The 72,089-nt window shown below is 36.9% G+C and overlaps 2 protein-coding genes and 5 long non-coding RNA genes across 15 annotated transcripts; 4 read left to right on the top strand and 3 right to left on the bottom strand.

The window, feature by feature from the left end:
* Positions 1–31,567: 31,567 nt before the first annotated feature.
* LOC110894868 lies at positions 31,568–35,136 on the bottom strand. Of its 5 annotated transcripts, none has more exons than XR_002566783.2 (8): positions 34,754–35,136; positions 34,396–34,452; positions 33,419–34,298; positions 33,292–33,344; positions 32,792–32,939; positions 32,236–32,304; positions 31,854–31,994; positions 31,568–31,764 (listed from the first exon to the last, which is right to left on the bottom strand). It is a non-coding gene; the product is annotated as an uncharacterized LOC110894868 (long non-coding RNA). The 5 variants fall into 5 exon arrangements; XR_002566782.2 differs by having other exon boundaries at positions 33,292–33,761; positions 33,936–34,298; positions 34,754–35,134; XR_004880744.1 differs by having other exon boundaries at positions 33,292–33,761; positions 34,192–34,298; positions 34,754–35,131.
* Positions 35,137–39,016: 3,880 nt separating this feature from the next.
* On the bottom strand, positions 39,017–41,673 carry LOC110894867 (spliceosome-associated protein 49). Of its 3 annotated transcripts, XM_022142096.2 has the most exons (5): positions 41,575–41,673; positions 39,979–40,190; positions 39,781–39,892; positions 39,550–39,649; positions 39,017–39,285 (listed from the first exon to the last, which is right to left on the bottom strand). In XM_022142096.2, the coding sequence occupies exons 1-5, from the start codon at positions 41,606–41,608 to the stop codon at positions 39,264–39,266; spliced, it is 480 nt and encodes a 159-aa protein (XP_021997788.1). In that variant the 5' UTR covers positions 41,609–41,673; the 3' UTR covers positions 39,017–39,263. The 3 variants fall into 3 exon arrangements, with proteins under 3 accessions (XP_021997788.1, XP_021997789.1, XP_021997790.1); XM_022142097.2 differs by lacking the exon at positions 39,550–39,649; XM_022142098.2 differs by lacking the exon at positions 39,550–39,649 and having other exon boundaries at positions 39,792–39,892.
* Positions 41,674–43,802: 2,129 nt separating this feature from the next.
* LOC110894866 (eukaryotic translation initiation factor 2D) lies at positions 43,803–51,594 on the bottom strand. The gene is made up of 8 exons (XM_022142094.2): positions 51,349–51,594; positions 50,071–50,182; positions 49,207–49,397; positions 49,019–49,113; positions 47,933–48,331; positions 46,819–46,927; positions 45,402–46,044; positions 43,803–44,154 (listed from the first exon to the last, which is right to left on the bottom strand). Exons 1-8 carry the CDS (start codon positions 51,481–51,483, stop codon positions 44,030–44,032), a joined length of 1,809 nt encoding a protein of 602 aa, XP_021997786.2. The 5' UTR covers positions 51,484–51,594; the 3' UTR covers positions 43,803–44,029.
* A 5,186-nt stretch (positions 51,595–56,780) lies between these two features.
* On the top strand, positions 56,781–58,350 carry LOC118487195. Its single transcript, XR_004880715.1, has 5 exons — positions 56,781–56,997; positions 57,366–57,525; positions 57,738–57,766; positions 58,061–58,111; positions 58,341–58,350. It is a non-coding gene; the product is annotated as an uncharacterized LOC118487195 (long non-coding RNA).
* Positions 58,351–58,388: 38 nt separating this feature from the next.
* Positions 58,389–60,582, top strand: LOC118487194. Of its 2 annotated transcripts, XR_004880714.1 has the most exons (4): positions 58,389–58,446; positions 58,677–58,801; positions 58,914–58,974; positions 60,517–60,582. It is a non-coding gene; the product is annotated as an uncharacterized LOC118487194 (long non-coding RNA). The 2 variants fall into 2 exon arrangements; XR_004880712.1 differs by lacking the exon at positions 58,389–58,446 and having other exon boundaries at positions 58,492–58,801.
* Positions 60,583–61,631: 1,049 nt separating this feature from the next.
* LOC118487193 lies at positions 61,632–63,343 on the top strand. 2 transcript variants are annotated; one of them, XR_004880711.1, is made up of 5 exons: positions 61,632–61,812; positions 62,341–62,396; positions 62,530–62,589; positions 62,670–62,987; positions 63,081–63,343. It is a non-coding gene; the product is annotated as an uncharacterized LOC118487193 (long non-coding RNA). The 2 variants fall into 2 exon arrangements; XR_004880710.1 differs by having other exon boundaries at positions 62,305–62,396.
* Positions 63,344–64,136: 793 nt separating this feature from the next.
* On the top strand, positions 64,137–66,109 carry LOC110894865. Its single transcript, XR_002566779.2, has 2 exons — positions 64,137–64,398; positions 65,292–66,109. It is a non-coding gene; the product is annotated as an uncharacterized LOC110894865 (long non-coding RNA).
* The last annotated feature ends 5,980 nt before the right edge of the window (positions 66,110–72,089 follow it).

Raw genomic sequence — 72,089 nt, 5'->3', positions numbered from 1 at the left:
GAAAAGGATTACTGTTTAAAAGAAATAACTCTTTTGAATTAACTACATATGTAGATTCTGATTGGGCTAAGTGTATAGGTTCTAGGAAGTTAGTCACTGACTTTTGTGTCTTCTTGAGTGATTGTTTAGTTTCGTGGAAAAGTAAAAAACAAACGACCGTGTCACGTCCTCAACTGAAGCTGAATATAGGGCTATGTGTGTTGCTGCATGCGAAGTCGTTTGGCTTAAAAATTTAGTTAAGTGAGTTACTAGTCTTTATTACACTTCCTGTTAAACTGTTTTGTGATAATAATGTTGCAGTGTCTATTGCAGCGAATCCAGTTTTCCATGACCGAACCAAGCATTTTGACCTTGATTTATATTTTTTAAGAGATTACATTTCTAAAGGCGTTATAAAATGTGTGCCCGAGCGTTAAATCTGACAAACAACTAGCTGATTTGTTTACAAAAGGAGTGTTGGTTAAAACACATCATGTGTTATGTAAAGAGTTAATGTTGTTTGATCTGTTTTGCTAAAGGAGTTGTGAGGCGGTGTTAAAATAGTACAACAGTGGATATATTCTCAATTCCTTAAGTTTAAAAGTCAGTTCTAACTTATTGTGTCTGTTTTTGTTTCTTTGCATGTGTATTATCTGGGCTTGAAGAATTGGATGTCTAAATGGGCTAGATATACAAGACTTATGCATTGGGCTTGAAGACAGAAGACATTGTCTGTGTGGGCTTATCAAGATAACAAGTGGTGTTAGTTGCAACAAGTCTAACAAATCCGGGTTATCCGGATTTGGTTATAAAGGTTCATATCCGGGTGAATATATAAGAGTTTGTACCCGCATTTCAGTTCAACAGAGATATTTTTTCTTCTCTCTTTTGTTCTCACAGTTAGGCGACTTAGGGTTTCATTCAGTATTTTTCTTCAAGATTACTGTAAAGTCTTTGATTCTCGTGCTCGTTTCGTGTTGATAATCATCTGAGAGTTCGAGAGTGTGTATCTCAGTTCAGTTTATATAGTGTATCTCTGAATATTCAGTTCTAGGGTTTTATAAAATTCTTGGTTGGGTATCTTAGTGTTCGTGCAGTGATACCATTATTTTGACAAATGTTTGCAACGAAACTTAGCATTAGCAAAGATATATTTATCTTGTGCTCAAAGACCGCACAATATTGACGTAAATTATTATTAGATTTGTGGACTTCTTATCAAAACAAAAACAAAAACCAGAAGCTAAAAAATCGAACTTGACATCAGAGATCAATTATGTAAAGTAAAAATCAGCTCAACGTGTTACGTTCTAGAATCCATATCATTTATCAACATGGAATGTCATTTTTCCAAAAAAAAAAAGTAATAAGAATTCTATGCGCTCTTCATTTTTTTCCCATCATTTAACTCAATGATCCCTAAAACTTTCTAATCGATTATGAACACATCATCGATTTCGTATTTACAAAAGTTTACAAAGCTAAACCCAGAAACCAACCAAAATTCGAAGAAATTGATTTTTACAAAATTGCAAGCTATGAAATCGATTTGTGCAGACTTCAAAGAAATTAGTTGGAGCAAACTTGGAATTAGTCGATTCGAGCAAACTTTGGAAAAAAAATCGACCCATAAATCTAACAAAAAAGAAATTGATGATTAAGAAACAATGATGAAATGAGTGATTAAATTCAAAATCAGTTGGATTTTTTTGTGATGTAATCATTTAGATAGTTTTTTTATCAAGTAAATTTAATCTCAAAGCAAATCGTATATTAGGATGGGTTCTTGAGAAACTATTTACATAACCTAGAAACTAAAAAGGAATGTATACATGTTGGTGAAAATGGAATGAGATTTTTAAGGGCAGTTTTGGTATTTAAGATTTCATACACTTCAATTACTTAATCAAGATTTTCAATCAAACACCTTACATGATGTCAACAATCTCTAGCTCAGCTGGTGGGTTGGCTGGTTGTCTCCATTGGAGGCACCGGTTCGATCCCTGGCTGCTGCAGGGTGAGAAATTCGGGTGAAGGCTCGGCTCGGGATTCATCCCGGGTTCGAGTCCAACGAGGGGCGAGGGTTTACCCATTCCACGGGTTCCAGCGCATCAGGGGTGTGCTATGCTTTCTTGCGGTGGTCGAGTAGTCGGCCTTTGGACATAGTTCCGAAAGGGTGGGTTTACACGTGGAAAGCAGTTAGCCGTTAAAAGAACACCTTACATGATCACATTGGAATTAATTCCAAATCCTTCACATTCCAGTTCCGTCAAAACTTTCCAATTCCTTCGTAAATATTCATTGAACCAAACTTTGTTTATGTTTAGTGAAGTGTAATAAAGTCATTCTACAAAGGTTATGGTGACCACACTTTGTTTATGTTTAGCTGAGGTTAGTTAATCATCTGTTAATATAGGGGTTAGCTAATAACAATGTTAGGTAATCGTTTTCATGAGTAAGAAGAGGGCATAGGTCCCGAAATCAGATCTCGAACAAGGTGATTTCTTGTTTTGGATGGCGTAACGAGTGCAGAATCCAAGTTACACCACAACCAAGCGAGAGAACGTAGTCAATAACCAAGATATAACAATTAATGGGTTCGTGTATTGATTTCGACAGAGTTTCCGTACAAGTTATACACATATAAAGCTCTTTGATACTCTCTCTTTACACACACTCTCTCTCTCTCTAGCTCATTCAAGCTCTCTTTACAAATGATAGGGAAACAACTATTTATACTATCAACTCACATAGCCTATCGACAGTGGACATGTCAAAACGACATTAACACTGTCGTTGGCTTGTAGTAATTGACAGTGACTTCAGAAGATCATATATAGTCGACAATGACTTCATAATATCTTATATAATCAACAGTCACTTCACAGGATCCAAACCATGTCATGGCCCAAATCCTTTTAGGCCTTTAGTTGGACTTTTATTTTGAGCTTTGTTTGCATCTTATGAAGGGTTCAATGGTTGTGTATGTCTAAGTTATGGTTGGGTATGTCTAAGTTGTTGACGGTCAAAAAGTAAATCCGGATTTGTTATGGCACAAGAGGTTAGGGCATATTAGTGGTCAAGGGTTGGTAGAGGTGAATAAGCATCATGTTTCGAAGGACTAAAGAATTATGAAAAAAAGAATTGTGAACACGGGATAATGAGGAAGTCACATAGAGTGAAGTTTAGCAATAGAGTTGATAAAAAAGAGCTTATTCTTGACTATGTTCATGCAGATTAATGGGACTTGAATATTATGGGTAACGATAAAAGACAAAATGTCAGGAATTAATTGTAATGATCATGGAGTATAAATAGAATTGGAGTTAGATAATAAAGAAACTACTAATATGAATGAAAGTTCATATCATTTATAGCTGCAGAGCATGAAGATATCTTTGAACCATTAACATTAGAGAAGTAGTAAATTAGAGCAATAAAGAATTGTAGATTAAAGTTATGGATTCTCTTCAAAAGAATGGGACTTGAGTGTTGGTTAATAAGCATGAACCTCAAAAGCTAATAGTTTTCAAATCGATTTATAAGCTAAAGGAGAGGATTCAAGAAGTAGAAGCACCAAGGTTTAAAGCAAGATTGGTGTTAGGACCTTAAGGTTTATGCTATATTAGTGGGCTTAATTGTGTAAGATTATAGATCTCGAGATCATTATTACGAGATCTCGAGATGGACTATGAGGTTTTCGGTTATACTTGGGCTTAGGATATTGATATACGGGTTAGCCTTGTAACGCCCAGCGTTTCGATACTTCTATTATCTTGGCAAGTCTCGTTGTACTTCCTATTATGTTGTGCTTTTACACCCGAATCGATCGATCATAATGAGAAATGATACTATTGGAATCTTAAATTTTGTTAAACTATGAAACTTTTACTCTATGTGATGCTTTTGTGATATTTTATATGAACAATATGAATCTTGATTCTTGTGATGCTTTATATATGAACGATGTGAATCTTGATTCTTGTGATTCTATGAATCTTGACTCTTGTGATGCTAGAAACTTGACACTTGTTATGTGTTATACTTACTGAGCAAGAAACTAGCTGAAAATGCTACCTTGAAACACAGAAGCTTCCTGAGACACTTATGATAATACTACATACAACGATAATACGCAACGCAACATATAACCTAGCTCGCAAAACGAACCAAAGTCGGAAAACTAGCAAACAAGAATCGGCTGCTCGAATGGACATCCGATCGGATGACCATCCGACCGGATGGCCATTCGATCGGAAGGCCATCCGACCGCCTGCACACTTGCACCGACTTAACCCCATTCGATTAGAGCTGTCACTGTCACCTATAAATAGGACACTTGGCCCTTCATTCTCACCTTTCACTCTCCCATCCGACCACCTGCACTCAAGTCACTCCCAGACACTTTAATCGCGATTCAAGGCCTTTTCGTAAGTATTTATCCTTAATTCTTGTACAACTTTCATCTTTTATCACTTCTACGCCATATTCCTCATCAAAATCACAAGAACACTTCAATTTTTCCTCGAAAACCAACTGAATTGGACCTCTTGAAGGTGGTTTCCACTCGGTTGCTTATGCAAACCGTTGTGGAGCACCATTTATCCAAGATTGGTTCCAGATCTAGCGGATTTTCACAACTTTTATACAAATCTAAAGGAATCTCACACTTTTACACCAGATCTGACGGAATTTAACATGTTTCCGGCTTAGATCAGATAAAATTCACGTTTTACAACTGTTTTCCGAACTTTTCTTCAATTTATATACAAACATTGGTGAAATCAGACTCAAACAGACTCTCGACTCGTTCCTTAGCCGAAGGTTGGCTTGAAAACCGAATTTCACCAGAAAACGGGCCGATTAACGGGTCCAAACATGAAATTCCATTAGAAACAGCTCATCGGTTCGAAAGGTGGTGATACCCATCCGATCAAACAAGCTGGGTTTGGTATGTTTCCGTTGTTTGACACGTCGCTCACACTGTCTCAGTTAACTCGAAACTTAGAAAATTTCACGAAACTTCACTCACTAACCATCTGTTCGAATGGCCATCCGATCGGATGACCATCCGCCCAGATGATCCGATTATGATAACACTTGTTGTTTGTTTTACAGGACACTATGTGTCACGTCCCCTGACCCGGTTTTACCCGTTTCAGGAGCCTCGGGACAGAAACCCGTGGTATTTGTTTATTTTAGCAGCGGAAATTTTAACATGATCTTTTTAAAACTTGAAATGTCTGATTATTGTATTTCACAATTCGGGATAAACCCCGTAATTTACAATAGTGGAACTTCACGAGTGAATTCCCTGTTTTACAAAACATGTTTATTTATGTAACTGAGCCACCACTTCAAGCTTTATTAGTGCTTCGTAGCACTTTTCCTTAATTCACAGTAAGTCACCTGAAACATGTTTTAAAAATGTTTTATCAGCGGGGAAATACTGGCGAGTCATTCAAGTTCTACAAAATGACACATTGTTATAATATACAGTATTAAGGGTGATTACAATGTTTCTATCAACCAATTACCCCAAATCGGTATTTGTCACTCGGCCGTGTCTGTGACTATGGTCAGATCACCCATTTGCTAACTCGTTGTCCAATGGTGACGGGTATCAAGTAATGTATACAAAACCCCACATACCGGCAGTAATTGAAGATTACAAAGACTTAATCCCTGTAATTATAACTTTGAAACAAGTAGGGTTTTGGGAAACCTATTTGATAAAAAGAGAATGACTCACATTGCGGATTTAAACGGACAGAGTTTAGCCTACTGATTTTAGCCTAGTTAACCTAATTCAAATCACAATGCACACGAAAACTAGGTCAGTAACTTAATACAACTTTTATGACAACTCACGAGATTCAAAACCTTCACGACGAATGACAAAGTATAGCCCAAATACGGGCAGCACTTAAACATCCATCGGATTGGTTTTTATCGATCGGACATTAAATCGTAGCACTGATCGAGTTATTACCCTGTTATCGAGACAGAATTTTGTGCTATGTGTGTGTTTTGAAGTAAACAGACGATATCTCAGTGTAGGAAACGAGTTTTTACGTCGAACCAACGCCAAAATTCAAGTGCCAAACTCCACTATTTATACTGGAAAAACGACTCCCTCGCTTGACGCGAGGGCCTGTTGCGTGGCGTTAGGGCACCCCCTCTAGCATAGGGTTGCCTCGTGTCTAACTAGCTTGGGTGAGTCGACGGTTTGATTAATTTCGAATTTTACAGCAAACTGTGTAGATAATACCAATTAGGAATTAGGGTTTACCCCCCCCCCCCAGTTTTAGGGGCCCTGATCCTAGTTTCGAATGTTCTGAAAATTTTAGGGGTCATGCAATACTACTTGGGGTTCTCAATTAGGGTTTCCTAATGGACATTAATAAAATAGGATATAATAATTTTGGCGAGAGTTGTTACATCCTCCCCACCTTATTAAAATCTCGTCCTCGAGATTTATTGGAACAAGTAGGGATATTTTCGCTTCATCTCTGATTCCAGCTCCCAAGTGTACTTCGGTCCTCTCTTCGAATCCCACTTGACTTGAACCAGTACGAGTCTTTTGTGTTTGAGAAACTTGACCTTTCTATCTTCTATCTGCAGTGGCTTCTCCACAAATTTTAACTTTTCATTTACCTCTACATCTTGAAGAGGTACTACTAGGGATTCGTCAGATAGACATTTCTTGAGGTTGGATACATGAAACACATCATGTACTCCAGCTAGCTCTTCTGGTAGTTGTAGGTGATAGGCGACTGGTCCTATTTGCTGGATTATTGGGAATGGTCCTACGTACCTTGGACTTAGTTTCCCTTTCTTACCAAATCGAACTACTCCTTTCTAAGGATAAACGTTTAAGAGTACCTTGTCACCAACTTGGAATTCTAGTGGCTTACGTCGATTGTCTACATAACTTTTCTGGCGATCTCGAGTCGTCTTTAGTCTTTCCTTGATTTGAGTGATCTTGTCGGTGGTTTCTTGTACTATTTGAGGACCTGATAACTGACTTTCTCCTATTTCTGCCCAACAAACTGGAGTTCTACACTTTCGTCCATACAATGCTTTGAACGGGGCAGCTTCGATACTTGCATGATAACTATTGTTATAGGAGAATTCAATTAAGGGTAGGTGGTCGTCCCAATTTCCACCAAAATCTATTACACATGCCAGGAGCATGTCTTCCAGGGTTTGGATCGTCCTTTCACTTTGTCCGTCTGTTTGGGGATGGTAAGTTGTACTTAAATTTAATCGCGTCCCCATGGCTTCCTGGAAGCTTGTCCAGAAATGTGAAGTGAAACGACTGTCTCTATCCGATAAAATAGAGAGTGAAACTCCATGTAAGGATACTACTTCATCTACGTATAATTTGGCTAATCTTTCCATGCTGAAAGTTTCCTTCATGGGTAGAAAATGAGCTGATTTGGTTAACCGATCCACAATTACCCAAATCGCATCGTTACTGTCACACCCCGATTTCCACGTATCTCACCGGTGGGCCTGGTGGGGGATTATCGCGACGTAGTTTGCAACAATATAGTCAAACCACACAATATATGAATGCACAGCGGAAGCATAAAGATAATTATATTCAACCATTGTTTGTAATATCAAATGTATTACGAATAGTCGAAAAGTATCCACAAGGGATCAAATAAAAACATAAGTTTTGTTCAACAGACGAAGGCATCTTAAGCTTGCGAGACTCTTTATGATGCTAAGGAGAATATCCAGCCAATTACGCATAGTACCTGCATTTAGTCTTTTTGGGAAAATACGTCAGTTTACACTGGTAAATACATTCAACCGACACTTTTGAAAAATGTTTATTAAAAATTGATTTGAATGCACAAGGCACAAACTCTTTTATAACTTGGGAGAATTATTTAAATATATAATCTTGTGAACGAATTACATGTTCCTTATGCGTTCAGTAGCCCGGATCAAGTCCGGGTTAAAGATCAATAGACACACTACAGCGAACTATTTATGCACTGACGAGTGTACGCCTACACTCCGCGCTTAGGTCGTGGCCATTTCGTAAAATGATGCCAGGGATATCCGGGACATGGTCATTAATCCCCCAAAGGCTTTTAAGTAACAAGACTGTTTAAACGAGCCGATCAAATTTATTCAAATACCCACTCAATGGTGGAGAATTTGATGCCCGATCAAGCGGTATGCTATATACCGTAACCCAAGCCCGTATAACGGAAAATAAGTTAAAAGTATTTACCTTTGCAAGTATAAATCCTTAATCGAAATAAATTGCAGATAGCTTTTACTGGTCTCCTATTCTGGAACGGAGGTTTAAAAATAACCTATTAGAATCCTAACGGGTCTTTAAATTAGCCGTAGCTTAGACCGGTCAGTTTCAACGGATAGTTACGGTTTAATCGCGTGAAAGGCGAAAACCATGAATGGAATGTGATTTGGACCCAACAAGTTTGGAGACTTGTTTTATATGGGTATAACAACCACACTCTGGATTTTGGGGTCAAAACAATATGGTTTGACCCGTTTCAGCTAGTTTATGTAAACTAGTTACATAAGCCGGACCGTGCGCGCAAATGGCGTAACGGGTAACCGTAAGAGTCCTACACTGGTTTCCTAAGTCAATATACTTTAAAGAGGTTGTGGTATCAGTAGGATACCTTCCATAATGCCCGTAACGAGTTTAAATCCATTTTATGCCCCGAAGGGGTATTTCGGTCTTTTTAAAGATTATAAAAGAGGTTTCTGAGTTCTACAGGAAATCTGAGTTTCCCGAATAGTTTATAAAGTCTAAAATACTTTATTTATTATTTAAAATCAGTAGCAACTGGAATCGGGTCAAAAGACCTTGTAGAACTCAAGTTATGGCCGAAAAGGGTATATTCGGTATTTACCGAACCGTTGCCATAACCGTGGGTTATGAGCAGGTTAAAAATAATTAAAAATCTTTAAAAATCCCAAAATATTATTTTACATCAGTGTGTAAAAGTTTTGATGTCGAAATCTGGGTTTAGATAGGCGTTATGCTAATTGCGTTATTTAATTACTAAAGTTTCCGTAATTTGCGCTATTTAGCATAACTCCTATTCTGGACCTCGGATTGACGTGAAATTTTAGGGACATTCTTAGAAATCAGTAACTAAGGTCATGGTTCTTTCACATGTCCGAAATTCCCGTTTTAATTTAAAAAGGGCGTTACGGTCAACTTTTAAGCATTTAACGAAATTGTGTAAAAGACTCGGACAAACAACGAACCGGTCACAGAGGGTTATACCATCATGTAACCTGGTCCTAAGAGAGTCCTAAGGCATATCTAAATCATACTTTAACGGGTCAGAACTGAAGTCAATGCAAAAGTCAAAGTTTTGCGACTTTCGGCTCCGAACCGGGTCAAAACAGTAAATGGTCGGATCAAACAAGCTTAGGCTAGTTAATATACTTATTATCATGTTTTATGAGTGTTTAAACAGGTTACACGTCATCTACATTATTGATTATGCATTAAATCGCAAAATAGCATTTCTGTTGACTTTTTCTAAGCACGTTTGACTCGACATTCGGACTAGTTAGAGTGGGAATCAGAGGGTGCCCTTTTAGGGGTTTAAAGCCCACATGATTACCATCATATAACTATCTTTGATTCGACAAACCACTGGACCATTTGTGATTTATCGCAAAGTCAATCGTTAATTACGACGGATTGACTTTTAAGCTAAACTAAGCAAAAACTAAGCCACAAAAGGGTTGGCATACTTACAGAAGCTTGGTGCACGACTAGGGATGTTAGAAGAATGCTTGAGAGCTCCAGAGATGAACAAGAGAGCAGGTTTGAGGTGTGATTCAATTGTGTGCAATGTAGTGCCTTTTATAGTGAATTCTCATGCACAAGATCATTACAACTCACTCTACAATGGCTCATGGATGATCAGCAGGTGGCCCTGGGTGCTAGGGGGCATGTAGAGGGCGCCCATGCTTCAATTAATGCCTAAATGATCGTTCACAAGCTCAAACATTGAATCTGTCCAAGTTTACTGCATCTGGGGTCCTTACGCGACCCGCTTTAGAGATTATGCAACATGGACGCGGGCCGCATGAATCTTCATGTCAGTAAACGAATCAACATAAGGCGCGCGGCCCACATTAGCTCATCCATTTCCTTAACGTGGCCCGCCTGAGGGTTGATTTCAAAGATTTTCAAATCTTTTGTAATGATTAACCTGACCTTTCGGTTTTGAAGGGGTAACTTTGCGATTTGGCCCTCGATTATTTACAATTAAGGGCCTCGTGACTTTTATCCGCATTGTTAAGTCCCCGGTTAGTTTAATTACTATCCGAAAAGCCTTAACTTTTATTGTTGACGCTTTTAACCCCTCGCATACGAATTTGATCATAATTTTCTCGTTTTAAAACGGAACTTCGCGAAATTTATATAGTATATTCTAGTGAGCGTATTTTACTGTTACAAAGCCTCGGGTTTGTCAAAGGGTCACTCAGAGGTATAAATTAAACATGTTGACACGATTAACCCCTGTAGTTTGTAATCTCTCACTTTCTTCCGCGTTTCGCTCCGTACGATCCATGATTTATTCGTTTGAAGGTACGAGCATCATTCAGGGTTACTATACAGTATATTTACCCTTCGTTGACATTTATAACCCTCGAATTTACATACTTTCAAGGTTTGTCAACTTTAGTCCTTTATTTAGTATTTAATACCACGTGTAAACTCATGACACGCGTCAACACATTATTGGACACAAAATTTCGAGGTGTTACGTCCTCACCCCCTTAAAATAAATCTCGACCCGAGATTTACTGAAATAAATAAGGGTATTTTTCTTTCATCGTGGCTTCAACCTCCCACGTGAATTCCATTGAGCTCCTCCGGTAAGTTTAACTTATAGGCCACCGACCCGACACGTTCGATAACCTTGAAAGGTCCTATGTATCTCGGGCTTAGTTTGCCTTTCTTACCGAAACGCATCACCCCTTTCCAGGGTGATACTTTATGTAACACTTTTTCACCTACTTCGAAGTGAAAATCTTTACGCTTTGGATCTGCGTAACTCTTCTGCCTATCTCGGGCAGCTTTGAGACGGTCTCGAATCTGGACACTCTTGTCCGTCGTTTCGAAGACTATCTCTGGTCCTGATAATTGGACGTCTCCAACTTCCGCCCAACAAACAGGTGAACTACACTTTCTACCGTATAATGCCTCAAAGGGCGCAACCTTAATGCTGGTATGGTAGCTATTGTTGTAGGAGAATTCGATTAATGGTAGGTTCTTATCCCAACTACCACCCAAATCGATAGCACATGCACGTAGCATGTCTTCCAACGTTTGAATAGTACGCTCACTCTGACCGTCTGTCTGAGGATGGTAAGCCGTACTAAAATTCAAACGTGTGCCCAAAGATTGCTGGAAGCTTTTCCAGAAATGAGACGTGTATCTAGTATCTCGGTCAGGGATAATAGACACAGGTATGCCATGTAAGGCTACAATCTTATCAACGTATAACTGGGCTAACATGTCGGAGCTATAAGTCTCCTTGATGGGTAAGAAATGTGCTGACTTAGTCAGCCGATCAACTATAACCCATATTGTATCATTTCCTTTCCTCGTCTTGGGTAACTTGGTAATAAAATCCATAGTTACACATTCCCACTTCCATTCGGGAAGTTCAGGCTTTTGTAGCAAGCCTGACGGCTTTTGATGCTCAGCTTTGACTTGCGCACAAGTCAAGCATTTGGCTACATAAGCGGCTACAGACTTTTTCAAGCCTATCCACCAATAATTTGCCTTTAGATCCTGATACATCTTATCAGCTCCCGGGTGAACAGAATATTTGGAACTATGAGCTTCCTGGAGGATAACATCTCGTAGTCCTCCATAAATCGGAACCCATATTCGTCCATTTAATCGTAAAATTCCGTCCTTGCTAAGAGTTAACTGCTCCTCAGTTACTCCTAACTTTTCTTTAGGATAGTTAGCTTCCAACACAGCTTCTCTCTGTGCAGCTAACAACCTTTCAATCAAATTATTCTTCACTTCAATGCTCTTGGCATTGATTCGAATGGGTTTGACCCTTTCCTTTCGACTTAAGGCATCAGCGACTACATTCGCCTTGCCAGGATGATATCTTATTTCACAATCATAATCATTTAAAGTCTCCATCCAACGGCGTTGCCTCATGTTTAGCTCCTTCTGATTAAACAGATGTTGAAGGCTCTTATGATCGGAATAGATCACAAACTTGATACCATACAGATAATGCCTCCACAGTTTTAGTGCGAACACAACGGCACCCAGCTCCAAGTCATGGGTGGTGTAATTCTTTTCATGCACCTTTAACTGTCTCGAAGCATAGGCAATAACCTTACCTTTCTGCATGAGCACACATCCCATGCCAGTGTGTGATGCGTCGCAGTAAACTACGAACTCTTCGGTACCTTCAGGTAATGTCAGCACAGGAGTGTTGCTCAACTTTTGCTTCAGAATATCAAAGGACTCTTGCTGCTTAGGGCCCCAAACAAACTTTACCTTTTTCTTGGTCAGGGAAGTTAAAGGCGCAGCAATCCTTGAAAAATTTTCAATGAATCGCCTGTAGTATCCTGCTAACCCCAGGAAACTACGAATCTCTGTAGGCGTCTTTGGTTCTTGCCAATTCATGACAGCTTCTACTTTAGCGGGATCCACTTGGATACCATGCTCGCTGACAACATGTCCAAGAAATTGGACTTCTCGAAGCCAGAATTCGCACTTCGAGAATTTGGCATAGAGTTTCTTATGATGCAGGAGTTTGAGAATACAACGAAGGTGTTTCTCATGGTCAGCTCGGTTCTTCGAGTAGATAAGAATATCGTCGATGAAAACGATGACGAATTTGTCTAAGTACGGCTTGCAAACGCGATTCATGAGATCCATGAACGCAGCCGGTGCATTAGTGAGCCCAAAAGGCATCACTAGGAACTCATAGTGACCGTAACGAGTCCTAAATGCGGTTTTATGTACGTCTTCATCTCTGACTTTCAGTTGATGGTAGCCTGACCTCAAGTCAATCTTCGAGAAATAACTTGCCCCTTGTAACTGATCGAACAAATCGTCGATCCTGGCAAAGGATACCTATTCTTTATCGTGACTTTGTTAAGTTCGCGATAATCGATGCACAGACGCATCGACCCGTCCTTCTTCTTGACAAACAGGACTGGTGCTCCCCAGGGAGACGTGTCACACCCCCAAAATACCACCCATGGGAAACCCTATTATGCGTGTGACAAACCAATAACGAGCCACTAATCATATTGAACCAATAACAAGTTGTTAAATAAAATCATCAATTATTACTGAAAAGTACCGTCAATAAGTTTGAATGAAAACCAACATGTTCAGCGGAAGCAAATAAAAGAAACCATAGTTTAACTGTTTCAAATCAAATGTATGTATAAACCCATCATTCATATCCAATCAGCGCGAACCATGACCACTCCAGCTACTTCAGACAGCAAGTTCCAAATCCAAGTAATCTAACGGCCTGCGAGCATGCAACAAGTGTATCAGACAACGCTGGTGAGTTCATAGTTTTACGAAAACGTTGGTTACCGAGTGTTTAGTTAATCCATTGAATTTAATTCCAAAAGTAATGTTGATAATAACCCGAATACGGCTTCTGATTATTTTGCCCTTTCTCCAATGCTCCTATCAAAGCATTGGTCATGACTATGTCATTAGTTCAACACCCGTCCTCCCAGGTACGGGGTGAGGTTGCCAAACCTAAGTAGCGCTACTAACTAATACCATGTTACCTCCCAGGTAACCAAACAACACGGAGGGACTTTAAAGGTGATAGGAAGAGTATATTATCCAACATTCCCGTTTTTACCCAAAAGACTTATCCCTCCCGGGATACCCACTGACTGTCCCAACCACCGGGACACATGCTCAAGAGAGATGAACTCACCTTCGGTTTGCTTGGTATGTTACGTTACACTACTTGTTCCAAATCAATCAACCGAATCCTAGTGTGGTTACCAATAACAGTCAGTTCCATGTATTCATTATTCATGTATTCCTCGCATGCATTACTCAAGTAATAAACAACCAAGTACATATCATCACATAAATCATAGCAAGCATCCGGTTCATAGTTATGACACAAGTTCACGGTACACCAAAGCGCACGTCAAATGGTTCGGTTCACATTCAAGTGATCAAGTTAATTATAACTAGAAATCACGCAATATAATAAGCCGATTGTCATTGTGTAATCGTCTAACAGGCACACGAGTTCATATTACAGTTTCATGCCCCAAATAGACACTTAAAGATCTAGTACGTTACTCCCGTAGGTGTGCGGCCTGTATGGTTCAGGCCCACTCAGCATTAAGCCCAAAACAGTCAATATGCAACTCAAGTGTTAGCCATTTATACTACCCGGCCCCAAAATATATGCGATCCATTATTCAACATGTATCCTAAATTGTATATATTCTACCTATGATCATAACTGATAGACATCGATAACATGTATAGGTTGGAATACACAAAGTTTCATTTACATCAGTCTAGCACATATCAAATATTAACCAACCATATATGATTCTAATTAGATAACCCTATAGACTTCTTCAAACTATCTATCTATTTGTTAAATAATACTTATCTATCAAGATGAATCCCAAGTAATAATGTAGCCATGTGCTAATGTCTGACAACTTAGATTGGGTTTAGTATCATATCATCATCATCACGTGAAGCTCAAAAAAAATAGCAAAACATATAAAGTTCTTTGAGGATCTCTATTGGGCCGACATACATATAATGGGCGGCAACTTAGGAGAATAATTAATTCATCATCACAAAACTTCACATGATCTAAAGACATTTACGTGGAACTTGGGCAACAACTATATGCATTCTAACTTCTTATTGGACCTCACAAAGTAGTGGGATGACAACTTATTCTTATTGGACCTTACAAAGTAGTGGGATGACAACTTGATCAAATCACATGCAATCAAAGCACTGAAACATTTAATTTAAATCACCAACACATGTAAATCCTACCCAACCTAATATGTGTTCAGTTTCTTAATAGAATAATATAACTATATCAGACAATTTTATATCCCCTCCCATCATCAACAGATCGTGTATGAATACATAATGTCAAGCCACACATCTTGCCTAATAACATAACAAGATATACACACATTCAGGTCTTATAAAATTCGCATATAGTTCCTAGGATCATGCTCCAATCTAACACATCAATACATGTTCACATATAATTAAAATAATCAACAAGTTAGACAACCAAGAGAGAATGCTAACCGGTGATGGTGATCTCGACTGGGGGGGGGTTGCTACTACCGTACGTGGAAGGTGAAGTAAAGTAGGGTTTGCTTGTTGTGATACGGAACTTACAAGGTATTTACGTTCATAAGTTTATAAGGGTAACAACTAATCAAAGTGGGCTAGCAACTAACCAAAGTGGGCCAATTACAAGCTTACTTGGGCTACTCTCTATGGGCCAAGTTTAATTAAAACACACACAAAGAACATTCAAGGCACATTAAGGACTAGTTGGGCTCAAGAGTTCTATTTGGGTTAATATTGTCAGGTATAGCTATGAAGCCCAACATATACGCGACCCGACAAATGCCAATAAGTTATTTAATCAGGTTATCAAACGTTTAAGTTTAATGGAGTTAAGATCATAAAATTACACGTCACAAACCTTAAAGGTTCGGGTTTTCACATCATCCCCAACTTGAAAGAAATTTCGTCCTGAAATTTGACAAGTAAGCACAGAAAAGTGAAGTGAGGAATCAAGGTTGTTGCGGATTCTGCTCAGGTGCCACAGGGAGACGAACTAGGTTTGATGAAACCTTTAGCTAGCAGTTCATCCAATTGGGTCCTTAACTCCTTCATTTCGGTTGGTGCTAACCTGTAAGGTGCTCTAGCAATAGGTGCTGCTCCAGGGATGATATCGATCCTGAATTCCACTTGCCTATCTGGTGGCAAACCAGGTAGATCTTCAGGGAAAACTTCTGGATATTCCAAAATGACGGGAATGTCTTCTATCTTCGGTTTAGGCTCATCAAAAATCACCTGTGCCATGTAGATGACACAACCCTTCTTTAGACATTTTGAAGCCTTGAGCATAGTCACTTGCTCAGGCAATCCGTACTGGGTATCTCCTCGAATGGTAAGCAATTCACCAGACGGAGTCTTTATCACCACTTGCTTTCTGTTGCAGACGATTTGGGCCTGGTTGTGAGATAACCAGTCCATACCCAGAACTATGTCAAAACCAGCCAATTTAAAGGGAAGTAGAGATAGAGGAAAAGAGTGGTTCTTAATGGATATCACACATCCATCTAACACAGTGGAGACGGTTTCTATGGTGCCATCTGCTAGCTCTACCTCATAATTCACATTTAAGGTTTTGACAGGCATATTCAGCAATTTGCAAAATTTATGATCTACGAAAGACTTATCAGCGCCCGAATCAAAAAGTACTCTTGCAAAGATATCATTTACGAGGAAAGTACCTGTGATCACGTTATCGTCTAGCACTGCTTCTTTCGCATCCATTCTGAAGACTCTCGTATTGGTCTTCTTGGCCTCTTCAGGCTTCTTGGCATTTTTAGGGCAGTTGGTCTTAATGTGCCCCTTCTCGTTGCAACTGTAGCAAGTTGCATCCTTTATCTTCTTGCAATCCACGGTCTTGTGGTCCTTGGACTTGCATAACCCGCAAGCAAATGACTTTGACTGAGTCTGTGAGTTTGATTCGAGTCTGCACTTTCCATAGTGGTGTCTCTTGCAATTCTTGCACTTGGGCTTCTCACCAGCTTGTTGCCCATCCTTCCTTGACTCAGACCCTCTCTTGTTCTCACTGTTTCCACGGTGCTTCTTGCCCGACCTTCGTGAAGTATCATATTCACGCTTTCTCTTCTCAGCCTCTTTGTTCCTCAGCGATCTTTGTCGGACCGCATCCAGAGTGAGGGACAAAGAAATGTCAGCTACAGATCTAAAGGTCGCTGTCCGAGAGGCCTTTACACTTGCCTTTATTTCGGGGGCTAAACCACCGATAAAACGAGCTATTCTCTTTGGCTCTGGGGTTACCAGATACGGAACCAACCGGGACATCGTGTTAAAGCTCGTGAGGTAAGCTTGACAGTCAAGGTTTGTCATAACCAACGATAGGAAGTCGGACTCGATCTTTTCAACCTCATGCTGAGGGTAGAAATTTTCCTTGATGAGAGAAATGAATTCCTCCCACGTCATGCCGTATAAAACAGCCTTCCCCGAGGCCTGAACCAGAGACCTCCACCAAGCCAAGGCCTCGCCCTTGAATGATTGTGAAACAAACTTTACCACATCTTTCTCTGCGCAGCCACTGATGTCCACCACGGTGTCCATCTCGTCTAGCCACGTCATGCAATCTACCGCGCCTTTCTCCCCAGTGAAGTCTCGGGGTTTACAAGATACAAAATACTTGTAGGTGCAGCCCCTGGCGCGGGATGCATCAGTATACACTTTTTCTGGACGGACACTGTTTTCATTGGACGAGTGTTTATCATCGTCCTTTTTAGGCTTAGACGGTGGGTTGTTGTGAGATTTTGAGTGGGTTTTCGGCTTTGAGTGTGGTTTGGATATGGTTCTGCTCCGGGACTCAGTGTACTCTTCGTACTGTCGATCCCAGGCTGCCTTAACAGCACCGTCGACAAGAGCTTTCAATTCCGCGCCCGTGATATGAATCTGGGCGTTGTCATTTTTATCTTCTTTGGAGTGACTATTCAGTTCATTGGAATCAGCCATCGTAACTTGAATCTGCTACAGAAGATAACGAAAAAGTTTTATTTAGGAGTTTATTATGGAATTGTCTTTTATGGCAATTCATTAACCATGGTAAACAGAGACCATATCTGGTTAATTTGTTACTCACTTTTATTTAGGATTCGAACATAACTTATCCTAATTACAACAATATTGTTAGTGGCATAAAAGCCTAGTCACGAGGACGTTTTTATAATATTAGCCGGGATTACAGAGAATCAAGGCATGAAGGTTTGAACCGTAGTCCTTTTACCTTTTCTGACAGGGAGTCATAGATTACCACTACTTTTTGTCTTATATGACAATAATTATGGCCCGTAGGCACTACATCACTAATGGATGTTTATAAGTTTGGCCCGTAGGCACTACATCACTAATGGATGTTTAATAAGTTTGGCCCGTAGGCATTACATCGCTAATGGATGTTTAATAAATGATCATCTTTATTGACGATTTAACCCATGATTTACAAATCATTAATTTGGGCTTTGGAACCCTTAAAAAGGATTCTTATATAAGAATGACGCGTGCGATTTTAACGAATCACATCTGCCATGAACGTTAACATGATTACAGAGGTTAACTGGAAATCTGAATCTTTTAATCAGGTCTTACCGTCTTGGCCGGGTCTTATAATGACACCTGGCTAGGTTTCACTCTTTAAGATTCTTTATTTAGGCAGATTAATTTAAAAGGAATGTATTTTGATATATTTCATACATAATAACAAAATGAAATTCATAACATAACATTCCATTACTTATAGTAATGATTACACGCTGCCCTAAACGGGACTTTTTAAATAAATAATTACCTACGCAGAGGTTTATAGAAAAACAAGTCCACGCAGGGACCAAATACATAGATAGATGTCCACACAGGGACTAAAAGATAAGTCCACGCAGGAACTGAAAGTAATTGTTCGCGTAGGGACTAAACACGACAAATGTCCACGCAGGGACTAAATTGTAATAGTAAATACAACAATACATAAGGAGACTAATGGTCTCGTTTCTTCCTCCCTTTCAGTAGGTTTGCTAGGCCCTTGAGAAATCCACGATTACTCTTACGTTCTTGTTCGAAGTCTTGTTCCACACGGTTTAGATGGTGGAGTATTTCTTCTTGCTCCGGTGGAGAAAAACGTGGCTGCTGCGACGGTTGTTGAACCGGAGGTCTAGGAGGTATCGGATACCCATGAGCTGAGTAATCTGGTCTCCAAGAGGTTCCATGGAGGGCATTATAATTAGCCGCTACCACATATGGATCGGCATCATAGTTATAGTTGTAGTGCGTGTGAGTTGGCTGCTCAATCGGCTTATCGTATCCGAATGGTGGCGGAGGTGGTGCAACTGGTGCAGAATTCACCTCTGCAGGGTGACCAGAAGGTTCCCCTAACTGTGGTTCTTCTTCAGGCACTGACGGAAAGTGACTCGCACTCGAGTGGCGAGGGGTGCTGAAATGGAATTCCCCTCCTCGGGTGGACATCCGCGCGCCTGATCTTCTACGCCTTGGCGGATCTGGAATTACTGGTTGAACTGGTGGCGGTGGCGGTGGCGTAACTGCCACAAACCGCGAATCCTCAGAAGGATCCTGTTGTTGCTGTTGATCATGAGGCGAGAGGTGATGAGATGGTGTGAAGTACCAATTACATTGGTCAAGCCTCGCCTGGTAACTGTCAGGACCTTGATAGGGTGTTCCATGAAAGGATGACCCATCAGAGATCTCGATTGGATGGTTGGGAGTACCCCTTGCAGGCTCGACGGGGTCTGTATCCTCGTCCATATCCACGGCATTATCTTCAGAAAAGTGATCCTCTGGTCCTAAAGGGTTATACCCTATTGGCTCTTGGACGTAATCCGCCGGGTTAAACTGTCCTATGAAGAAAGGTGAAGGATCGCCATAAGAATGGTGCGAAGCAGATCGCTGGAGAGGTATAAATGATGGTTGAGGGTTATTGGGGTCATTTTCTGAGTTTGGTCCAAAGGAATGACGGTATGAGGGTGTTGAACTATGCGAGGTAGAATGTCTTGCAGGCTCAAAGAGGTTTCTTCTTCGTCTCTGTGGTTCCTCACTTCTTGTACCGGAAGGAGCTCGCATGTTAGAAGGACCAGCCTCGTGATCATTGTGAGTAATGATCGTCCCTTTGCCTCTTCCTCCTCTTCCTCGTCTGATTGCTGGTGGCATATTTCCTGCTTTCAAAACTTTAAATAACAATAAACAATAAAAAGACAAACTGGAATAACAACTCGAATTTGTCCTATGTTCTTGTCTAGACTCAAGTATGTGCAATTGTGTCATTGAGATTAAACACCTTAGGATAGTGTTTAATTCACTCAACGTTGGCTCTGATACCAACCTGTCACACCCCGATTTCCACGTGTCTCACCGGTGGGCCCGGTGGGGGATTATCGCGACGTAGTTGGCAACAATATAGACAAACCACACAATATATGAATGCACAGCGGAAGCATAAAGATAATTATATTCAACCATTGTTTGTAATATCAAATGTATTACGAATAGTCGAAAAGTATCCACAGGGGATCAAATAAAAATATAAGTTTTGTTCAACAGACGAAGGCATCTTAAGCTTGCGAGACTCTTTATGATGCTAAGGAGAATATCGAGCCAATTACGCATAGTACCTGCATTTAGTCTTTTTGGGAAAATACGTCAGTTTACACTGGTAAATACATTCAACCGACACTTTTGAAAAATGTTTATTAAAAATTGATTTGAATGCACAAGGCACAAACTCTTTTATAACTTGGGAGAATTATTTAAATATATAATCTTGTGAACGAATTACATGTTCCTTATGCGTTCAGTAGCCCGGATCAAGTCTGGGTTAAAGATCAATAGACACACCACAGCGAACTATTTATGCACTGACGAGTGTACGCCTACACTCCGCGCTTAGGTCGTGGCCATTTCGTAAAATGATGCCAGGGATATCCGGGACGTGGTCATTAACCCCCCAAAGGCTTTTAAGTAACAAGACTGTTTAAATGAGCCGATCAAATTTATTCAAATACCCACTCAATGGTGGAGAATTTGATGCCCGATCAAGCGGTATGCTATATACCGTAACCCAAGCCCGTATAACGGAAAATAAGTTAAAAGTATTTACCTTTGCAAGTATAAATCCTTAATCGAAATAAATTGAAGATAGCTTTTACTGGTCTCCTATTCTGGAACGGAGGTTTAAAAATAACCTATTAGAATCCTAACGGGTCTTTAAATTAGCCGTAGCTTAGACCGGTCAGTTTCAACGGATAGTTACGGTTTAATCGTGTGAAAGGCGAAAACCGTGAATGGAATGTGATTTGGACCCAACAATTTTGGAGACTTGTTTTATATGGGTATAACAATCACACTCTGGATTTTGGGGTCAAAACAATATGGTTTGACCCGTTTCGGCTAGTTTATGTAAACTAGTTACATAAGCCGGACCGTGCGCGCAAATGGCGTAACGGGTAACCGTAAGAGTCCTACACTGGTTTTCTAAGTCAATATGCTTTAAAGAGGTTGTGGTATCAGTAGGATACCTTCCATAATGCCCGTAACGAGTTCAAATCCATTTTATGCCTCGAAGGGGTATTTCGGTCTTTTTAAAGATTATAAAAGAGGTTTCTGAGTTCTACAGGAAATCTGAGTTTCCTGAACAGTTTATAAAGTCTAAAATACTTTATTTATTATTTAAAATCAGTAGCAACTGGAATCGGGTCAAAAGACCTTGTAGAACTCAAGTTATGGCCGAAAAGGGTATATTCGGTATTTACCGAACCGTTGCCATAACCGCGGGTTATGAGCAGGTTAAAAATAATTAAAAATCTTTAAAAATCCCAAAATATTATTTTACATCAGTGTGTAAAAGGTTTGATGTCGAAATCTGGGTTTAGATAGGCGTTTTGCTAATTGCGCTATTTAATTACTAAAGTTTCCGTAATTTGCGCTATTTAGCATAACTCCTATTCTGGACCTCGGATTGACGTGAAATTTTAGGGACATGCTTAGAAATCAGTAACTAAGGTCATGGTTCTTTCACATATCCGAAATTCCCGTTTTAATTTAAAAAGGGCGTTACGGTCAACTTTTAAGCATTTAACGGAATTGTGTAAAAGACTCGGATAAACAACGAACCGGTCACAGTGGGTTATACCATCATGTAACCTGGTCCTAAGAGAGTCCTAAGGCATATCTAAATCATACTTTAACGGGTCAGAACTGAAGTCAATGCAAAAGTCAAAGCTTTGCGACTTTCGGCTCCGAACCGGGTCAAAACAGTAAATGGTCGGATCAAACAAGCTTAGGCTAGTTAATATTCTTATTATCATGTTTTATGAGTGTTTAAACAGGTTACACCTCATCTACATTACTGATTATGCATTAAATCGCAAAATAGCATTTCTGTTGACTTTTTCTAAGCACGTTTGACTCGACATTCGGACTAGTTAGAGTGGGAATCAGAGGGTGCCCTTTTAGGGGTTTAAAGCCCACATGATTACCATCATATAACTTTCTTTGATTCGACAAACCACTGGACCATTTGTGATTTATCGCAAAGTCAATCGTTAATTACGACGGATTGACGTTTAAGCTAAACTAAGCAAAAACTAAGCCACAAAAGGGTTGGCATACTTACAGAAGCTTGGTGCACGACTAGGGATGTTAGAAGAATGCTTGAGAGCTCCAGAGATGAACAAGAGAGCAGGTTTGAGGTGTGATTCAATTGTGTGCAATGTAGTGCCTTTTATAGTGAAATCTCATGCACAAGATCATTACAACTCACTCTACAATGGCTCATGGATGATCAGCAGGTGGCCCTGGGTGCTAGGGGGCATGTAGAGGGCGCCCATGCTTCAATTAATGCCTAAATGATCGTTCACAAGCTCAAACATTGAATCTGTCCAAGTTTACTGCATCTGGGGTCCTTACGCGGCCCGCTTTAGAGATTATGCAACATGGACGCGGGCCGCCTGAATCTTCATGTCAGTAAACGAATCAACATAAGGCGCGCGGCCCACATTAGCTCATCCATTTCCTTAACGTGGCCCGCCTGAGGGTTGATTTCAAAGATTTTCAAATCTTTTGTAATGATTAACCTGACCTTTCGGTTTTGAAGGGGTAACTTTGCGATTTGGCCCTCGATTATTTACTATTAAGGGCCTCGTGACTTTTATCCGCATTGTTAAGTCCCCGGTTAGTTTAATTACTATCCGAAAAGCCTTAACTTTTATTGTTGACGCTTTTAACCCCTCGCATACGAATTTGATCATAATTTTCTCGTTTTAAAACGGAACTTCGCGAAATTTATATAGTATATTCTAGTGAGCGTATTTTACTGTTACAAAGCCTCGGATTTGTCAAAGGGTCACTCAGAGGTATAAATTAAACATGTTGACACGATTAACCCCTGTAGTTTGTAATCTCTCACTTTCTCCCGCGTTTCGCTCCGTACGATCCATGATTTATTCGTTTGAAGGTACGAGCATCATTTAGGGTTACTATACAGTATATTTACCCTTCGTTGACATTTATAACCCTCGAATTTACATACTTTCAAGGTTTGTCAACTTTAGTCCTTTATTTAGTATTTAATACCACGTGTAAACTCATGACACGCGTCAACACATTATTGGACACAAAATTTCGAGGTGTTACAGTTACCTTTTCTGGTTTTGGGCAACTTAGTAACAAAATCCATGGTTATTAGTTCCCATTTCCAAACAGGCATTTCTAATTGTTGGAGTAACCCTGAAGGTTTCTGGTGTTCTGCCTTAACTTGTGAACAAGCCAGACACTTAGATATATATCTAGCTATGTCCTTTTTTCATTCCTATCCACTAGAAGTTATTTCTTAAATCTTGGTACATCTTATTATTACCAGGATGCATGGTATACCTAGATTTATGGGCTTCCTCTAAAATCTTATTTCTTAAATTTCCTTGCTTCGGTACCTAAATCCTTTTCTTGTGGATTCTCCAAATTCCATCAGCTCCTTGCTCCAATTCCTTTATTCTCCCTTTCATTCCTTCAGCATCATCCTTAATTGCTGTTTCTTGGATATTTTTCAGTTGTTCCATTAAATCTAACTGTAGATTTAATCTAAGAGCACGAACTCGCTTTTGCTTTTCATGATACTTACGACTTAGGGCATCTGCGACTACATTTGCTTTTCCTTCGTGATATTGAATATCACAGTCGTAGTCACTTAGAATTTCCATCCATCTTCTTTGCCTCATGTTCAATTCTTTTTTGCCCAAATATGTACCTTAAGCTTTTATGATCTGTATAAACGGTAAATTTACTTCCATACAGATAGTGTCTCCAAATCTTAAGGGCAAAAATTATCGCTCCTAATTCTAAGTCATGAGTCGTATAGTTTTCTTCGTGCTTTTTCAATTGCCTTGAGGCATACGCAATTACCATTTTGCAATGCATTAACACACATCATAATCCTAGCTTAGAAGCATCGCAGTAAACTTCAAAATCTTCTGTTCCTTCTAACAGGGCTAGAATTGGGGCGTTTGTTAACTTTTGCTTCAAAATCCTAAAGGCCTCCTCCTGCCTGGGTCCCCATTCAAACTTTACAGCTTTACAGGTTAGCTTAGTTAATGGCACAACTATCTTATAAAAATCCTTAATAAAATGTCTATAGTACCCAGCTAATCCTAGAAAACTTCGAACTTCCATAGCTGATTGTGGGACCTTCCATTTGGTGATCACTTCTATTTTGGAGGGATCTACGTGAATACCTTCGTGATTCACCATGTGTCCTAAAAATTGCACCTCCTGTAGCCAAAATTCACACTTCGAGAATTTGGCGTAAAGCTTTTCCTTTCTTAACAGAGTTAAGAGTGCATGTAGATGCTCACAATGCTCGTCCTGACTCTTGGAATAATTAAGTATATCTTCGATGAAGACAATTACGAATTTATCCAAATACGGTTTACAGATCCTATTCATCATATCCATAAATGCTGTCGGAGCATTGGTAAGTCCAAAAGGCATAATGTAAACTCGTAGTGACCATACCTAGTTCTGAAAGCGGTTTTAGGTATGTCTTCTTCTTGTACCTTCAACTGATGATATCCGGCGCGTAAATCTATCTTAGAAAAATATCCAGCTCCCTAAAGCTGATCAAAAAGATCATCAATCATAGGTAATGGGTATCGATTCTTAATTGTAACCTTATTCAATTCCCTATAATCGATACACATTCTCATCGAACCATCTTTCTTTTTTCACAAACAACACTGGTGCTCCCCAAGGGGATGAACTAGGTTGTATGAATCCTTTACTGAGCAATTCATCTAATTGCTTTTTCAGTTCTAACATTTAAGTGGGTGCTAATCGGTAGGGTGCTTTAGCTACGGGTGTAGTTCCAGGAATCAAATGAATTCTAAATTCTACATCCCTATATGGTGGTAATCCTGTTAGTTCTTCTGGGAATACATCCAAGTATTCTGATACTACAGGAATTTCCGTAAGTTCCTTACCATTAGTGCTAATGATTACCGAAATCATATACACTATTCCTTGCTTTCGTTCATAACTACCAACTTTCATTACTGAAATGAACTTCGTAGACTTACGTGATTTATCTCCTGCAACCACGATTATTTCTCCTGATGGCGCATGAATTTCTATAGAATTCTTATCATAGAGGATTCGAGCATGGTTGGCTACTAACCAATCCATTCCTAACACAACATCGAATCCAGCTAACTCATAGGTAACAGATTTGCAGAAAATTTATGACCTGAAAGTTCTATCTTACCTTCTTGCAAAACTAGATCTATGCTAATAGAGTTACCGTTTGTTGTTTCTACTGTATAAATCTGCCTAAGTTTGGTTAAAGGTAGTTTAAGAGCTTGGCAGAACAAAGTATTTATAAAACTTTGGTTTGCACCAGAGTCAAATAACACTTTCGCATAAACGTTGTGAACTAGGAATGTACCCGCTATCACATCCGGAATCATTTCAGCTTCCTGCGTGGTCAGCTGAAAAGCTATTGCATTCTTTTTGGTAGTTCCTTCTGCAGGATTAGCCTTGTTGTCTGTTGGTTTGACCAATTTAGGGCATTCTGGTCTGAAATGTCCAGCTTCTTCACAATTGTAGCAGACCTTTGTTTTCTTCCTGCATTCCTCTTCTCGATGCCCTACAGCTTTGCAGAAATTGCAGACTTCGTTACATTTTCCGAAATGTTTCTTTTTGCAGTTTCTGCAAAATGGCGGGGTGGAAGATTGCGCAGTTCCCTTTCTTTTAAAGTTGTTGTTATTACCCACACGAAATCCCTGGGTAATCTTTCGGGCTAACTCCTTTTTCCTATTTTCTTCTCGCGTACGCACCAGCCCGTCAGTCAAAGTGTTGGTGTTGGTGCATACGTCTGTCGACTTCGTCTTGTATCGAGTCTTGTATTGGTGTGGGCATGAAGTTCGAGAAAATGTGTCAAATCATGTAATTTCGCATGAAATGGTTTAGGTGTAATTCCACACGAAATTACCTTGTAATTTCGTACGGAATTGCAATTCCGCTTGAACCTAATTCCATGTGAAACTCTAATTTCGCATGATGTAATTTTGTTTGTCCAGTTCATGCGGAATTAGGCAGGCTATAAATAGGTGCTAGGTAATTCCATTTGAATGAGTCTTGTATGTGTGTTTCTGGAGCCGAAGTGCTGCCGAAGTGTTGTTTCGCTGTAAAACTTTGTCAAATCAATCAGAACAACATTTAAAGTGAATATCTTGCTGAATCGAACTCGATATGTCTGTTTCCGCCTTTCATATTGAGTAGAACACTTCTGAACGACTTGTTTCGGTCGGTAAAACGATCCTACAAGTGGTATCAGAGCTCGGGAGGAGGAGTTCTACCGATTTCAGCTTGATTTCATCTTGTTTTCTAACTTCTACACCTTCTTTTCAAAATTGAACAAGATTTCATGGTTAAAATGGTTTGAATTTCACACATCATAAGCAAAATTGTGTTTTAACAAATCCTTGAAAGAATTTGACCTAAAATCGAGCTAAAACCTGATCAATTTGACAAAAGTTTGACCGAAATGATGACATCAGCATAATTTCGCATGGAATTGCACCCTAATTTCGTACAGAATTACATCTTTTGGCTAATTTCTCTTGAAATTGTAGCTAATTCCGCACGGAATTATAATTTCGCTTGAGATAATTCCATACGAAATTATAGTTTCGTTTCAAGATTGTAATTTCGTTTGAACTTGTGTGTGATTCAATACGAAATTAAATTTCGTTTGATAATTTCGTTTGAAACTCTTAATTTCGTTTGAAAGTCTATTGTGCAGGTTAATTTCGCATGAAGAGGTATTTCGCTTGAATAGAGATTTCATTTGAAAAAACCTAATTTCGCTTGAAATTGTATGTTGTGAAAAACTTGTTATTGAAAAATGGAAGAAGAATTTTACAACGCATTTGCCACATCCCCGACTACTCCAGCTGCCATTGCTCAAAGCATGAACATGGAAAATGAAACCGGAACAATGCAAAAAACCCCCCTAAACAAATGAGCATTGAGGAGTATTATGGTTGGAAAGATCGATTTGAAAATTGGGTTCAAGCTAACCATTTGAGATCTTGGGAGTGTGTTGAGAAAAAGTATGTGCTGCGACGTACTGAGTTGGGAGTTGATAAAAAGATTTTTGAATTTACAGATAAAGAACGAGACATGTATAAAGCAGAGAAAGTGATGATCAGTTTACTCCAGCAAGCTATTAAAGAAGACATTTTCATATTGCTTCAACATGATAAAACTTCACGTTCTATTTGGGAAGCACTTAGAATTAAGTTTGAGGGAAGTGAGAAGATGATTAAGAGTAAAAAGGCATTGCTTAAGAAAGAATTTAATCTATTCACAAGTCTGCTAGGAGAAGATACAAGAAGTTGATTGAAAGATATTGCCACTTAGTGCGTTCAATGTATTTGTTAAGTATCAATAAAGAGCGAGAGGAATGGGTCGACAAATTAGCTGATGCTTTACCTCAGAAAGAATGGGGTACATTTTTGATGATCTTAAAGAATACAGGAGAATATGATGGCTTGACAACATCAAAATGATCATAAGGCGGACGAAATGATCACAAAAATTAAATGAAGGATTATTAATATAAGGATCATTATGTGAAGATGTTGTGATATGTATATTACTAACATCAAAATAATAGACTATTTAAAGTTCTACTTAAACGAAGACAAATCAGCTTTGGCCAGAAGTGTAATCATTTAAGCATGTGTGCAAAGTGGTTGTAACAAATCAGCTTTGGCCAGAAATTGAGACAATCACTTTAGTTATGCACTTGTTAAGTATGCCATCTATGAAGGAATTAAATCAGCTTTGGCCAGATATTAAGACATTCATGCTTATGATGCACACTTAACATAGCTTTCGTAATACTTGAATGATAATAGATGTATCAAATCAGATTTGGCCAGAAATGATACATCAAAAGCTCATTCAAGTTAAGCCATTTTGGTTTTGTAAAACATTATTTGATCCTTATTAATTAACTAAGTAATTACAAAAACCAATCATTTAATAGCAAACCACCTATTAGCGCGGGGCAGAGCCCCGAGCTAAATTTTAGTTCACATTAAACATCATAAAATAAAGAGGTTTCAGGTGAGATCTCGACTCAATTATGAGGTCTCGAGTGAGGTTTCGAGTCAAGTCTCAACTCATCTTGCAACATTATGAGGTCTCGACTCATTAATGGTCTCGAGTCGCAACCTCAGTGTCTCGAGTCATAATCATGGTCTCGACTACTGTGTTTTATGAGATCTCGAGTCGCAACCATTGTCTCGAGTTGTGAAGATTGAAGCCCTTAGTCGAGTCGAAACCTTATGGTCTCGAGTCGAAATCGTTGTCTCGAGTTGTAAACATTTGAGAACACTTATGATTTCGAGTTGAGGCCTTGTGGTCTCGAGTCGAGATCTTGGTCCCGAGTCGAAACCTGATGGTCTTGAGTCCACTACTATAGTTGTTAATGTAAAAGCATAAATGAAAATTCGAATTCTAAGGGATTTTGAGATATGGTTTCCTGTTTTAATGATGATCTAATTTTGTCAAATATTTCGAAAATTTTATCTGATTATCAATTAACAGTTTTCGAATAAACTTAAAAGATAAAATTGGATCAAACAGGAAAAACACTCATCAATCCTAATTACATTCCAAAACATAAATGAATTTTCGAATTTTCGTAAGAACATATTATGAACCCTAACAATAAAACATAAATTCTGGAAACCCGAAACCTGAATTTTAAGGGTTTTCTAAACAGATTTCGGTAATAAGCTTACATGTTTTGATTTCGAGATATTTAATACAAATTCTTTTCCTCGAAACAGTGATCTCGAGTGGATCTTTATGACTCGAAACCGGCTGTTAGGTTTATTAAGTTATCAAAATTCCGTTTTCCATATTTCTATCCCAGAATTGATGGATACGAAAACAGAACTGACTAATCAACATATGCTCTGATACCACATGTTGATCAGTTCTGTTTAGACATAATGGAAAACATATAAACATACCTGATTGCAGCAGTACAGGCCAGCAGAGAATCTAGATGGAGACGCAACAATAAGGTTTGACATGATTGTCAACTTGATCTGGTTCCTAAGGGTGCAATCTAATGATGGTGATGAAGATACCGAATAAGGGAGTTCGGTTATGGAGAGAGGGGCGATTTCATGAGTGATGTTATTGTGATTAGAGTCTAACCCTTTAACCCTTTAATTATCTCCTTATATATGCACCCAAGAGGAAACCCTAATTAGTTAATAAGGGTAATTTGGCCCATCAACAATTACCAACTAATTATTTAATAGGTTGTTATATATTTTGATCTATATAATGTAAATGTAAATGATTATAATGGCTACTAGATTAAATATAAAATAAAATATATTTAATCTTACACTATTGTATGTGGATGATATGTTAATAGCTTACAGAGACAAGGCAGAGATTGTAGCTACAAAGAGTAAAATAACGTGAAACAGATCGATAAAACCTAACGCTTAGTGTTTAAACGTGTTCAAGACGGAAGTTTCGATAGGTAGAACTCAATACGGCAGATATTAACGTGATAGGATCAAGTCGACATAGATTTCATTGATATACTAAAAGAGTTTACATCTTTAAGATCTGGGAGAATCAAGTGTGATATTTCCTTCAAATGAAACTTATCAAGTTCAAACGTATGGCCCCTCTAGTTATAGTCCATGACCTATACGTTTGATATATTCAAACTATTTGCACTCAGCCAAACGTATCTATCATTCGTTTGACTATTCCATGCATTTAAACACACACTTAGTACAAACTCTATCTAGCTTATTCGCACGGCATCGGACACAAATATACATTAACATATTCCCCCTTGTCTGTTGCTATTGAATCTTGAACTTCAAAGTTGGGAGTTGTGCTTAATATGATGCAACTTCAGTCACGTATTTGTTGATGCCATCTTACATGTGTTAATATATTCCCCCTTGACCGGTGCTTTAGGCTTGCAGAATTCTTGATCCGAGTTTTTGCAGCGAAACCAAAACCTTGATGCTTTTGTATCATTCTTCCCCCTTCATATTACGCATATCCAATTAGTCAGAAACTCAAGCTCAGTCGACTATCGTCCCCTCTTCCTAGGCTATATTTACGCCAATCAATTGTTTCTACTGATCGGCAACTGATAAAGTCTCGGTCTTTCAACTGTCTATAATAAGTCTCGGTTTTGTCTCAAAAACTCTACCAAAATCAAAATTTGTCTACGCAGTTTCTGACATGATCCTCTGATTGGCTATACTACAATCTTCACAAGAATTAACAAATTTGAAACCATCACTATAGCTTCTCCATTTCAACATTAACCACATCTGACTTTGGTTTAACGCAATTTTCATATTGCTCGATCTTCCTCAAAACCTCAAAACCCAAACTGGCACTCAATCAAACGTATCTCTCATCCATTTGATTGTTCCATGCGTTTAAACACACATATATACATATTTAGTACAGATTCTATCTATCATATTCGCACAATTACAGACACAAATATACATTAACAAAGAGGTTCATAATGAGGGAATTTGATATGAAAGAGTTAGGTGAAGCCAGAATTATTTTGGGTATGGAAATCCATAGGATAGAAGTCAAAAACTATTAAAGTTTACTTAATGCTTTTATATAAAGAAGGTGTTAACTAACTTCTTTAGATAAGAGTAAGGTTGTGGATACACCTATGGTTCAAGATTTCAAATATCGAGTAATAGATTATCCAATATATATATATATATATATATATATATATATATATATATATACTAGTGGGAAAGCCCGCGCGTTGCGGCGGGTGTCCCGACTAATATCATACTCAATTATGATGTCCTTACTAAGTAACTAAAATCTTTCAAGAAAACAAAGTTGAGCGATTGGAAAATCAAAGTGCATTCATATTTGCAAGAATATCTAAACCCTGTATCCTCGTTGACTTCCTCTGCAGCTCATTCTTGAAACCAAAAATTTTCTAAAACTCAGATATTATAGAGCAATTATAAAAGTGAATTGATCCATAACCATCAACATCCCCTAAACCCGCTTCCCACAATTTCAATACTTTAAAAAACATAAAAAAATTTCATATGTTTTTAGTATGCTTTAAAATACAAATTAACAATAAATATGAATAAAGAACAAAGATTCACCTCCAAACAATAAGGTACAACTATTAGATAAATAGCCAAAAGTAGTCAACACATTACATATAACATAAGCCTCTACTACACATACCTGCTTGTCACCTAGCTTATTGACACCATTCTCCAACATTTCTTTGTAGAATTGATTACCCTCATGGGTTCATTATCCAACTCCAGCAAATACTACTGAGAAACCACCTAGTAATCAAAAATAAATAATGCTATATAAGAAATGTTAAGCAAATTTTGGTGATGAAACTTATCAATAAAATATAAAATCTAAGTACCAAGCAAATTATGGTGATAAAACGTGTACCATGGGCCTTGGAAACACTGTTAATAAGCTCCACGATAATAATAGTTTTTTCGACACCAGGACCACTAAAAAAACCAATATTTCCTCCTCAAGGTGCAAGAAGATCCACCACCTAAAACATCACAAAAGTTTATTATAATTTATAACTCAAAATAGTGTGACAATATATAAATGTCGTGTGTACATCTCCATTCATGAATTATACAAATGACAAGGATCTATTGTTCAGATTCTTGTTCAACAAAAGCATGTGCTCCTCCATGAATAGGCAAATAGTGATCGGTCTCGGTTAAAAGTAGAAACAAGTTAAAAAAGATAAGGTTGTTGCTATTCAATGTGAAAAAAAGACTTACTGATTTCGCCCCTATGATTGACAGGCACTTCAGTAACATTACTAATACGACCAAGAGTAGCTCTGTCACCTACCATCACAATAACATATCCAAATTTAGTGTGATAATAAAATCATGAAAGAAAGGTATTAAGTGTAGTGTCTTATGTTGATAATATGAGATAATAAAGTGTTCATTCTTACTCAGTATTGTAAATCTCAGTTCTAGACATCGAGTAATCGATAATCAAGTAAATATACTGTTTCCTAAATAGGAAAAATCCAATATACTCAAGATATCCTTTTTACTTAGGTACGCAAATTGCATATTAGTTAAAAATGAGGAGTCCTAAAAATTAAGACTTTTGGATTATAACATTTGAATGGCTATTGCAATGAATTATCCTCAGACGTAACAGTTGTTAACCGGGACCCATAGTAACCATTAGGGAGGAAGATGACAATTAGTACGAGATTTTGACATGTAAACAAAAATTTGCTGCCTGGATGAAAAACAAAACAAAATATTTAATTTATGCATATTGAAAGAGTCAAAAGTGTATTTAGTAAACAAGTACCCGTAGTAGTCTCTTGTGTTGATGCAAGGGATATGAGAGATGATGGGCCTGCAGACTATAGTGGGGGCCTCTTCCATTACACCTACCCCAAATCGCTTTAGCGAACCCACAAATGATGAAGACATCGTCTTTGAGGCCCGCTTCAGTTCTGCAAAAGCAATATCTATCAAAACCAACTGATTTTTCATCCTTCCTTTCGTGTCAGCCAGTTAATAGATGAATCGAAAGATGATAAATAAGACGATGATGGGTTTTCAAACCAGAGGGAGGATGGAAAAATGCGCCGCTATAAAGAGTTTAGGGTTTCAAACCAGGTCGCTTTCTGGCTTGTACACTATACTCGATATACACGAGCAATCCGACCCATTTCGATCAGTGTACAAAATACCCTTTTGACCCGTTAACTTGGTCAAGAAAATATAAATATCAAGTATGGTGTATGTGCATGTAAAAAAGAAATAACACTAAGTACCAATTTGCCCTTCAAATCAATAACTCACATGTATTATCGAGTATAGTGTACAAGCTAGAAAATGACCTCCAAAGCATTGACCTGCAATATTGACAAACAAATTGTTAATAATAATTGACTTGCACCAAACTTTTTCGCCTCAGATGTTATCAAACCTTCACTCCTAAACTCCAACAACAAATCCCTCTCTACAACCGCCAACTTCTCTAACGCCTCAGCGGCCGCTTTCCTCACACTCCAATCCTCACTCTTCACCACAAACCCAACCAAAACACTCACCAAACTCTTCACAATAACCGAACTCGAAAGAACACCACCGACACCAATCACACTACCTAAAACCGTCAACAAAGCAGCTTTCGCCTTAAAATCGTCAACCTTCAACAACTTCTCAATCCTCAGTCCTCACCACCATCCTCAAATAAACCGGATCGGGATCCGGCGCGCCATCGAAGCCGCAGCTAAACAGAGAGTCGCGCCGATCTGAGAGTTCAAATCCTGTTCGGTCACCAACGCATCAATGAAATATACATAATGTATCAAAATAGTAATAGTAATTTTAAATGTATATAAATAAATTAAAAAAATGATCAATATATAAAAAATAGCCAAACTCGAGCTTAGGCGACCTCGGTCTCGGTTCAGCTCGTTTACAGTTGATAAAAGGCTAACCTTCACCCGGTCAGCATCAGATAAAGGTCTTGTTATGTAGATTATCAACCAATTTGACACTTACGCCTTCATGTCTATTCTGATCCTTCAGGTCATTAAGCAAATATTGTATATATATATATATAAAGCACCAATTATTCTCTCAAAAATATCTTCATCGACCCTTGTATCGCACCAATCATTAAACTTATTTAACCACTTCGAATTAATTGTTTTAGATAGTAAATGGGGATAATAGATAATAAAAAGTGAATACCAGACTCTCTATTCCGCTACCATAACCTTCAGTCAGTCCAGAAAGAAGATCCAATGAACAAACAACGAATTCTTTGTCAAGCGAAACCCAGCTAAAACAGGATCAACCTGCAACAAAAGTACATCAAATTCAGAATCAACTCGCGCACTAAAAAATAACTTCACAATGAAACTTTATGGGGCTGTTAAAAAAACTAAAACTCACTCCCATGTTCAACGTTGAGTTCGATGCCGGAGTCTGAAACTTGACACCTGCTTTTGCCTACAATATATCAGCATTAAAAAGTTACCGTCCACCCGAAAAATCAACGATGTAAGCACTCATTCACAATAACTCACAAATTATTCAATCACATATATATAACCCCTCTCTATATCATATATCCTTTAAGTTTAACCTTACACAGATAATCCACAGTTCAGGTAACACAAGGGACCGTAAATATAGCCCTAACTATAGCATAACGAGCTAATTCAAACAATAAATGATATTAAACAAATCAATTTATGAAGGATACATGTTAGAGTAAAGGGATTTGAGAACGGAATTCGAAATAGCGTACCTGATTCCATCGCCATGATGTACTTTTGAGGAAAACCTAAGCAGGTGGTCGGATTGATGAGATGAAATTGAAGAAATCAAACAAATAAGAGTCTAAATCAGTGTTGTTGTCGAAACTTTGTGTTGCTCCGGCATTCAAAATTGGTGAGATGTGTCTTGTGTGTTTAACCATGATGAACTTGAGATGAAATTGAAACATACGATGCTTCATCTGCAACCTGGAGACTCCCACCATTATTCGCATTCAATCTTTCGATCTTCACGTCTCAATTGCAATTGCAAGACGATTCATTTGCATGCTATATAATCGGATATTAGGGTTCATGGGTGAAATTCCTAGCCTACCCATGGAGCGTCTTAAAAGTCTGATGAACTTCCACTTCTACCTGCTTACAGTCACTTGTACATGCTTCTTAAAAATGTGTACCCCTACTCAAATTACATTTTTGTACATTACTTCTCCTTTTTATAATATTATAGATATATATATTGTGGCAGAACTCTAACTTATAAAATAGAGATAGTGGCCTCGGCCCACTCACAAAAAAAATAGCAGCAATTTTAATTCGGCCACTAGCATCCTACTCTGCTCGACTGGCTGGTTATTTCCTTATTACTCGTTTTCGCTCCATTTTCACCGGGACCCGGCAAAACACAAAATAATATAATAAAACACTAAAAACTAAAAAGAATAAATAAAAACTATACAATAATTATACACTTTACACGGGACAAATACGTGTATTTTACCACACATTAGTAAAGAGATAAGAAGATATTCCTTATGCTATTGTAGTAGTACGCCTCATGTATTTAATGGCTTATACATGACATGGCATTGGGTATGGCTTAGGGGGGTGGGGGTGGTGATCACTCATCACTTACAACACCCAATCAAGTTCCGCCATGTCATCAACCATTTTTTCATCACTCACACCCTTTTTTAGTGGCAATGGTCATCACTCACAACACCCAACAATAAACCCCTACACCCACTCACATCCTTTCCTTCATCACGCGTGAAGTTTTCCATGGAAACAATTTTTTCACTCGTGAATGTTGTTGGTGGCGGTGGAAGTTTTGTTTGTTTCACGCGTGAAACATCTCTATCACGGGGAAAATATTCCCCACCCCCATCCCCTTATACATGACATGGCATTAGGTACGCAGATCGTGTGGTTAGCATATTCTTAGCTAATCCAGGGTTGTTTGTTACCTTGGGAAGTTGTCAAGTGGATTATGAGGTATCTCAATGGTACTTACTAATAGTTGGTCTTATCTTTGGAAAAGACAACAACGAAAACAAGGTTATACTTGGTTCTATTGATGCAGGCTTTGCTTCTTCATAAGGGCAAACCAATAACGGGGTATGTTTTTCAAAGTTTTAGGAAGTGTTGTAAGTTGAAAAGCTACTCTGCAACATTTAGTGGCATAATCTACTACTGAATCAGAGTATATTGCTCTTACTAAAATTGTAAAAGAGGCTATTTGGTTGAAACGATTTGTGTCTGACCTAGGGGCTATTGTTGGCAATGCAATAGCTTTGTGTGACAATTAGGGGGTTGTATATTTGTCAATGAACCAAGTGTTTCATGAAAGAACTAAGCATATTAGTGAAGGTCGCACTTTATCATAGATATCATTATCTCCAGAGCACTAAATCCTTCTTCGGTTCTAGGTTTTTACATTTCTTGAGCAGTGGCGGATTTAGAAATTTTTTTTCAATGATTGACTAGACAACAATCAGGTGAATTTTTTTTTCAATGATTGAGCCGTTGCATTCAATGTTGGTCAACCATATTAATAATTCGTTTAAGTAAGTTTAAGGGTGTGAATCATAATATAAGCATTCTACAACAGTTAATATGACCATACTTTTGTTATATTTAGTTGGAGTTAAATGCCATTTTAGTCCCTGTGGTTTCGGCCATTTTGCCAGTTTAGTCCAAAGGTTTCATTTTTAACCTGTGGGTCCATAAAGGTTTCACAGTTGCCATTTTAGTCCACTTGGTTAACTTTATCCATTTTTTCTGTTAACGAGAAGGCCAATTTGGTCATTTTGTATGTAATTCTGTTAACTAAAAGGGCAATTCAGCCATATAAAATGACCGAATTGGCCTTCTCGTTAACAGAAAAAATGGATGAAGTTAACCCAGTGGACTAAAATGGCAACTGTGAAACCTTTTTGGACCCACAGGTTAAAAATGAAACCTTTGGACTAAACTGGCAAAATGGCTCAAACCACAGGGACTAAAATGGCATTTAACTCTATTTAGTTGAGGTTAGTTAATAGTCTGTTAATATAGATGTTAGCTAATAACAGTGTAAGGGTTTTCATTTGTATGATCACAACACTCATTCTTGTTTTCAATAATAGATAGATAAGTGTTTGGTTCTTAATTCCAGTTCATTGTTCCTCATCGTTGCTTTCTTCAGTTTAAGTTTTCTTCGTGTGTTTGATTAGCGATTTCCGCGTAAACGTTTAACAAATAATTTGAAAGCATTAACATTATACTTAGAAGTTCTTAAGTAGGTTTGACTACTATGGTAATGGTCATAGTTAAAGCAGCTATGTAATTACATACATGTATGTTCTCTCTTTTGATCAGTACTATGTATAGTGTTTGTATAACGAGATGTAGGTAGAAATGTGACTTACGGATAAGATGATTCAGGTTAAGTACTCATAATGTTGAACAAGATAATCGGGTGGTTTCAGAGGAGAGGGGTAGTGATGGTCGTTACAGGTGGCGTGAAAATGGGGGACAGTGGAGCCGGTGGTTGTGGGTGTTGGCTCTCTGTGGGTGTCAATGGTGAGGATGGATAGTGTTCAATGGTTGAAGACGGCGGAGGTTAGTGGTAAACATGAATTGGGGTGGTGTTGCGGTGGTGGAAGAGAAGAGAGAGATTAGAAAATGGGTTGAGTTGAAGGTGTATAGATAATCCCCCCCCCCCCCCCAATCCCAGTATATTCCGTTAGGTATCTAACGAAATATGCTGACGAGAAGGGCTCCGTGTGTAAAAAAATAAAAGACTGGGACTCAACATGCGAGATTTTGAAAAAGAAGGCTCATGTTGATCCCGCCCCTAAACCGCATGTACGCTAATTGCACTTTACTCCAAATTCAAATCAATAAAGTCAAGAGTCAAGGACTAATGCCATTTTGAAGGAAAAACATACAATTTTGAAATTAGATTGCTCATATCAAACCGTAGTTTACAACTTAATTCAACTCATTCTGCTTCTACTTACTTCCTTGACTATTTCCTATATCAGTCAACAGTATGAGATGTTTAGACACTCATGTTTAAATGTTTTGAAACATGTTATTTGATTTTGGGTTATCTGAATAATATATTTTGCGTTTTATATAATGTGTGGTTATGTTTATTTTATTTTAAATTGCAATTCTTGAGATTAACTTAGTAGACTACACGCAAAGTCCTGTGGTTTGAACCAAATCTTGGATTTTGTCCCCATGTTTCTTGTTATCTTTTGGTGTTAGTCCAAATGGCTAACGGGGTTAACTTTTTCTGTTAGTTTAAAGGTATTTTTTGTATCATATGGTATTGAATTGTTCAAACTGTTAATAATATTTTAGATGTATTGATGCATTTGGATTTTGGACTAATTTTTTTGGATTTGGAATTGTTAACCATGAGAATTAAAATGGAATGGATTTGGTTGGCGATCAAAGTGTTGACCATTTTTTTTTCCGGACCATGCAGTTTTGAAATAACCAACAATTTTCGTTCCGGCTCAACCCATGATCCAACCCGACTAAGAGGTCCAAGACTGACCGACTAAGAGGACCGAGGACAAAGAGACAAATACCCTAGTTGCAAACCCTTGTCTGTCAGTCTTTGTCACCAGGTGATAGTCAATGCGTCTACGGTCTGTTTGGGCCGAGGCGCTTGCCTTACTGATGCCTTACGAAGCCAGCCACCTTGCATATGCGTGAGGAGCATATGTCTCACCAGAGCGCCTTGGTGCGTGTCTTGTAAAGGAGAGGTGAGAGCTTCAACAATATAACCCAATGTTAAAATATTGTTCAAACTCGTTGATTAATTTGTCTCGCACCCGTCTACAAGATGGCTTACAGCAATAGTAGAGTATTAAGGATATGATGGGTGGTTCGGGTTTCAACGGTGTATGCCCATGAAAAAAGGGTAAATGCACGGTACCCTGACAAATTTACAAACAAACACCTCATAATTCTAATTCCTACAAATTCCAACTCGTTCGACAAACTCCAACTGTGAATTGCCCCTTAGTTTCTTGAACTAAAACAATTTAACATGATGTAGCATTAGAAACAACTTTCGGTCATTTGCAATATGTTCGACCAATTTCCCTTCTACCTAACGTTTTATGTGGCGTTTTAACAATAAACCACAACCAAAATCGATTCATTTATAAGTAAATAGTTCAAAATTGTTGCCTCCAATTGGCATTACACAAATGTTGGACCGGCGATGTTTATCGATAAAAACTTAGTTATAAAAGCACCTCAAGCTTCCTCTCCTTCCAATCTATGCACAAAGAGAGAATTTATCACAAAATGTGCAAATAACTAATAACAACAACAACAACAATAACAACAACAACAACAAGTTAACAATCGACCAAATATCGATACTAAACCAAGTGAAGGCCACTAGCTAGTGCTACACATACTAGAGAGATGGGTTTTGGTCATTAACAAATCCCTAATATTTGAGTTGACCACAACATACAACGGTCACTAGTTTGTTTGTTAAGGAGCATAACATTGGGGGCTTTTCGTATCATATCACCTTGACCTAGAATGAATAATACCATCCCATTTTGTCCCAAAACCTCTTCGATGGTCATGATTTTCATGGTCCACATGTGATTTATTTACACCGCGCGAAACTGTGATTTGAATAACAACTTTGTCATGAACCGTATTTTATGCCACTTAGAAGAAGAAGAAGTAATCAAATTCATATGGATGAGTGGAAACATAAAAGTGAAACGAAAAATCAAGCAATAAAATATATTACCGTTTGCATACCGTGACAAAGGGATTGTTTCCGCATCTTCATGGTGCCTTGATCTAAAAGGAGAATTAGATGTTGCTTGCAGGTTCGGGGTGGCCTTGTCTTGTCCGGAGATCTGTTCATTTTATTAAGAAGAATTTATTAGTTCTCAAATAAAACAATAATAATGGAAATCAAATTATAAAGAATGTAATAAATTACTCCAAATCTCAAGGTTCGATTGTAAAGGGTAACAAGGCCGGTAAAAAGCCTCACAGCATAATCTGCAATTTCCTCAGTTTCATATTCCGCAAATGCGAAACCTTTCGGTTTATCAGTTTCTTTATCCCGTGGAATGTGTAAATCAACTACCCGTCCAGCTTGAATAAGGATATCGTATAAGACCCTATCGGTTACTCTCTCATCCAAATTACCTTTACAAAGAAAGATTTATAAAAATCAGGTTAATAGGTTTGTTTTGCCTTAATTTAAGACCGTGTGTATGCAAAGTTGAACGCACTATTGTATGCAGTACTGTGTCTGGAAGATAACCAAGTTTATCGGTAACTAATCACAATGCTTTACATTCTAATTGTAATGATTTCCAAAACAAGTATCAACAACGACAAATGATTATAGGTTAAAAAAAAACGATCCTCGCTTATAAATACTTGAACCAAACGCATAATTCAAATTTTCAATCATACAACTCAAACATTTCAATGCTCCTAAAAAGATAAGACGGCGTGTATGCAAAGTTGAACACGCTATTGTACACACTGTGTCTAGAATATAACCAAGATTATCAGCACTTGATCCCAATGTTTTACATTCTAATTAAAATCATTTCTTAATTTTCAATAAATGAAAATGATTTCCTAAACAAGTTTCAACAAAGACAAGTGATTATCAGTTAGAGACAAAACAGTTGATCATCCTCACTTAGAATACTTGAACTAAAACACATAATTCAAATTTTCAGTCGTATAATTAAAAAATCCCCATACTCCTAAAAAGATAAGACTGCGTGTACGCAAAGTTGAACGCGCTATCGCACACACCGTGCCTAGGAGATAACCATCACCACAGTTGTCAATAGCGGCTATAGCGGACCTAGTCAGACCTATTCGGGCCATTAATCGCTAGTCGGGCCAAGTCGGACCTAGTCGGTCTAGTCAGACCTAGTCGGGCCTAGTCGGCCAGCAAAAAATCGGCGATTCCGGCCAGATTTCGGCAAAAAACCTGTATATTCCGGCCAAAACCTCTAAATTCCGGTCAGTTTCCAACCAAACCATGTGAATTCCAACCATCACTATGACTTTATCAGTACCTGATCACAATGTTTTACATTGTAAAAGAAATAATTTCCTAAACAAGTTTCAACAAAGACAAGTGGTTATAATTAATAAACAAAACAATAAATCCTCACTTAGAATACTTGAATCAAAACACATAATTCTAACTTCCAATCATACATTTCAACATTTTTCATACTCCTAAAAACATGAAATCTGAATTCCAGATGAACATTTCATAAATGAATATTGTGTTATACATCAAATCAAAAAAAAAAAAAAAATTCTACAATCCTCATACATTCATCATGTATCAATAACTTGCCCTAATTACAGTTCATTCTGTTTCATATTAACATTATATAGAAATATTTGGAGATAATCGTATACCTAATCCGATATCTTAATCATCGTGATTCATGAATCAACAAATTAATTGAAACAGAAAGTGAAACAATAAGAATTATTAACTGTGATCGTTGAAGAAGTGATAATCTAATTATTGCAGTAGGTGAATGGTTACCGATGTAAACAGTGCAATTAGGATCGGAGGACATGATCAACGGCGGATGAGATAAACGGAATCGATGACGGAGAAGGTGGAGAATAAAAGCTCTGCTAGTTACAGTTTTTCTGTTTCAAAGTTAATATTAGAGTAAACTGTCAATGGTCCTCGTCATTTTTTCACTTTAGTTCAAAACTCAAACCTTTTAAATTTGGGTCTTTGTAATTTCAATTTTGTTGTTATTTTCATACAAAATCAAAATATGTCCAGATTTTTCAGTTAACATTTAATTTTTTGTCTTTTTCCTCTCTTTTATTGAAGGACAAAATGGTCTTTTAACGTTTTATTATAACAAATTAAAAAATCTGACCATTTTGCCCTTCATTGATAGGGATGAAAAAGACAAAAAGTTAGATGTTAACTAAAAATCTGATAAGATTTTGATTTTAGATGAAAATGGCAACAAAATTGAAACAATAAGGATCTAGATTCAAAAGGCTTGAGTTTTGGACTAAAGTGGTAAAAGTGATTAAACCTCAGGGACCATTTTGACAGTTTACTCTTAATATTATATGGAAATATATTAGACTGCGGGGTATGGTGGGGCTTGGGTTGGCCGTGGGTTGGGGCGGGTGATGACACGTGGAATGCGAGCCCCCCCCCCCCCCAACTGCCTGGTACGTGTCCGCGGGGTATGGTGGGGCGTGGGTTGGGCTTGGGTTGGGTGCACCGCGTGGCAGGGTGGTTTATAAAAAAAATATATATACAAAATTTAAAAAAATCACACAAACATTTATAAAAAAAAACATACAACTTCATTATTTATAAAATTACATAAACCTAAAAATTACAAAATAAGAAACCTAAAGCGTTAAATAAATTTCAAAAAGGTCCATCTTGTCGAACGCCTTTTTTTCCTTGCCGCGAAACTCTATGTTCGCCACCGCCACCCGGTCCTCGTGGCTTAACTCGCCCCCGGGAATGGCTTCGTAGTAAGCCTTGAAACGGTCGAGCTTGGGACGTAGCTCGCGCCATTTATGTTGGCACGCGTTCATGTTGTGGCGGTCGTTACCGACGTTTAGTCGGTAGGCCGCGAAAGCTTCCGGCCAATATTTGGTTTGGCCCGGTGGCCGCCCCTTCATAGCGTCAACGACGCTTGTGACTAGGGCAAGTTCTTCGTGGTGGGTCCAGGATGCCATAGCGGGTTCGTGGGATGTTGGGTTTGTGGTGACCGGCTGGGGCAGCGGGTGGGTTTTGTCGAATTTTTGGGACCATGGTGGGGGTTGGGATGGACCACCCGGTTGGGGTTTGGGGGTATTTATAGAGGATGTTGGGGTTTGGGTGACCGGTTGGGGTGACCGCTTGGCCAAGCCAACGGTTTGAATTTAAAAATTCAAAACTTTTGGGATGGCCCGCTATGACGTGGCGGGTGAGCCAATGATATTCAGCCAACTAGGATGGCCAATCCGCCCCACGCCTGGCTTGAAACCCATGCCCCAAGGGCCACGCCGAAACCCATGCCCACCCGGGGTGGTGGCTTGGGCGTTTTCCCGCTACCCACGCCCAAACTCTCGCCCCATATCCCGCAGTCTTACTTCCAGTTAACAGGTTGTTACGGTCATATTAGTATAGGGACCTTAAATGTAACTGCAAATAGAATTGGGGGTTTGTAATACCCTAATATGGTACTTAAACATAAGAAACTTGGTAGCCATAAATTGAATAGGGTTATCAATCTTGCTTGATTACAAATTTGTTATCGATCTTGCTTGATTACAAATTTGTTTCGTATCACAGGTAGTAGTGGGATTCCCGGTGCCAGGCGGTGGAGATTCGGTCAGTATCAGTTTGGATTGTTACTATAGTGACACTTGCTGGTAATGGAAAGAAAAACCTAAAAAAATGAAGTCATGATATGTCCAAAAGAACATCAACACTCGCTTAACATTGATCGAAAACCTAAAAAACGAATGTCAGTACCAGTTTCGATAATAACTAGAATTAGTATCAGGTACCGGTACCGAGCCCATTTTTAAGGATTTTCGGTACAGGTACTGGTACTTATTTTAGGGGATTTTCGGTACCTGTTGGTATCAAGCTCATCCTAATATAATATGTCTGTGATGAAGCCTTCGGTGACAATCGGTGAATATTTTTGGGAAAGGGTGTTTCTGGTCAGGGCCAGTTTTCCCCGGGTCCCATCTGCATGCTCTAAATTATTTTATTTAAATACTCTGGTTGCAATATAACTTATAAACCTGCTGTTTAAGAAACCTCATTATGTAATAACTCACAAGTATTAGCTTATAAGAAACTCATAGAAAAAACTATCACAAGTTTCATTCGATTAACAAACACGACATGAATCAAAAACCGCCAACGGGCATACCATGTCAGCCAACTTCCGACAAAGAAACGTGACATGACTCAAAGACCGCCAAAGGGCATACCGCATAACAGCCAGTGCTGGTATTCATTTCCTGGCTGTTTTGTCAAGAATCTCGATATATTTCTTCGGGATCCCGTATTGTTCAACTAGATATCTTGCAAGAACATCAATCACCCCACCTTGAACCAAAACCTCATGTCCCTTCTTCCCTGTTTACAAAAGCATTTGCAAAGGTTATAATTATAGTTGTTAATGGCGAATAGCGACAAATAGCAATAAGGTACCTATATGCTACATAGTGAATAGCGATAAATAGTGGGCGCTATTTTATAAATAGAGATACACTAGAAAAAAAAAATATTTTTTTATATGTAATTGTATATTATATCAAAATACACTGGTATATACACTATTTTAGATGTATATTTAACAAAAACCGAAAATCCAGCTTTTTTATAGCTATATTTAATTGCTATTTATATTAAAAAAACAAAAAAATAAATAAACTGTCGCTATTATCGCTATCTATTGCTACAAACCTAATAGCGAGCCTAGACCTATACGCTACGTAGCGCGCTATAGCGATCGCTACGCTCGCTATTGAGTATTGACAACTATGGTTATAATTGTTTCTACAGAAACTAGTAGATTGTTAGCATGGGCAAATAGTCAAATTCCATTTTATAAAAAATGCTTTCATACTCCATATTTAAAGTATGAATTTCCGACAAAACATGAAAATTCGTGGGTTTGGGTTAAGTCTAAACGAGTTTAGGTCAGTTTCGGTTCGAACCTGCAAACACATTTAGCTGACCGTCATTGTTCGGTTGACATGGTGAGTTCGCGGGTTGACCCATTTAACCCGTTTATTTTTATAATGTAAAAAAAAAATTGACATAAATTAAACTAATTGTTTATTGTATGCTAAAACTTGAAGATAAAAGAGAAAAGAGCATAAAGTTTTATAGTTTCAACGTAATTAATTTATACACATTTGTGTGTTTGGTTGTAAATTTGTAATTATAGAGTATCCAAAATTCCGGTTAAACGGATTATGTTCATGTCAACATGCGAAGCTCGCGCTGCAAACACGTTTAGCTAAGCAAGTCAAGGGTCCACAGAGCGAATTTGCGTGTTGACCCATTTTACCCTTTTTATAACTTTTTTAAATACTTTTTCAGGTCATAACTTAAAATTATTGTTTATTTTATGCCAAATAGAAAGAGATATGACATAAACTTAAACGCAACTCAATTTACATACATTTGCATTTTTTGTTGTAAATTTGTAATTTTGGACTATTAATATGCTTAACAGAATAAAATGGTGTTAAACATGTCGTGTTACGGTGTTAGTGTTCAGATTCGTGTCAAATTTCCGAGTTCAACCCGCGAACACAACCCATTTAACACCCCTACACATTTAACGATCTATCATAATTTCGGTTAAACCATACCTGGCAATTCCGATACAGACGTACTACAAGCAAACTTCTTTTGCAATTCCGATGCCAAAGGTTCCGCATCAATCAAAAACGACTCCATTCCCGTAAGTTTCGTAACCTTCTTATTTCCTTGTCTTCGTTCAGTCATAATCTGCATTGGTTTCAACCCGCCTTTTCTTACAACGGTTTCTTTTCCTCTAGTAACTTGATGATGCGCTTGCATTCTGTTTACAAACGTCGGCGCCAAATCCTTTTTATGTATCTCCGAAGGGTACGTTGATCCTTTCTTAATAGCTCCTTTGAATAACGCGTCACATAAAATCGCGTCTAACACCACGATTGACTTATTTGTCGGTTTGACCAGGTTTTCTTTTTCGATGTAAGCGAATACGACTTCGGTTGCTTCGGATTGAGTATATAGTTGGCGGGTATCGGCTCCCACTGATGTGAAAATTGGATTTACGTGTACGCTTGGTTTGTAAATCTCTATAACTTCCATACGGTTGTTGGTATTGGTTTCGTTAACGGGGTCAACGGTTTGTTCTTTTTGCTCGACTTGCTGCTTTTCAGGTTTGAAAGATGTGTAATCGGGATGCTTGCGATTTATTGTCAAAACCATAACTTCTTTTTTATGCTTATCTTCTTTTGATGAAATCTGAAAGTGATGTAAATACAACATGAGATGAGGATACCAGAATTTATTATATATACAAAAGCATGTATGTATACAAAAGCAGAATTACTCACTTGTATGTTCCTTTTTTCCAAATTTTATAAAAGACTAAATTACAAAAATCGTCCTTTATGTATGTCACTGATTGCAAACTGTGTCCTTTGTCTTCAATAATTACAGAAAACGTACTCGGTGTTTGCAAACCCTTGCAAGTTATGTCCTTTAGCCCTAACTTAGTTATTTTTTTGTAGTTAAATCTGACCAAATGAACCCCACATGAGGGTATTTTGGTCATTTTACTCCTATGTGGGGTCCACTTGGTCATATTTAACCACAAAAATACCCTCATGTTGGGTCTATTTGGTCAAATTTAACCACAAAAATTAACTGAGTTAGGGCTAAATGACATAACTTGCAAGGGTTTGCAAACATCGAGTACGTTTCCTGTAATTATTGAAGACAAAGGACATAGTTTGCAATAAGTGACATACATAAAGGACGATTTTTGTAATTTACTCTTTATAAAAACACAATATTTCATGAATTATTTACAAACATACATCTGTATTAAATGCAAACCATATGGACCATCCATGTACTTTTGGCAAAGGTTGGGGACTAAATGTGTTACAAAATGCAAACCACAAGGACCATGTGTGTACTTTTGGAAAGCTAGAGACCAAATCCAAAATTTTGGTCAACCACAAGGACCATTTGTGTACTTTACTCAAAAGAATAGCGTTCAAAGTATATTACCAGTCCTTGAGAAGTTTTTGATTGTAGCCACTTAGATAGCTTTTTGTGTGACGACTTCTTAATATCCAGCACGGTGCCAGGTGGCCTACAAGGTAAGACATGATTCGACCTACAAATGCAAAAAAAAAAAAAAAAAAAAAAAAAAACCAATAAAATCAGTTAAGTAAAAAAATTGTTATATAAAAAGAGTAAAATGCCATTTTCGTCCCTAAGATTTGGCCAGTTTTGCGACTTTCTTCCAAATGTTTGTTTTTCGCATCTGGATCCAAAAGATTTGAAATCATGTTATTTTCATCTGACTCGTTAACTCCATCTATTTTTCTCCGTTAAGTCAAGTGTATTACCGTCTTTTTAGACATTTTTTTATTAAACGAAAAACACTATAAGAAATAAAGTCAGCAGAGGTGGATCTTTATTTCTTATAGTGTTTTTAATTTATTAAAAAAAAGTCTATAAAAAGACAGTAATACCCCTGACTTAACAGAGAAAAATGAATGAAGTTAACAAGTCGGATGAAAAATGCAAAAAAAATACCAATAAAATCGGTTAAGTGAAAAACTTGTTATGTAAAAAGAGTAAAATGTCATTTTCGTCCCTAAGGTTTGGCCAGTTTTGCGACTTTCTTCCAAATGTTTGTTTTTTCGCATCTGGATCCAAAAGATTTGAAATCTTGTTATTTTCATCTGACTCGTTAACTCCATCTATTTTTCTCCGTTAAGTCAAGTGTATTACCGTCTTTTTAGACATTTTTTTATTAAACGAAAAACACTATAAGAAATAAAGTCAACAGAGGTGGATCTTTATTTCTTATAGTGTTTTTAATTTATTAAAAAAAGTCTATAAAAAGACCGTAATACCCCTGACTTAACGGAGAAAAATGAATGAAGTTAACAAGTCGGATGAAAATGGCAAGATTTCAACTTTTTGAATCCAAATGCAGAAAAACAAACCTTTGGACGAAAGTCGCAAAACTGGCCAAACCTCAGGGATGAAAATGGCATTTTACTCTATAAAAAAGTTAAAGCACTTAAACAAATTTGTATGACACTTTGATCACAAGCGCACACACACATATAACATAAGTTCGCAATAGAAACTATCACTTAATTCTTACCATAATGTGCTTCCAGCAATAGGAAGATCTTTATCCTTGAGTGTTGTATAAAAAGCTTGCAGAAGACATTTATCCAAAAGTGCATCAACATCCTCAACCGAAAGACTAACTTGCTCCTCCGTAACGCCCTTATCACTTTCCGTCAACTTCAGATCACCAAGATCAGTAGTCACTTGTTGGTCAACATTCGGGTTTGACTCCGTTTTTGAAGATGAATCCGCATGGCTAGCATCTGCGTCATTCATAGCCACCTCTGATTCTATGTTATCCGCATCATTATCGTGATCACTGGCGACTTCAGTATCGGATTGCTGAGAAGTAGTCGTTAAAGAAGGATCTTCGAAGACGACGTCTTCTAGAAAGCCAGCATTCGGCACATATCGGGCTTCAGCTGATTCCCTGACAAGATTTTCATAGAAAATAAATATAGTCACATAAATCCCCTAAAGGATTACATGTCAACGAGTTATGTCTATAGAAAGCCACCCTGATCCATTGACCTAAAAACGGGTCGATATTAATTAGCTATATTTTCGAAAATTAAATGGGTCTAGCATGATCAAAATGCTTACAACTTCCTATAGCTTTTACCAAATAAATTAGATTGATATTTTAAAATAAGAGTAAAATGCCATTTTCATCCCCTGAGGTTTGGTCAGTTTTGCAACTTTTGTCCAAGGTCTGTTTTTCCGCATTTGGATCCAAAAGGTTTGAAATCTTGCCATTTTCATCCGGCTCGTTATCTCCATCCATTTTTCTCTGTTAAGTCAAGGGGTATTTTTGCTATTTTTGTTAACTTAAAGGGCAATTCGGTCTTTTTCACTTTATGTACAAGCATTTAGCATAATGTACAAGTATCCAAAAGACCGAATTGCCCTTTAAGTTAACCAAAAAACCAAAATACCCTGACTTAATAGAGAAAAATAGATGGAGTTAACGAGCCGGATGAAAATGGCAAGATTTCAAACCTTTTGGATTCAGGTGCGGAAAAAGAAACCTTTGAACGAAAGTCGCAAAACTGGCCAAACCTCAGGGACGAAAATGGCATTTTATTTTTAAAAACGATAAGTTTTGTGAAATAATTACCAAAGTGCATCCCGGTAATGATGGCTTATCTTTAAAGCCTTTCCACGAAGACCGGCTTTTAGAGCCTCGGAGCTACTCATGTAGGTAGATCCCACCTATCAAGATAAAAAAATAAAAATACTTTATTATATATATCAATTATCTATATGTATTATAAAATATGAAAGAAGAAAAGGGTAGAAACTTACAGCAATTGGAGCTGGATTACCGGGAACGATAACAGCCCATGGTTCACCAGCTGAAAACTCAGGGAGACCCTCGGCAGTTATATGGATGCCAGGAAACATCAAATCTGCCCCTCCGATTACGTAACGTGACACTTCACCCCCTTTTAGAATGAAAGCAGGTAGAAGATGCGGAACCTTCCATAGTGCATAAACTGCGTTTTTAAGATTATAAATGTCAGAAAAAGCCAAAAATATCTCATCCGTTTACATGTTCTCGTGAAGTAAACAGTTGATATAATAATATAAAAAACTAGTAAACGGTGAAGTAAAAAGTTGATATAATAATATAAAAAACTAGTAAAGAGTGATTGCTTCTAACATGAATATGTTGATCATTTACAAACAAAAAGAACAAAAGAAGAAAATCAGGCCACCTATAGAAAGTAACACAAAACACCCAAAATGTAGACTCAACATATATACGTTTAGAGTACGAACGTATGCTTAATATTACCATGTAATAAATACACAAAATTGACACAGGAAAAAGAGAAAAAAAAACCTAAGTAACGTAAACCTAGTGAATGCGTAATCAAAACTAACACATACAAGTTCACAAATTGTCATACTAATTTACCCTCAGTCCAATGCATAAAAAAACATTTATTTCCTTTATTATTTAGAATATATATATATATATATATATATATATGAATAAAAAGGAGACCCTATATGGCATCGTAACCAAGCATTAATTTCAAGATCACAAAATTTAAAAATTTAAATCATGAATTTAAGTAGCTAATAGTATCATAATGATTGTAGATGCTTTAACATGAACAACTTTTAAATATTTGCCAATTTTACAAATAGCTGATTGTATACCTGTTGGAAATATAGTTGTGCCTCTGCTATCAACATCAAAGAACATTGGCAATCCACCTTCCAAACTGTAGATAAGAACACGGTTTGGCTGCTTTGAGACAGTTATCTCTACCTAAAATAAAAACAAAATAAAATAGTTATACATGCTACTTCCTTAAGAACTACATTCTACAAACTAGTTATAAATGCTACTTCCTTAAGAACTATATTATACAGACTATATGAAATAAATGGAAACTATATTCCGAGCAACCATAAATAAACATCATATGTAAGCAAAAGTGGTTTAGTGGTATGATGCTTGCCCCTCACATAGTTGTTAATGGCGAATAGCGACAATACCAATAAGGTACCTATATGCTACATATCGAATAGCGATAGATAGCGGGCGCTATTTTATAAATAGAGATACACTAGAAAAAAATTATTTTTTTATATGTATATTATATATTATATTAAAATACCCTGGTAGATACGCTATTTTACATGTATATTTAACAAAAACCTAAAAATCCAGCTATTTTATAGCTATATTTAATTGCTATTTACATTTGAAAAAAATAAAAATTAAAAAATAACTGAAATCCCGCTATTTATGACTACATACCCTGTAGCGACCTTCAACCTATACGCTATGTTATTGGCTATAGCGACCGCCATTGACAACTATACCCTCACAAAAGTGGTGTGGGTCCAAATCCTTGCAAGTGCAACGTTTGGTGGTACTTGGGTGTAAAATATTATTGTTCGAAAAAAATATGTAAACAAAAAGCAACGTTTTTAACGGCAAACTCTTACGTAATCAGAATCACATTCGCATAATCAAATTTTTCTTACGTTGGAGCGAATTCAACTTCAATAATCAAGTCACATAATACAACAACAGCAACAAGCGTACCGAGTAAATGTAAATCCCACCCAATAAATTAAGTCACATAATGACTAATACTTTCACATTTAACACAATCATCATCAGTTTCCATCTTTAACTGTAATTAAACTGTCTGTAGACATTCCAAAAGCGAAAATCATAACCAAATGACAATAATACACATCCAAACACCAATTTGTTAGGGCAAAATCCTTTACTGGCTACAGTTTCGTTTAACAAACAAACCAATTCAACTCAGGCAGCCACTACTCCATTCAACTAAAATAACAATTGAATCAATACAGAATCAAACAACAACATCATGATTCACCACAATAACGAAGTGTTGCAATTAAGATTAAGGAAGGGAAAAGAAAAGCTAATTGATTACCGAAAAAGAAACAGACCTTAGGGGGGATTAAGATGTCTAGGTCGGAATCGGAAGCATTGGGGAAGCGGTCTTTGATTGTTCGCTTCAATTTCTTACGGTCAGCACCCGATAATCGTTGTTGTGATTTTGCTTCCACTGATTTCTTGAACATTTTTTAATTGAAATGGCTCTGGATTATTGTGTTGTTCGGTCAGTAGTCTGACAGCAGAAAACCAAGGGTATGAAAAGGTGAAGCTGATGATGAATCGCTTTGGAGGCGCTTTACCTAATTTCCCCTTGTTATGTATTAGTTATCGTTACAAGTCCCTCAAATTCTTCTGTTTTACGTATTGAGACCCTGTATTTAAAGAACACACCTCCATAATCGTTGTTTCGGATTATGAAGACAAGGAGAACTCGAAAGGGAGCAGACGGGGGAGACACGGAGGTGGTGTGTTATGTGCTAAAACCATTGCAAAGTATGAGACTTGTCCAACATTGGTTTAATGAGCAACCAAATGGGCTCTCTCACCCACCAGGCTAGTCTTTTGAGCTAAGTTCTCTTGTTTGATATGTAACATGGTGGGGGTAGAGACGGAGGTGGTGGGAGTGGATGGGTAAACAATCGAAACCACACTACATCGCCATAAAAACCACAACTGGAGAGGGAGGGTTCGAGAACTCTCTGTTATAAAACGAATTCGCAACAACCTTAGTTTGAAACCATCTCTTGATATACCCCAACCACCATAACCAACGAAGCTTCCACCCATCGAATTCCCCCGACAACCTGCAACTATCTTTCAGTCAGTTTTTTTTTTTTTTTTTTTTTTTGCAAATTTGGGCAAATTAAAGGAGGAAATTGATGAATGACGAATTGAGGTTGTTAGGATGAGAAGAAGGAATCTATAAATTCGATTTGAGTGTTTAGTTGGAAAAACGAGGGACACTTAGGAGAGGGTGGAGGGTGGTCGGTGAAAGGTTGAAGGAGTGGGGGTGTGTCCACATGTCACACCCAATCGATGGCGGAAACTGTTAGTGCATATTTGTGACAACAACTTTTAGATTTGGGTCTTTCGATATCTTGTAATTAGTAAAACGATAAATGGTTAGTGGGTTTAGATTTGTAATAGTTAATTTGTAGTGATTGGGCCAAACCAAACCTACATAGGGGGGATGGAGGCGAATTGGGCCTTGCCCAGTTCGAAGCCCATGTGGTAACCCTAGCCCATGTTGCAAACTTGTCATATATAAACAAGTCTTTGTATTAGGGTTTAGGTTGATCACCATAATCACTAGAGACTAGAGAGAGAATTCGTGAGAGAGAAGCTTGGACGAATTTGTGTGGGTAGGGATCTTGATTGATTGTAACAAGTTTGATAGATAATCATTAAAGATCAGTTTGTGGTGATTTCTTCTTCTATGATTTTCTGTGATAATCTGATCTAGAGGATTCCGCACTCTAGGTTAGATAGATAATTCTATAAAAGATCAGGATTAAGGGACCTACAATTGGTATCAGAGCATTAGGCTCTTGATCGACTCGTTTCAGAATTGTTTGCTACAGAAAACTAGGGTTTTAGGAGGTGTTGGAGGTTGGTTCGTATTTTGGAGGCTATTCTAGGGTTTCAAATTTTGGAGTTTTTGAAGACTACTTGAAGAACAAGGGATTTCGGATCATCAGTATGGATTTCGGATCATCATTCATCGATTTCGGGTCATCTTTATTGATTTCGGATCATCAGTGTTGATTTCGGATCGTATCTGTTTATTTTGGATCATAATTGTTGATTTCGCATAATCTCTTCTAATTTCGGATCATCCTATTTCGGATACACTGTTTCGAAAGGCATTCTGGATAGCAACTATTTCGGATACACAATTTCGGACTGTTTCGGATAAGGACTATTTCGTACTGTTTCGGATAAGGACTATTTCGGACTGTTTCGGGTATTATTGTTTCGAATTACTGTTTCGGATAAGCTTTTTGGATTACTATTTCGAGAAGAACTGTTTTTGAAAAGGTGGAACTTTAACCAGCTGATGTATTCGGTATTAAACGTATTTGAGTGCAAAATTTGATCTGCAAACAATCTTAGCAAACCGACTGCACGGTTAGATTCGTGTGATTTTTATGACAAAAAAGGCACGAAAATTCCGAAAAAGGTTTTGGACATAATTTATATAATATCAATTAGTAACATTGCTATGCAATGTTGCTTGTACTCTTTGCAATAAAGGTTGTATGACAGTTAAACTCAAAACTATGTGATGTTTTGTAATTTTGTGGTTTGGGTTAGAAAGTCACACACTTTCCTTTTAACACTCCTCTCTCTCTCTCTCTCTCTCTCTCTCTCTCTCTCTCTCTCTCTTAACTTCCAGATTCTTTATTTCTCTCTAGAAACATGACACCATTGTTACCGGTGATAGTGGCTTTCACCGCCGATCTCCGTCGTCCTTCTTAGTCTTGGTGTCGACATATACCTATTGTTACTAGCCAATCTTTACACCCATTTTCTTTGCCCGACAGTTTTTGTTTGTTACGGTTTGAGAAGTCGTCGGTCGGTGGTGATGAAGGCGGTGGGTGAAGCACTAGGCCAACTGTAACGAACCATTATAAATTTGCAAGTTTGGGGTGCATTGTTGTTTAAGAGAAAACCGTGTGTTGTTTTTGTGGTTGTGGTTTGGGTTGTGTTGTGTTTAAAAAGTCACACCCACTCTCTTTCTCTAAAGCATTAGATTCCAGTGGTGGTGGTCGGCCAAGCCATCGGCCGGTGGTGATGAACCCGTTTTGGACACTTGGTGCATGCGAGTGTTTTAGCCGGTGATGATGGTGGCCCGCGCGCTACTTGGCATGGCAACTCCGGTTGCAGCCGTAGCGGCACTGAGCCGTGCTTTGTTGATGATGACAATGAGGATGTTTGAATCTGAGTCTCTTTCTTTTGCGATGACGATGATGATCTATAGATCTGAGTCGATTGTTTTTATGTTTTCGGTTTTTTATGGTGGTAGTTGAGGTTCTCACGGTGGTGGTGGTGGTTTTGGTGTTATTATCCAAAGGAGACTATTCAATTCAAACCTGATTATGAGTTTAAGTTGGTTATTAAATCCGACTTACGAAAAATAGAAACCAAGTATGTTTACGGAATTCTTTTTTAACATTCTTAGAGATGATTATAACATTTTTTTAAGATTTAATTGATTATATAACCTACATTTTCATTGATTCATATTAGTGTTCTTAATGATATTTAACTAATTTTAATTATTATGGATTTTTATGACACAATATTTATCATGTTTTGTAAAACGAGTTGTAAAATACTCTTGTGGGATTCCTGATGTATTGGAAAATACATCGGTATTTGCGTCTAGTTTTAGTTGTTGGTTATTCGTTTTTAGTATCGGTTTTAGGTAGAATGTATATACTTTTGATTGTTTTGTGTTTTCAGGTACTTGGAGCTGAAACGTGAAAGAAACGAGTGAAATATGACAAGAGAAATTGTCGGGTCAAGAACCGGGAGTTCGTGAGCGAAAGTAAGTCAGAAAAAGCAGTTCTGGAGTGCCCAGGCGGGCCGCCTCAGCTTACAAGACATTCCCAAGCGGGCCGCATCAACTAAACAAGGATTTCTGGAGTTTGAATGGTGCGCGGCCCGCGTAAACTTACCACCATATGTGAAGCGGGCCGTGAGGGGTTTGTTTACGTAAACCGACTTTAAACAGCATCAGTTTGTAGGGTTTTTGGGGATTATAAAAGGAGATCATCATCAACAGCCGTGATTATCATCCCAATTACGAATTTGGACGAACTTTAGGCGATCATAGAGGCTGTTCTCAGGCGTTTGAAGGCTCGGGACTGCTGGGAATCATTGTTGAAGCACAGAAGCACACGGGATTGGAGTTCACGGGTTTTATAATCTTGTTTCTCTTGTTTTCGTTTGTGTCTTGTTATTTGATGATGAATTCTGTTTTGACCATGATTGACACTATGTTTTTAGACATGATTATTGGCTAAATTTCTGTTACTACCTAGACATGGTTGAATGATTGCTTAAGTTTTGATTATTTTTGGATTTATGGAAGCTATGGATTGTTTATAAGTTGTAAACGGTTTGTTCTATCAGTTAGATGTGTTTGCGTGCTTGATGTTATTTGAATACTGATTATTGCTTCGTTCGAATCTTGGTGACGGTCTTTATCACGGAATAGAATCGGGCTAGGGTTTCAGGTTTTGGTGAGTGTCTATATCACATAATAAACCTTAGATCCTTTAGGGTGAAAATCTAGTAAGTAACCTTAGTAGTAATAATTGGTAATCTTATAAAATCAAGTGTTCTACTAATCATCAATAGCTGTAAGGTGCGAGATTATTGCTAGGTCTAAGTGATTAAACCGCAAGGTGGGTCCTTCTTAGGAAGTTAACCTTTTGGCTGCTGTCTAGCAAGTCTAGCTGAGAAAACAAACCTATCCTAGGTTTAGGTCTCGTAAGGGAGTGAGCCTTGTAGGATACTTTTATAAACCCATTTAGATGTCTTGTAAAGGAGTCTAATAACCGGTAAATTAACAGCCTTTAGGGGATCTTAGCGCGCTCTTGAGAAGGATTAGGGGTCCTTAGATTTCCCGAGGGGTGAGAATCCCAAGATCCCGGTTCCATAGCAGACAACTTCCATTTATAATCAATACTAAAAGCAATCAGGATTCCTGTCTAGGTAGTTCCTTCATCATCTTTGAGTTCGGTTTTCGTGTGAGTTCGTGCCGTGTCCGTCCGTTCGTCTAGTTAATTTAGTTTAATTTTAATTATAATTTTAGGATTTTTAGAAACCCCCCCCCAAATCAATAAACAATTTAGTGTGTCGTGTTAGTTTAAGTCTAGATAGAGTCGTAGCGTAATTAGTAGAGTCTCGTGGGTTCGACACTCGGACTTACTTTAGCTTTACTACATTGATCGGTTCACTTGCCGATTGTGTGGTTTAGGGTTTAGGTTGAGTCTTAGTTTTATAAATTTAAAGCTTAGAGAGTCTAGAATTAGGGTAATTTAGTTAGTTTTATTTGACCCATTTTCAGCACATCAATTCCTGATTTACAAAAGGATATAATTAAAAAAAATCAGCACGGAAATATGGAACGAGAGATGGTGAATATATAGATTAAACAAAAAAAAATTCTAATCTATATATATTAATAAAGGAGATGATTTGGGCTATTTGTCCTTGAATGGTGAAGCCAAATTGATGATGTGGCAACCATTGCTTGAGTAGAATGTGATTTTGGGAGGGAAACAACTCTAAATACTCCCTTTTTCTTTTGCACGCGGGATCCGTTTCTTTTTTCGGGTCAGAATCTGGATTTGAGTCACCCGAATATATAGTCTCTTTTCCTTTGCCATTCCTAACCCTAATTTCCTCCTCCAACAATTGATGCCACTGCTCTGCCGACATCATCTCCTATTTCATATTCTTCATTAAGAAATTTGAGGATTCTTCTTCGTGACACCATCTCTATTGAAACCCTAACTTCACCTTCTTCATCAAGAAATTTTTGGTTCATTGTTTTGCATGTTGCTTGCTATGTTATAGAATTGATGAGTATATCAATCGCTATTTGTAATTGAAACCCTAACTATCAAAAAGCGATTCTGATTCCATCAATCTTGCCTAAAATCTGGTGTGTTCTTCGATCTAAACAGGTATCTACTTAATCGTTCTCTCTTGGTTTCTTAAACGTTGGTTGTTCTTTCTCATTAGTTTCTTCATATATGTAGTTTGATGTCTTCATAATCCATTTCACATTTTCGGGTTTGATTAGGATTTATTTTTATTCAGATTTCGTTTTTTTACGAATTAGTTTCAGTTATGGCTTTTTTTTCCAGATTTATTACATTGATTTGTTCAGACTAGGGTTTGTTTTTTATCAATTGTTTTCATTGATTTGATTTTACTTTTGATGTTTATCTTACCGTTCGATTCCTCTCCATCAAATTTTTTTGTTAAGATTAGGATTTTTGATTAATTGTTTTCATTGATTTGATTTTACTTTTGATGGTTGTGGTTCAAGGCACAGGGCGGCGGCTAGGGTTCCACCACCACATAAAGCTGACACTTCACTCTCATTGTTATTGTTTTACCATACCCGGATTTTGACCCGACTACATAAACTCCTTAATTAACCTAATTACTCATTCGCCTCATTCAACAACGCTGCTGTGCAAAACACGGTATGATTTCGAAATTCTCACATATTATTCAAATTAGTATGTTCATCTAATAGATTTTGTTTGTATTTTCTATAGATGTATACTCGATTATATCGTAATGAGGGATTTTAACATGCCTTCGCCATTCTATTCTTCAATCATGTAATAAATAATTTTTTGGCTAATTGTTAATGGTTTTGTTAATATGTTATATTTTTTTTCACAAATTGCAGGTCGGCATCTACTTGGTTTTGCGATGAAGGTAATCATCAAATCCTAATTCCATTTGGAATTGACGTAGTCTGATTTTGGTACTAAATTGTTGCGTAGTTTGATTGTATATTGGTTATTTTAATCGTTCTTAAGTCTTATTTAACCATGAGAGGACCGATTACAACACTGGAATTGACGATTGTATATTGGTTATTTTAATTGTTCATAAGTCTTATTCATTTATTTTAATGTTTCAACCTTTTTTATTCATGCCTTTGTTCTTGATTGTGGGTTGACTAGAGTGTCTTTCCTTTACTAACACAAATTTACATGTTTGTTTTAGGTAAAATATGATAGATTTGGAGACAAGTTCTTTGCAATTCAAGAGTTTATTGTAAGATTGTCAGATTTTATTCACTGCCATTCTTGGTGCCTTTTGATTAATTATAATATATATTGATTATGAAGAATGCTCGACTTTATTTATTTAATAGTTTTTGTTTTATATGATTTCTAAAGGATATTTGTTACAGTTGATACTTTTGAAACCTTATTTAATTGAATAAAACGGATCAAATTTGATAAAGATCTAAGTATTGATTTTTACTTTTGTTTTTTCCCAGATGTGGGAAGGAAAACTAAAAGAGGGGATTATAGTGGAGATTGTACCGCCAAAATCATCTAAAACAGAGGTCCGAAGGTTAAAAGATGGCGAAACTATTGGCAAGAGTACACATTTTGAGTTTTTTTAATTTTCTTGCGTATACGAGTTTTCATGAAGAATTGAATTGTTGGCTCCAATTTGAGGAAAAAAAATGTCCAGCTTTTTTAGCTTAAAAAGATGGTGTTTGCTTTAAAAAAAAAGTTCGTGACTAATGAGAATGCGTTAATGAGTGATGCTAATCTCAACCACCATGTATTTATCGGGTAGTTAACGAACTTACATTGTGATTCTATAGAAAGGTCGTGGCTGTAGCAATAGTTAACCATCGCATCACTCGCTGGATAATTAGTTCGTAGATAGACGTATGGGGGTTGCTGGTTTTAATGGTCAAGATACTCAATTTTTCCCAGTGGTGTAAAGGTTTGTTTATGATACAGTTCACAATGCCAATTTTAATTAAAAAAAATTCTTGCCACATTCATTCTTTTTTTTCCTTCATTTAAAACTGATCTTTCTCTTAATGTACCTGTAGGATGCAAGTGGAATCATTTACACAGCAACTGTTGTCTCTGTTACAATCTCCCAATGTGGAGGTATGCTTTTATTTATGCCCAGCATCCATTGTGTATTCTTTAGTGAAAGTGTGAAACCAGTTCATGCTAATCTTTTATTTATTATACACGATGAGAGTATTGAAAGAGGCACTTATTTTTTTATCAATTGAAGTAAACTTGAACTTAATACTGATTTCTTCATGTTATTTCACAACATTTGAGGCATGTTGAAAATTTGGTTTAGTTGAAATACATATATTAACCCGAAAGGGAACCAATTACTTGGAAAGAAAAGTTATGTTATTCCACATGAACATTATGTGAATCAGGTGATCTATTTTTTAAGTGGACAAGTCATGTTTGATTAAGAATCAGATAACCTCTCATACTTAATGGGCATACTTAAAAAGGTTGACCCATAAGATTTTTTTCGGTCAATACAAATTAAAGAGATGAAACCTAGCCTACATGGGAATTATACTTAGGTGAAACATACGACCTTTTTATACCTTTTTTAGCACTAATTTAAAGCCACACCGTTGTGATATTAAATATGATTTTTACTAAAAAAATTGAATGTTGTTGGTTATCAGGTGTATTTGATACATTCACATAAGGGATGAGCTTGGCACCAACCGGTACGGACCGGTATTTGAAGGTAAAAACCGGTACCAAAAACGTAAAATGTTGGTACCGAATCGGTACCAAAAATCAAGTCCGTTCGGAAATTTGATATCGGTTTCGAACCGGTACCCGATACTATTTTCTCATCCGTAATTCACAGTGAAAAGGCGTCTTCAGTTACTAGAGCTATAAGTTGAATGACATTATGTTTAAGTCATATATTCATGTATTTAGATTAAGTTATTGATATACTGACCTATTTTGATCTATTATACCTGATGCTAATGTATGGTGGTTCGGGTCTGCCATGACATGTATTACATGTATGCTTAAAAATTAGAAAAAAATAGTAAGTTTTCTAATCCATGTATTTCTGGTAATCGTGTATGCTTTAATATCACAAGCTAAGGGTGTACGGGGTGTAAGAGTGGAATGCATTCGGTGACCCCATTCACCTAAGGGGAACACCGCCGCCATCCCTTAGGTGAGTGGGTGAGGGGAGTGAAATGGATGGGGGTTCACCGAAGAGAGGGGAGGAGAGAGGGAGAGCTTGACCAATCAATGCTTTTCTTTTTTTTTTTAAAAAAAAAAAAACATTTCACCTAAGAGGGGAGTGCCGCCATCAATTTAGGGTGTTAGAGGAGTTTAAGAGGGGAGTTGACGTGGCACACGAGGATTGGTTGGGCGTAAGAGAGGGGACTCACCTCTTAGGTGAGCACCCCTTACACCCTAAGGAGTGAGTAACTAAGTTTCTAATTTAATCTTAGCATTTCTGGTAATTAGTCACACACAGACATTATTTTTGGAGTTACCAAAGAAGACTGGGTCTTCTATTAGTATGTAAAATATGGAATTCGGGTAGAAGTGGTTAGGTAATGGTTTTGTTCACATGAAGAACATAGCATCAGTAAAATATGTGTGCTTTACTATATCCCTAAGATTGATTCCAATGTCCAGTATGCGAGATGTTTCTCTTCAAAGCTCTAGGAAGAAACTAGAATTGACGGGTGCTGGGGTTTTCTTGTGACGTCAGCCCGAAGCTCCAATTGAGCCGGTTGAGAAATGAGGTATGTTGTTTCCATTGCTTAAGTTGTTGCATATGCTACCATGAAAAGAAAAAAAATATATGGTCTTCGATCTTAAATTGACTTTTTACCAACTTAAAATTTGGTCCCTTTAATCCAACAGATCATCATTCAACAGTTGTGCTTATCAAAGTAAGTGTAACTTTTTTGATAAATGAAGTAAAGAAAACAAAGTAAGGGTAACTTACTAATAAAGTCACCAAGTTGAACAGTAGGGTTGTTAATATAAGGTTTCAATATTGATTAATAGGTGTCTAAATATTTTATATAGTTTGTGTTTATGTCATGTTAGGATTTTAACTAAATAAAGTTAATCATGATGATCTGGCATTGTGAAATGATGTTGAGTTGGATCAACTTGCTAATGGAGAATTGGACTCGAAAGGGCGTTAGACTTTTATCCGACTTGCAATTATCAGGTATATATTTGTTACATAATATTCATGTTTTTCAGTTGAAATGTTGTGTATATTGTTGAACTTTATCAAATTTGATTAAAGCCTAATGTAGTAAAAATTATGTACAGATTGTTAATTTTTGTATTATGTATTCTCTTTATTTGTTAAGTTGTATTTTGTGATTATTCAATCTATGATATTTAGCCTAATAATACATTATTATGTATTGTATTAGTTCGTTGATTGTTATTTTGTGATTATGCCATGAATAATATTCATTATAATAATTCATTAGTATGTATTGTTTGCATTTGTTAACAGCAATGGTTCCTGGATTTGTCAATATTATTATGGACGCTTCAACGTCTTACCTGGTGTATTTCATGTTACACAAATTAGTTTTAGTTATTACTTTTATATATTGTCTTAACTTTATTTCAAATTTTACTAATATTAATTACATTTACAGCCATTGACACCATCTAATACTATGGAGAATGATCCACATGGATATGTTGTTGGTCTGTTGTTCTTAAAACAGACGAAGGTGACCTTTGGACTGTTGTTGTGAGATAGACGTCGTCCAGATACCAAATGTGTAATGGTTGGCGTACTTTTGAATTTCTTCGTCGTTCAAAAAAGTGGGTCAATGCAATGGTTTAGTGAGTTGGGTTGTTGAAAACAAGGGAATGAGGAGTATGTATGTTGCATGAATGGAAAAGTGTGAAGAATCAATGTTTACAGCATGGGTACAACTTATGGATCATAAGGTACAACTTTTATAGCTCTAAACTTGATATGAAGATGTACAATTGGGTTTGGCTTCTAAATTTTATAAACAGACCCAAAATGAGAACTAATGATGGCCCAAAAGTTGATTTGAGTTTTATATTATAAGAATGTAGGGTCAAAAATAAAAGTTGGCTTTTTTTTTGTTAGAGTTGACCGAAAAGTCAATAGAAGTAATAAAAAAATATCTTGGTTAAAGATCTATGCAATTTATTGATGCATGTGGTAAATGGGTCATAGCTTAATTGAGCCTCAGAGTCAGAAGTACATTGGAAACGGCCATTGAGTTCTGGTTCGATCCCCCCCTACCCAAGTGTATTTTTGAAGGAAAAAGGTCAAGCCCACTAGGTTAGGGTGTGTATTCTCATTATGTATATGGTGGTTTTGTTTTTTGGTAACCATGAGAACCTGTTACTAGAATACTCACAAGATCCCATTATGCATTTATTTATTTTTTTCTTTGTGTTCATCAGGTTGACAAATGATAACTAACAGATCATTTATTTTAGATTTGCTTCTTTCAGTAATTCTTTACTTTGGCACCATGGGTTCATTTATGATTTATGTGAGTTCTACTTCATCAATTCTTTACTTTGGCACCATGCTTTCAAATTTGCTTTTTTTTTTTGTGTTTATTATATACTTTATCTTGGATGGTTTATATAATTACTAATTTGCAACATGGATGGTTTATATAGTAACTATTCGACTTCAGTCTTCTATGGTTACCCCTTCAAGAGTGGTTCAGTATGATGATGGTACATTGTACAGGTCTATGTGATTATATATGTTGTTTTGAATTTTTGAAAAGTGTTCATGTTTGATCTTTTGGTTGCAGACGGTGAAAGATGGAAACAAATTGATTTTGATAAGCAAGGAGCGTATTTATTTAAATAGGTGAAGATAAAGAAGTGAGCGCAGAATGCATTGTGCTCATGGGTGAGGGCGTACAGCGTGCATCGCGGGGAGTTGAAGAGTATATTCATTGTGAAAAAGCTTCATTTGAGACACGTGGCGAAAAGTTTTGCACTGAAGGAGCAGCCGTCCGTCACTGGTGGGGAGATCGGTTCAGAAGAAGCACACAGAAAAGAGGAAAAGGACACACAAAGTAAAAGAAGGTTTGAAAAAGAAGAGAAAGATGGCAAACCTGGAGGAGGTATATTCAATTATTCATTTGTTTTTGTTTTTTTTTATTATTATTAAAAAGGAAAAAGAAAGAAGATATATAAAAACGGTTGGGGTGTGACAGGGAGATTGAGTTGGCAAATGAATGGTGAAAGATGATTGATGGTGAAGGTGCAAATTGCAAGCAAGCAGCTGGCTGGCTGGAAGGAGAATAGAATGAATGTTTTGACAACCACCAAAACAAGTAATTATATTACATTACTGAGAATGAGATGATGGATAATGTTATTTGAGTTTCAATTGATAATTAGGTTCCTGTTAATACTTTGCGTTTCTTAAATTGGTGTAATGTTTGGTTTTTATGCAATTGAATTTGGTGATTTCAAATTGCTTAGGTGTGAACAGGTTCATGTTAGTATTATAGATAGCTCGATAATAATACATAGTTATATTAAGCCTCTAAGAATTAATTTATACTTTGTACTAAAAGGTCTAGATTTAGGTTTCAAATTGGTACTTCCTTTGAGATACAATCATCTAATGCCTTTGTTATGACATAAGTTTTGTGGTTTATTAATGTTGGTCTTTTTGGAGAAATGTCGGTTGTTATCTAGAAGAAAGAAAGACTACACTTTCATTTTGAGCATATGTCACTCTCCACATGTGGTTGGTCAAATAGAAACTCACTTGGTGATTTCATTTAGTATTTTCAATCTAGAAATAAGACTCAAAATAGTTTTAACTTATTGCAATGAATATGTGAGAGAGAATTTTATATAGGATTAGACGATAGACAACAATGGAAACTGATTGATTTGTAACATATTTGCATAATTTGTTTTTAGATTGGCAGATCCAAAAGGAAGCCCCTTTGAGGTTAAAAGTGTTATTTTTATACTTTTATTTGTTGTAAATTAAATTTTCCTACCCGGAAAATTTCCGGGTGATAACCTAGTCTTCCTATATAATAAAGGAAAAGTTATGTATGCCAGGTGTCCTCATATCCAACCCCCACCCTAATTTAATCTTAGGTGTTAATTTCTCACAATTTTGATTTAAAAAAAAAAACTCAAACAAAAACATACGCATAAAGGCTGGATAGAAAGTCAACCATAAAGACAAAATTTCTTTTTCATCTTCTTACTGCAGGTATTCTTTCCCCTTCATCTTCCTTTTCCTTCCTTCCCTCTTTATCCCTCTGTATTCATTCCACTTTGAGCTAGGTTTCAAAAAACCCAAAACAACACTTCTGAATCTCACTTTCTGACTGAAACACATATCACACAGTCACGTCTTTGCATAAAAATCCAATTCCTATTCAAGAAACACAAATCTCTCACAAGAAACACAGATCCTACGGTTGTGGTTGATTTTTAGCTATTGAAGGAAGGGGTGCTGTTGATTCCGGCGTAATTAAGTCGGAGCAAACACTTTAACCGACAGTAAGTTTTTATTTCTTTCTCATCCCGTAAAAACAATGTTATGATCTTCTCACACAAAGCATTTGATGTTGATTCCGTTATGTATATGTAATTTTCTAGGGTTTTGTTCCACTTTTGCTGTTTTTAGAATAGAATTCTTTGGTTTATATGCGTGTTTCCGGTGGAGAAATTGATGTTTTCTGGACAGAATTTTAGTTACTGTTGTATCAGAATATTATTAGGGTTTTGTGATTTTATTCACATTTGCTGTTTGTCAAATTGTTTTCTGTTTGTGTTTATTTTTGGGGGAAATTCGATGTTTTGGGAGAAAGTAATGTATTTACAGTGAATTGCTAGCTATGCCTCAAAACACGATCACTTTGAAAGTGAATTGTCAATTTTGTTTTTTTTTTCTTTCTAAGAAAGGGTTATGTAAAATTGGTATTTTTTTAATATAAAACTATTTTGTTTAAAGTGAATGTTGGACATTTTAGTTGTTAATTACCTCTTCTTGAATGGTAAAACTTGTGACCGCTGGATAAAAAATCTTTTCGCTGATTTGTTTCTTGTCTTAAGTAGGAAAAAAAAGATGTAAGTATGTTATAAACATGTTGAATTGATGGTTAGTGTTAGTTTGAGAATAGAAGTTCGACATTGATCCTAAATTCATCAACTTGTCAAAAGAACAAAAAGTATTAATTAGATGATATTTGGACATAAATGAATCGAACCCACAGATTATAAGCAATTGAAACCTGATTCATCTTTTCACAAGCATTTCCACTTGAATTTCTTGAAACTTCAACTTCACAATGTAGTTTTAAATTACTGCTCTTCATGTTTTCATATTGTATTTTTTTCATATGGTGGTAATCAACAATTTATGTTCATTTCAACATGTTTTTTCCCATCAGAACAATCAGCAGACATACGTGTCTGCCTGGCCCACCATGGTGCGGTCCGAGCTAGCGAGCTGATCCAACCACGAGACGAGTTGAGAAGCACTATGACCCAAATCAAAAGCGACGTCCACGCAATTGGTAAAAAATGTCAGAAAACTCCACCGTCAAGGAAAAAACCAAACCAACTCCGTCACCAAGGCAATGGTGTTAGCTGCCATCGCCCTTGCTGCTATTTTTACGGTTCCCGGTGGGTACAACGATGATGGGCTGGCGGTAGTGGCCGACTTGACGTCAATCAAAATCTTCTATCTTTTCAACGCGATGGCTCTTTATACGTCTTTAGCGGTTGTGGTGATTCATATGACGTTGGGAATTAGAGGTGAGAAGAAAGCCAAAAAAGACAAGTGGTTTGCACTTCGGTGGCTTTTATGGCATCATCTTATATAGTGGCGGGTCGGAAGCATGAGTGGGTTGTCGTTTCTATTACTGTGCTTGGTGGGGCTATAATGTTGGTGGTGGTTGGATTGATTATGTGCTATGTGGGTGAATGGAAGATAATGCGGTCATTGGGAAGGTTGGAGAAGATTGCAAAAAAAAAAAGATGGACAAATTCAAGCAAAAACTAGAAGCATTCAAGTATGAGATGATTTGAGTTATGCCACTATGTTCTATGCCACTGTTTATGCTACTGTTTCAGAATATGTTGCTTTGACTACTTGACTCCTTACTATGTTAATGTCTTATTAACCTTTAACATTATGATTATGACTTCCTTAGTATTGTTATCAACTTCTATATCTTGATTAATACATTATCATCTTTTAGAGATTCATTAATTTTCACCATGTAATTGTTATGATACCGCACGGGCTCCTCATCAAGCAAGAAGACAATTTAATGGATTGACTTGTGTATGCTGATAGAAAGACGATAGCCACGATGAGTGTTAGTTACCAGGTATCGACATATCACTTGCTCACAAGGAGATGTCGATATGGTACCATATTCTATATTCTTATGTTCCCCTTAAAGTCAAAGGGAACAAAATGCAATCTCAGCCATTGGATGAAGATGAAATTAAATCCTGACCCTTATAATTCAGAAAAAGAAGGGGAGGTTTTTTTTGTTCACCTTCTAGAAGGAGCAGTTACAAAAATTTAGGATGTTGACTTCTCCACATGATCATGCAACCGTTTTGCAGTTGCATATTAACACATGTGATTATTACAATTTTTGACAGACCCACTTTTGTAGGATATACAAATCAAAACATAAAACAAACTATACAAATCAAAATATAAAACAAATTTATAATCGTAGACGATTCCAGATATGTGAAGGTCCCCTTCTAAAAATGCTCTAAAATCTTAAACCTGAAAAATAAGCTATAAATTCAGATTTCTAAAATGTAAATATCTTTTCTTTAATGGCATAACCATCCTTTTTAAACTAAAAATAGCTAATGATAACTTATTTTACGAAATACTTATTTTGAAAACTATAAATTATTTAGCAGTATACATAAAACATGCAGATTCTACATATTAAATTAAAAAAGTATAAAGTAAATATTAATTTAAAAAGTACAAAGTAAATAACTGTTACCAAAATATTTAAAGTTTTAACTGCATCCCGGTTATTTTTGTTCCCTCCAAATTCTCTAAGTTAGTTTTAAAAGTTCCAAAAAAACATGGAACATGGGTAGTAGAAGTTATTTTGTGGTACATGTGGCAACATTTTACTGCCACCACCTGTCCCTAAAAGCATCTATATAAACATGCAAATAACTTAAAAAATAAACCATACCTTCTTTCAACAAAATTGCTCCTGAATGCTTATTATCAGAAAAGAAATGCAGCCAAACGTAAGTTTCTTCATTTCTGCACATTTAGCTACCATTTATACTATATAACTATTTTTACCTTTTGTATTTTAAGATGGAGCCAACTTTCCAAGTTGAAAAATATGATCCCAAAATCGAAGAAGAGAAAGAGCAGCAACACCTTGAATTACCAGTAAGTAAACATATTCAAAAGTAACTTTTTTTCAGTTCTACACATTTAGCTACCATTAATACTTTATAATGTTTTTTTATCTTTCGTATTGATGGCTTACCGAGTTGAAAAGTAGGATCCCAAAACCAAAGAAGAGAAAGAGCAGCAACACCTTGAATCACCTGTAAGTAAACATATTTAAAATTTATGTTTATTTTGTTGAAACCTGTAAAAGTGATACCTAGTGATGGCATTGATTATGTATTTTTTGTAGAAAGCAGTAAAAAGTGTTGAGATAATAAAATGTGATGGAGATTCAAGTCCAACCGCTTCAGAAATTCTCCGTGAAATCAGAGAGTAGGTTAATCTGAATTACGTCAGTGTCATATATTTTAGTGATATTAAATTTATCCAGATGACGTAAATTTTAAATCTCTGATTCATATAAGTTGCCTTAGTATAATTGATATTAGTGTCTAACCTATATAACTGTCTAACCCATATAACATAGAATCCTACAAATGAATACGTTAATAATAATTATTGATAATAGTAATTACCTTATTTATCATATTATATTACTGTATATATATACACACACAGTATAACCGTCTCTGTTGTTATGATTATAAATTTATTATAGATATGTCTAAGTCGAGTAAGAATAAAATTTTTAGCAAAATATACAGCTAATATATAAAAAAAACTTATTTAAACAATTTAAAAAAAATACATCTACATAAGTTTTTCTTAAACTAGACATTATTTGTGGTCTACCCAGGTTCGATTTTAGTATATAAAAAAAACTTACTTTAACAACAAATATAACTACTAATTAGGATATGGTGATAATGGGTAGAGTTAACCGCTCTTGTAAGCAGAAATCAATGCTCTGAAAGCTTTAAATATAGCTTCTATGCCATATTTCACATTTACATTCATGCACATTAGTAAAGCTTCTATTTTTTTATTGTTTATGTGTTTTAGATACATTGACATTTTAATGCTGACTTTAATTCAGGATTACACGTATATAAAGATTCCTACATTATCTTTAAACACAGGTAAATCTTCTCTTTTTCATTGTTTATTTATGTGTTTTAGATACATAGATATCTAAAGGCTCTCTATTTTATTGATTATGCTTTTTAAAACATAAACATACATTATCTTTTTTCATTGTTTATTTATGTGTTTCTATAATCTTAATGCTTATTTATAAGTGCTTAAATAAACTCTTTATAATAGACATGTTAAAAACTCAAAAGTTATCTGATGATTCTGATACAAAACATAATGCTAAAAAAGCCTACTCTTTTAAACTATTCTATAACACACAAAAGCATAATCAAGAAAACAAAATGTCTTAACGCTTACCTTATCCCGTTATGCTAATTATCTTCATATAAACTTTTTACATTGTACAAAATGTCTTAGCACTTAAAACGCTTACCTTATCTCACTATACTTAACTCACGTTCAAAATTTTGACAAATAATTACAAATGTATGTCTTAAAACTTAATGTTCCATTTATAGCATTTGTATGTTAAAAAAGTTTATTTTGTTGTTAAAAAAAAACTTTTTCCATGAAAATGTTCACTGAAAGCTAAACACTTTTTAACAGTTAAAAAGAAAGTGGGTAACTAGGCACTTAGGGCATGCTTGGCTAAGCTTTTTGAAATAACTTATTGACTTATTGGCATTTTGAAAAGTAATAAGCTTCAAAATGATGTTTGGCAATGAGGGTGTATGTGAGGAAAACGGCAATAAGTCAATAAGTCACTCCATACTGACTTTTACAAAAAGCCAATAAGTGTCAATAAGTTGTTTCAAAAAGCTTAGCCAACAAAAATGTTGGTGCATGCATCTGTCGACTTCGTCTTGTATCGAGTCTTAGTCTTAAATTGTTAGATCAGGGCATGTTTTACGAGAAAATAGGAGATTGTATGTATTTTAAGAATTAGTTTCGCTTATAGTGACATAGGATAGGTTCGCTTGAATGTCAGTTGAAGGTTCCGCTTGAATGACATGTACAATCAAGCGAAACCTCCACAACTATATATAGCCTCACAAGCGGATCATTTGGAATGAGTCTTAAAAACTGTACCGAAGTGCTGCCGGTCCAGGATTTGAATGTAAACTGTCAGAAATCAATGCAAATAGAAGTTTAAAGTGATTTGCTAGCTGTTCCTAAGTCAAATACTTATTTTCCGCATCTGTATTTGATAGGATATCCTCTGAACGACTCGTTCGGGTCGAGACATGATCCTACAAGTGGTATCAGAGCTTCAGGAGGAGGAGTTCTGCAGAGAATAGCTGGAATTCGACTCATTTTCTTACTTCTACACCTTCTTTCTTCAGTTCAGAAAGTTTCACTGGTCAAAATCGGCTCAAAATTTCACGGATTGTGCGTAACAGTATATAGACAAACCCTGGAAAGTTTGATGTTAAAATTCACATTAAAAATGGGTCAAATTAGCTTCCGAGTTAGTTCTGCTTTTACGGACATTCCATAGTTTCGCTTTTGTGACAGGGTTAGTTCTGCTTCTAGATACACTTCATCAGGAGGTTCCGCTTCAAAGAACGTGTTAGGTCCGCTTATTGTTACATAAGTTCAGAAGTTCCGCTTCAACATTCAGTGGTTCCGCTTCTAAGACACTTTGTTGTAGTTCCGCTCAAGAGTTCCGTTTGAACAGACAGTTTCGCTCTTCTGTACAAGATAGTTCCGCTTCAAAGACCATATAGATTCGCTTTTATAAACAACCCTGAAGATCCGCTTTTGTGAAAAATTCTATAGTTTCGCTCTTGTGAATATTTGACTGGTCCGCTTATTTGAACAGTCTGTGGTTCGCTTATTTGTACACTCAGTAGTTTCGCTCGTGTGTTAGTATACAAAAGGTTTCGCTTTTAAGGCTGTTGTGAGAATTTTGTAAAAATTGAACATGGACGAGGAATTTTTCAACGCATTCGCTACTCCGGTTACACCGATCACTTTTGCACAAAATACAATGCTCGAGAACGAAACGGGAACAATGCAAAAACCACCCAAACTCATGAACATAGAAGAATTTAAAGGTTGGGAAGGTCGTTTTGAGAATTGGGTACAAGCTAATTATCTAGATGCTTGGGAATGTGTCGAGACAAAATATGTTCGACCGATGAATGATGATGAAGAGCCTATTCCGATAAAAGATCTAGGTGCTGATGCTAGAAAGAAATACAAAGATGAGAAAATGATGTTAAGTCTTCTTCAACAAGCAGTGAAAGAGGATATTATGGTGCTTTTGCAACACAATGGAACTTCATATTCGATTTGGAAAGCTTTAAGATCAAAGTTTCGTGGTAGTGAAGAAATGGTCAAAAGCAAGAAATCGCTTCTAAAGAAAGAGTTTGATCTGTTTCGCGGATTAAAGAATGAAAGTACAAGAGAGATTATTGAAAGATACTGCAATTTGCTTGCTAACATGAAAAGATTGAGTATTGAGAAAAACAATGAAGAGTTGATCGAAAAACTTGCTGATGCTTTGCCATATGAGACTTGGGGCACATATCTGATGATGCTCAGACACAAGAAAGGTTTTAGCAATTTGACACTCAGCAAGTTTATTGAAAAGATCGAAGCTCAAGAAATGGAACAACGAAAAATTATTCAAATGAAAGATTTTGATGGTGAACAGGATATCGGGTTATACTATAAAGCAGGGGTTAATGAGAAATCATCAAACTTATCTCCAAAGGTGGAAACTGCTTACAACGCCAAAAATTCACCTGAGAACTCATCTAAAGGATCAAGAAGCAAAACAAGTTTTACATCATTTCCGTCCTTTGATCCAAATATTTCAGCAACTAAGAGTGGGAGAAAACGTCAGTGCAATATTGTTTTAAATCTTGAAAATGATCAAGATTATTCTGATGAAGTAGCCAAAAGTCAAATGTCTTTACTAGGAATGGTTTTGGAATCTTATACTTGTTTTGTTGCAGGTCGTATCGGGAATCCAATGTTAACCAAGGAAGACTACGACCAGATAGATGCTGAAGAGATGGAGCTGATGGATATTAAATGGTGTTTGGCTAGTGTACTAAGGAGAGCTGAGAAATTTAAGCAGATAACGGGGAGAGATGATCTTCGTGATGCTAATGTTTCTACTTTAGGTTTTGATAAATCTAAAGTCACTTGTTTTCGTTGCAGGGAAAAAGGTCACTTCAAGAGGGAGTGCACTAACCGCGAAGCAAGTGGAGTTCAAAATCCTTTCAACAACAACAATGATTATTACAGAAAAGCCATCTACCATCAAGTTGCTCAATCACCATCACAACAACATCAACATCAAGCACAAACTGCACATGGAAGACCCATAATTGAAGATTCTGGAAAGAAAGCATGTGTGGTTAATCAAGATGAAAAGAAGTCATTCAACTGGGATAAATATATTCCAGATAATGCAAAAGCTTGTTTGATTGATCAAGAAGATGAAAAGCTACCAGATGGTTTTAGCTGGGAAAATTTTACTTGGGATGATTATATTCCTGATCAAACTAGAGCTTACACTGCTTTCATGGCAAAGGTTGAAAGTGATAGTGATGATGATACTGAGTATTGGGCAAGAAAATTCAAAGCTGATATGAAGCTGATCGCTGAAAGTGATAGTGATGATGAAAAAGTTAAAAAGAAAAAGAAAAAGGTCAAAACACCGGTGAGCAGTGATGATGAAGATATTTTTGTAAATAGAAGGCAAAAGATGAAAGAGGTTCCAAAGTTTAAAGTTGATGCTGAAGTTAATGCTAAAAAGATTTCTGTGATGTGTGAAAACTGT

Source organism: Helianthus annuus, chromosome 2 (assembly GCF_002127325.2).
Source record: "Helianthus annuus cultivar XRQ/B chromosome 2, HanXRQr2.0-SUNRISE, whole genome shotgun sequence".
Classification (NCBI taxonomy): Eukaryota; Viridiplantae; Streptophyta; class Magnoliopsida; order Asterales; family Asteraceae; genus Helianthus; species Helianthus annuus.
This window is presented reverse-complemented; position numbering and strand designations above follow the sequence as displayed.

What these genes read in the sequence shown, in the direction of transcription:
- LOC110894866 (XM_022142094.2), bottom strand. Translation starts at nt 51,483, where the DNA reads ATGTTCAAGAAATCAGTGGAAGCAAAATCACAACAACGATTATCGGGT. An exon ending in ACATCTTAATCCCCCCTAAG is followed by an intron (nt 50,183 to 51,348) that starts GTCTGTTTCTTT and finishes TTTTTATTTTAG; the next exon opens with GTAGAGATAACTGTCTCAAA. An exon ending in ATTGCTGGAAGCACATTATG is followed by an intron (nt 46,928 to 47,932) that starts GTAAGAATTAAG and finishes TTGCATTTGTAG; the next exon opens with GTCGAATCATGTCTTACCTT.
- LOC110894867 (XM_022142096.2), bottom strand. Translation starts at nt 41,608, where the DNA reads ATGTCCTCCGATCCTAATTGCACTGTTTACATCG. An exon ending in ATCGAACCTTGAGATTTGGA is followed by an intron (nt 39,893 to 39,978) that starts GTAATTTATTAC and finishes TAAAATGAACAG; the next exon opens with ATCTCCGGACAAGACAAGGC. An exon ending in ATTATTCATTCTAGGTCAAG is followed by an intron (nt 39,286 to 39,549) that starts GTGATATGATAC and finishes CTTTGTGCATAG; the next exon opens with ATTGGAAGGAGAGGAAGCTT.